Source organism: Amphiura filiformis, chromosome 1 (assembly GCF_039555335.1).
Source record: "Amphiura filiformis chromosome 1, Afil_fr2py, whole genome shotgun sequence".
Taxonomy (NCBI): Eukaryota; Metazoa; Echinodermata; class Ophiuroidea; order Amphilepidida; family Amphiuridae; genus Amphiura; species Amphiura filiformis.
In genome coordinates this window covers 56,501,493-56,573,581 of record NC_092628.1, presented here as the reverse complement: position 1 = coordinate 56,573,581, position 72,089 = coordinate 56,501,493, and the positions used below count along the sequence as shown (strand labels likewise).

General features: G+C 37.2%; 2 protein-coding genes across 2 annotated transcripts; both read left to right on the top strand.

The window, feature by feature from the left end:
• Positions 1-36,058: 36,058 nt before the first annotated feature.
• LOC140168311 (uncharacterized) lies at positions 36,059-40,431 on the top strand. The gene is made up of 3 exons (XM_072191676.1): positions 36,059-36,066; positions 38,525-39,449; positions 39,714-40,431. The coding sequence occupies exons 1-3, from the start codon at positions 36,059-36,061 to the stop codon at positions 40,332-40,334; spliced, it is 1,554 nt and encodes a 517-aa protein (XP_072047777.1). The 3' UTR covers positions 40,335-40,431.
• Positions 40,432-52,340: 11,909 nt separating this feature from the next.
• Positions 52,341-53,694, top strand: LOC140168305 (uncharacterized). The gene is given in 3 exon segments (XM_072191663.1): positions 52,341-52,611; positions 52,614-53,524; positions 53,527-53,694. Coding segments are annotated over 3 exon segments (1,350 nt in total).
• Positions 53,695-72,089: the final 18,395 nt, after the last annotated feature.

The window sequence follows — 72,089 nt, the reverse complement described above, 5'->3', positions numbered from 1 at the left end:
ATGGTTTTACTAAAATAACCCAGTTTCACAATTTTCCATTCGCCACATCCGGTATGCACCTGGCCAAGTGATTGAAGTTCATCCGCATCACTGTTTAGCCAGCAGCCATGAAATCATGAATTATATGCATATCTCTGACCCCTGTACATTGTAAGGTCAAGCATGTTGCATTAATTCCAACCACTCCGATCCACCGATTGTGACCATGTGGTCGATTCATGAATACCGTACTGGTACTTAATGAGCAGCTTGATACTGTCATCATGATACGCATGCATGTGTGATATGAATCTGGGATGACCAGGAGCTGCCATTTTGGTCAAATGAACGTAACTCATGCGTTCTACTCGCTAGATGCAGCGGTTTGAAAATTTTCTTTTACAAAATGTAGTTGACATTTCGAACAAAATTTTCAATAACAGGTAATAGCAGGATTTCAATTTTTTATTAATGAAGTAGCTTGAAGTTACATGTTGTTTTGAGGAATGACAAAGTTGTTTTTGGAAACTCAACTGATGATGTAGGATCGCAAGGTGAGTGAATTAGTGAAGATATTTCCTTGTTTGAGATAGCAGGATACGGGACGTAGGCTAAAATAGTTCTTTGACATCTCCATTCACACGGTCTCATTTCGTATCTGCTTACCAGACTAGTGGGGATTATGCACTTTCAATTTCCCACGCGTTTGAATGCGAATTGGATTGCGTACTTTCTCAATGTTTAGTGAGTATTTCTCCAATATTTTGAGAAATTGACGTCAAAGTTTCTATTCTATATTGTTTGGTAATAATGTCTTTTGCCAATAGTAGGCCTATGTTTAAAGTTGTAATTTTGTGTTTTTGATCGCAAGGATCGGATATTTTTATTCCCAATTCGAATTCTGAACCCTTCACAAGGGTGCAGAAATCGCCGAAACTTTGACGATAATTTTGCCTTTTGGACACTAAAATGCATTCGATCCTTAATTTTGTTTCAACCAAGTCTTAAATTAGCAAGCACAATAAGGTTGGTACCACTTTTATACATTGATGAAATTTTAAAGAATTTTTTTCAAATTTCTGACCTGCGCAAATCGTTAAGTGTGTATTTCCCATTGACATCCAAAATGGCATAAGCCAGTCCTTAATATACATAGGTACGGCGTATATACATGTAGGACTGGCAAGCGTATTTGCTGTGTCAGTGTGTGGAACCAGACATAATAATTTGTGAAATCGCTAAAAAAGGGTGTTTTTCCCTGAAAACTTTGTGAAATGAGATGCTTAATCGGGACGGTGTTTTTAAGTGTACTCACTGCGCCGTTCGAACGACACAGACATGCAGATACGGCCTGCCTAACAAGTTAATATTTTAATAACAAAATGAAAATGTCATGAAATGATGAATCAAAATGAAACCATGATGTATGACTGAGCTGGATGTAAACTTGTTTGTAGGTATGCCAGGCAAACCTTAATGAACACATTTGCTAGTCAGCCAAATTCGCCTTGTCTAGAACACAATACATATAATACATAGAAATTTAAAAGAACAGGTAGGTCAAGGAAAACTACATAAATATGTTGTCTTTACTTCACTTGACCCAAATGATTTTTATGGTGATGAGACACTCGCACATGGAATTTTAGAGGGATTTTGATAGCAATTCCACAAAGAAAAGCTGCTATCATTATGAGACTAAGATCTAGAAACACCACCTAAATGCTGTTTTGTTAGCTGAATCTTTTCGATGATTAAGTCAATCTTTGACAAGATGTAACTTTGCTACGAAAGTGCTACTGACAAAAAGGTTTTCAATTTTGGCTTTCTTTACTCAAGGGCTAATTAAGGGATTTGGAATGAGCGTTGTAGGCCAGTGGCATGGAACCGACGTGAACAAGCTAGGTTAGTGCCGTACTATTACGCGGACTTTCGTATTCGGCGAGGAGGAGGATTTTGACCTCCTGGTTTGTTTACAAACAGAGAGGTAGACAAAAGCATGAAAGGGCCTGTCAAAACTGCTCCGCTTGTCCAAATACTCAAGTAGCAAAAGGATGGTCCACAATAGTGATTTACGCAACATGAATATGGGATTAAAAAACTGTGAAGTAGGAACATGGTAGGTATTATAGAAGGAGGTTCCACAGAAAAATCCTAATCCACTCAATAGGGTTAAGCCGATTACGCTATTCAACGAGAGTCATCACTTGAATGGATTTAATCAGTGCAGTCCCTCAAACACGGCCTTTGATGTTTATGATCGACGATCGTTATGTGACAATATCAATCATCTATTTTAAAATTTAATTTAAACAGACCCCCCCAGGTGACCTACACCGGAAATGGATGGTATTAGTGCCCTTTTGCATCGGTCACTTCAGATCTTCGATTGCGTCATTGTGTTTCCGAGTTCAAGTTGATTTACTAACGAAAACCTGATTGAATTCCCTCATTTCCTTCCAAAGTTATGGTGAATGTATGTATTTTTTCTGATCATGATTAGTAATACTGGCGGGTGTCTGCGGGACTTTTAAACCAGTGGAAATGATTTGGAAAGGTTTTTCAAGACTGGCAATGTCGTTTCTATGATCCGCCAAGCTTGGCCATAAGAAATATTGGCGTTATAAAATTACTGGAAGTAAATTGTTTTCCTTTGTTTATGGTCACGGCCACAATGCTTTGTAAAATGACGTCATTCTGCTTAGAAGTCGCGATAACGGTGGTTCATAACCGGCCAAGCTCAATATAAGAAGCTTAGCAAATCGACTGTGCATCATTCATACCTGATTGCTCAGTATCGACTCATAGTCATAACGATCATAGTACAAATAGGGAACTGGGTTTGTGAATTCCCCTTCTATAATACCTACCATGGTAGGACCATGTGCTTCTTTTGTCCACTTAGCAATCAAGATTTCGAATGAAAACAGTTCAGACCCAGAACAGGATCATGTCAGAAATTAATATTTTGTTCTGGGTCTGATCATTCGGACTAGTTAGTATTCTGTCGGTCAGGCCCTCGAAATCCGCGGTAACGCAGCCGCGCCGTTCCCAGAAAAAAAATTGGGAGGTCACAGAAAAAAAAAATTGAAAAAAAAAAGTTTTTTTGAAATGTTTTCCTACACACCCACAAACCTTACTGCATGTATTCAAACCACCTAAGCCCAACTAACCTTTAACATAACCAAAAACCCTTGCCCTTACCCCCAAAAGGGAATTAGGGTAGAAATTGATTTCACCTGAAAATGACAGAAAATCTGACCTATATTTAATGTTTTTAAATGCATTGCATGAATGTGTTTATAACGTTTTAATTACCGGTACTTTAAATTTGCCTCATTTCAATTTTCATGGAAATTGTTATTTTTATTGCTAACAAAATAAAAGAGAAACCTTTCACATAATTTTGGAAATTTGAAAAATTTCTAAAATTCTGGAAATACAAAAAAAAATACATTTAAGTGCAAAAGCTTTTTACTTCTGGGTAAGAACTTTTTTCTTACATGCAACAGCTTTGTTATTGCAGGGTAGAAATTTGATAAATAGGTCATCATATACAAAATGCATGCATGGACCTATTTATCAAATTTCTAACCTGCAAGAAAAAAACTGTTGCATGTAACAAAATAATTCTTACCCAGAAGAAAAAAGCTTATGCACTTAAATGTATTTTTTTTTTGTATTTTCAGAATTTTAGATTTGTTTTAAAATTGCCAAAATTCTCCTTCCTATAATAAGCCATAAAAGTAGCTATTTTGATGAGATGAGGCTAAATAAAGTAATTGAAACTTTATAATATATTCATGCATCAGTAGGTCCGATTTTGGGGTGAAATCAAGTTCACCCCTAATTCTCTTTTGGGGGTTGGGCAAGGGTGTTAGGCTTGGTTGGGTTATATTTATAGTAAGGTTTGTGAGATGGGTTAGAGTTTGTGTAAGGCCAGGAAAAACATGTTATTACAATTTATGCTATAATTACTTGACCATGTCGGAAATGAATCCCACAAGATAATTCTGAAGATGAGGAAGTCCAACACCCAACTCTTGTTCCTTGTTGTATTGTAGGGCATAAAATGTAGCGTATTTTACACATTACTTTTATCATACAATGCATTCTTCATGCACATTAGTAGGCCCCCCCCCCCCGCCTGGGGCCCCCCCCCCCCCCCTGGGGCCCCCCCCCCCCAAACCCCAAAAGGGGGGGGTCAAAAAAATTATGAAACATCGTTTTTTTATTGTGCATTATATATATCAATTTCAGCCATGTAGGCCATGTTATTAGGCAAAGAAAAAACTTTGAAGAATGCCTCTCATGTACTAAAGTATAGGAAACTGAACATTTGAAACAACTTTTTTAGGATGAAGGGAGCATTTTTTTCAAAAACGTCTGAAACAGGCCAAGAATTACTTTAACATAGATATATGCATTTTTTATGTCACAAATGGCCTCTTTTGGGGTGCTAAATCTGCTAAAATCGCCTTGGCTCAAACCCTGCGGGGGGCTCTGCCCCCTCGACCCCCGCAGGGGGCTCTGCCTCCTCGACCCACATGCCTGAATTAGAGCCTCAGAATGGTGATTTCTTACTTTTAAAAGTCTAAAATCCATGAGCTTTTTAGGCTTTTTGAGCCCCTGGACCCCAAATTTCACAGAAAATTTAAAGCAACATAGTTCAAGTTCCCAGACAGGAAATATTTTTCCTATGCCCTGCTGTCGGTCCGTGTCACGCCCGGGGGGTCACTCCCATTGTGGCCTGTACACCATCCGAATTTTCAATAGAGGGGGCGCCGAGCCACCGCCACCGCCGCCGCGGCTCGGCGCCCACACAAAGTCAGGCGCCACTCTGCAAAAATACACAGAGTCAGGCGCCGAGCTGCACAAAATAGAGGGGGCGCGCGCCGCGTGCGCCCCCCTCTAAATCCGCCACTGATCCGCGATAATCAACTTTTGAAAAGCACCCTTAACAAGGATTTAACCCTTGGCTAAAACAATACCCTAAACAGGTGTTTTCATATGCCTGGTCGAGCACCCTCACAGACCCGAACGTAGTGAGGGTGCTTGGTATGTCCGCCATGTTTCAAATCCATGGATGGCCAGCATAATGGCCCGCAAATTTAAGCTTTATGAGAAGCCTGTTTTAGTTGCAAAATGAGAACACAGAGTGGCTTATCTTTAACCCACATTCTCAATCTCTCATTACAGAGGTTTAAATAAAACGATCCCTAACTATCGTAAATGTAAAGATCGTAAATGTAATTTCTTGAAACGTGCCGGAAATACACCATCAAGGCGACTCGATCGGTAAGCATCATTAAAACTAAGCAATATTTAGTATTTCTTCTTTTGATTTTTCCGATAAAATTGTAGTTTACACCAGTCCACTAGTAGACGTTGTAATTGACAGTTTGACAGTTCGGTAGGAGGATAATGTGAATCCATAAGATGTGGCGATCAATTTCACAATTAAAATCTTTCCTTTGGGGCGATTTCCATTTCTTGCTATCATTTAAAGCCTGAAAGCATCAATACTAAAGATAGGCTATCAGTCACTTGTGCAGATATATGTTAACATTGGATTCCATTTCTTGTTTATTTTTCACTGATGGAAACGCCTGTTCTGTTGTATCTTGTATTGGTAGTATTTCCCACATATAGATAGTGTTTTCACACCCTAAACAGGGATTTTATTCCTTGCATCAAATTTCATACCTTAAATTTCATTTCCGCGTATTAGCAATTGCAATTTTGCTACCTTTTTTCCAATATTTCATGTTTTTGACACCCTAAACGTGTTACGCGCGTATCATGCTTACCCATGAAAAACTACCCTTTTTACGCGTTTTCATTATCGTGGATGGTGTACAGGCCACAATGGGAGTGACCCCCCCGGGTGTCACGTCACTTCCGGTTGATGATGTTCGAGTGAAAACAAGTCCCTGATTCGATTTTTGTTGACGATTTCTGTCATTGGTAGGTATATTCACATTGCTTAATGCTTATTATAGAGGGCGACGTTCAACTCAAAAAGCTCAAAAAGTTGCGACCCCAGTAAATGGCTTAACTGTGTAATCCCCGTAGGAAAATACTAAATTTTGAAATTTGGACACCAGAAACTTGGAGACGTAGTCTAAAAAGTGCTGGTCCTTTATCCTTGATACAGAAGTCATCATGCAGTGATAGTTAGATTTCATAAAATAAAATCGCCTTTGTGTAAAACGGATCATCGTGGTGAAAATTGATGCATTACTGGCTCTTTTGTACAGTAAGTCATTGTATAAGGCATTGTCAATGATGGCCACAGAAAAATGAAAAATTTTAAAAACAGACACTTGCCCATAACTTTGTTGATATTTGAGCTACAGACATGGTTGACCCCTCATTTTTTAAGTTAAATGGTCACCTTTTTAAACAAAATAATTTCCATGTGAAAAAACCTACTTGAAAATTTTGTGATCATGCCTATCATTGGTGTTATGTAAATTTCGACCGCAAATAGTCAGTGGAATCACACAAACGTTTCTAAGTCTTCAGAGTGGAAGAAACTTACTTGATTTACCGTTTATATATTGACAAACTTAAAATTAAATTCCATGGACACGGTCGAGTGTCGGTTTTTCCGAAATTGAATATCACTCCAACAACATCGCTATGTAGCCTCCTTCACAATCGGTTTCTGTTGTTCATAACAAACCGTGACCCAGCAGAACCATACAAATGTATGCAGTTTGGGCCCGAGACTAGAGATAGCCCGGATGTCCGACCGACAGAATATACAGAATATAGACCGCTGGGGTTGGGAATAGGATTCTGTATAGTCTGTATCTGGGTCTCCAGCAAAAGCGGTAGATCCGCATCCCGCTAGAGTTTGGACGGGTCGCGGAGCTAGATGACGTGAGTTTTGCTTTCCCCCCTTAACAAGATGATCAGCGACGGCTGTCTTGAATTGTTCTAGTTTGGTTATATTAATGATGGTCTCTGGGAGATCATTCCAATGGGGAATGGTTGATGGATAAAAACTGGTACTGTAGACCTTAGACTTGGCATGGACCCGGTGGTATGAATACTGGTGGGATCTCCGGTGGGTTCTGGTTTGAGTTTTGAGTTCATGTTGCACATCCACAAGTTCATGGGTAATTTTATACAGCATGTTGAGCCGGGCTATTGTGCGTCTAGTTTCAAGCAGTGGCCATCCGAGTTCTTGAAGCATGGCTGTCACGCTAGCTTTCCTAGTGTAGTTGTTACAACACATTCTGGCTGCAAATCTCTGTATACCTTCAAGCTGTTTCTTTTCTCCTTCAGTAAATGGAGCCCAACCGCAAACACCGTATTCCAGCTTTGGGCGAACCAGAGATTGGTAAAGGCGTGATTTCACATTCCTGCTACAAGACCTTGAAGTTCCTTCTGATAATACCAGTGGTCTGCTTGGCATTGGTGGTGATCTTATTTATGTGAGATGACCAGGTGCAATCACTGCTGAAGATAAGCCCAAGATATGGGTGGTTGGTTGTAGTCTGCAGAGGTCTGCCATTGATTTCATAAGGGTGGATAGCTGGGTACTTCTTGGTGGTCATGTGCATGACAAAGCATTTGTCAGAGTTGAATTTCATCTCCCACTCACTTTCCCATCTACACAGGGCGTCCAGGTCACTCTGAAGAGAGGCAGCATCTGACGAGGAATTAACTTCCCTATACAAAAGCCCATCATCTGCGAAAAGCCTGGTTTTTGAAGATACATATGAAGGAATATCGTTCACATAAAGGAGGAACAGTAGCGGGCCGAGGACTGTGCCCTGGGGCACACCTGATAAAACTTCTGCTGATGTAGAACATTCTCCTTCAAGAACTACTTTCTGCGAACGTGATGTTAGGAACCCTGAGATCCAGTTGTAAATATGTCCAGTAATACCGTAGTGTCTCAATTTCAGGAGAAATCTAGTAAAATTAAGTCAATCTGCTTTCCTTTTCGATTGATTTCGCGATATCATCTACTGTGGTGAGTAGCTGGGTGTCGCAACCTCTACGTCTCCTAAAGCCATGTTGGCAGTCATTGAGTATGTTGTGACGCTCTAGATGGTACATTATATGGCGGTGAATGACATGTTCAAGACACTTGCATACAACGGACGTGAGCGATATAGGCCGATAATTACTTGCATCGCTTTTACTGCCTTTTTTGAACACAGGAGACACATTAGCAGTAGTCCAATCATCTGGCAGTTCACCAGTTGATATAGATTGGTTGAAAAGAGCTGACAAAAGTGGAGCTAATTCCACGCTACATTCTTTAAGGATTTTATTAGGAATGTTGTCTGGCCCAGAGGCCTTGGAGGGATTGAGATCATGCAGAAGTTTTTCTATGCCAGCAGCCGTGATTTCAAGCGGATCAATATCAGGGAAAATCTGTTGTAGTCCGGGAAGGTTTGACGTATCTTCGCGCAGGCATTGAGTTTTGCAATGTGACAGGTGTGCTGTAAATCGCACGCCTGGATAACCCGAGGTGTGCTTTTAGGTGTGCTGCAAATCGCACACCTAAATAAACCAAGGTGTGCTTTTTTCAAAACTGGTGTATGACTATGATTTCATTTTCAGCTAAAACTTAGCAATTGTGACAACATACATGTACTTTTTAAAATGGCCATGGTAAAAGCTCTGGGGTAATGAATGGTGTATACTGCATAGATGTCCCTGGACTTTGGACTTATTGCTAGTGTCATTTGTAATTTTTTTTTTTTAATTAGTTTTTTTTTTTTGATTTAGAATGTCCCTAGAATGTCCCTGGAACTTTAGAATGTCCCTGGAATTTTTTTAATAATAAAAAAAAAAAAATTACAAAAAGATTTAAAAATTATAAATTCTTGTTTAAAATAGGCAAATTTGTAAATTATGTTCACATAATAATCTATGAATGATTTTAAAATGCATTTGTTTTGTATGCTTCTTTACTTCATAAATAGGTTGTACATGTAATGTGAACATCAATTATAAATTTGCCTATTTTGAACATGAATTTATAATTTTTTAAATCTTTATAATTTTTTTTTTTCAAGTTTTAAAAAAAATTAAAAATATTTCAGGGACATTTTTAAGTTCAGGGACATTCTAAATAAAAATAAAAAACTTAAAAAAAAAAAAATTTTTTTTTTTTTTTTAGGTGTGCGAAAATCGCATCGCACCCTCGGCGTATTTTCAGGCGTGCGGCGTGCGAATCGCTTTTCACGCATTTAAAACTCAATCCTGCTTCATGGGTAAAGACGGATTTGAAAAATGAGTTCAAAACATTTGCTTTGCCAACATGATCGGAGACGGTTTCGGTGCCATTTTTTAATGGGTGTACACCAACATTGTCCGTTCGCTTTGATTTTACGTACTTCCAAAATTTCTTTGGGTTCTGCTGGAGGTCTTCTTCAAGCATAGCGGAGATATACTCATTGTGGGATTTGACTTGAGTATAGCGCAGATATACTCATTTAGCTCGAGATACAGGTTTACATTTACTATCTTACATTATCTTGCTGTATTTCAGCTAGAGCTCCAAACGACAAGCTTCCGGGTTTTTTTGGAGAACAATACTGTTACTTAAGATGAAGAAGAAACCCGCCTCGGAGCCCGCCCTACTCATTATTTCATTGTACTTATTGCAATTTGCCTCCACACATTACGTAATCAACACAAAGCTTTTGTGAGGATTAGTGAGTGGATAAGAAATTGACAGTGGAGGATCTGAAGGACACGCCGATTGTTAGTTGTCAATCATGAATTGCCGCAGCGTATTAATATTTTACTGCATGGCATTCCGCAAACACCAAGACAAATTATGCCGTATTTTTCCAAAGATCATCTCATATGAAGTAAGCTGAATGCGATCTGTACTTTTGTAACATTCCGATCGCTTTTGATCACCTATTATCGGCGAATTTGCTTGAAAACACGTGAGTTCATGTTGTGTAAACATAATTAGCATAGACACAAATGAAATTACGATGCAATACAATGCAATTTGAATGCGCAGCAGATCTATAGAAATAACTTTGCCCGGTTTTATGCAGAATTAGACCCTGTCTGTACTCATTGTAGGATTGGATGCCCATCTTGCAAAATGACCATGTAACTCACGAAACCTACCAAATAGGAACAGCTCCATGTCGCCAATTACGTAAGGATCCACATTTCCGGGATATTCAGCGACATTTTTCATCTATTTGTAGCTAATTTTGTGGCACATTTTCAAGAAATCAAAAAACGTGCTGGCATTCTATTTGGCATACAGGCTGCACGTAGGGGGTCATGCCATAGATGAACTCCTGGATGGGGCAGCTTTAATTAGCATGAGGCCGCATTGATATGTAAATAGCGTATTGTTATTTAAATTTGCGCCCAGACGTATTGAGGGCGACAGTCATGTTATCCAGACGGAGAATGGCTGCATATGCCGGGCATGTCAAGTTGCTGTGTGAAGGCTGATAATCACCTTTCTGTATAGGTAATAAGCTAGTATATTTCGTGTACCAGTTGGTTATAACAAAAAATTAGTATCATATTAAATATATTAAATGTATAAACTTTGAAATTTACATGAATTTGAAGAGCAGAGCTTCGAAATGTAGCTAAGTCAGGTGATGTGAAATTCTGCTGCGTGACCCCCTCTGCGTGGTAGAATTATATTCATAAAACATTGAATTTAACAGATATCATGGGTAGCCAACCACGATTTTTCAGCATTTAAAATGTATGTTAATTAACAAAGATAAATAATAAAGAGTACAAATGGCAATTAACTAGTAAACAAGCCTGACATTTTAAAATGTTGCCACGTGATTTCCCGAGCACATGATATGTTAACATGTGACCACTATTCAGATTTACCGTAAATATTTGGAGTATGCTTGGACATCATGCACATACACTGTGCATTTCTTTACTTCCGTATAAAATCAATAATTCATGCTGGGAGCCAAGTAACATTGTCTGCTCAGAGCAGAGTGGTATTTTATTTTACTTGAGAGCATAATAGAAATACATAAAGACGAATAAGGCGCCATGATGGAAGGTCAGGTCGGGTATCAAAGGTTATTATAACTTAAATACTACTTGTATTTCCCACCTTGCCTCTGTCACATATTTCCTTCATATTATTGACAGCAAGTCCTAATTTTGACTTTGCTATTGCAAAATGTCATTTCATATCAAATTAGTAGACTTTCTTTGAAAAAACATATCACTGGTGCCTGATGGGAATACCCGTCCGCCATTTCATTAAACTGGATCGTTTTCGCCTGTTTTGTGCCCAGATGTATTGGGGCGCGCTATACTCTCATTGAACAGGCAAAGTTCGCAAAACTAACAACGTTGTTATTTGCCAAACTCAATTAACATGATCCAAGGGGTCGAACATGAATTATTCATAACGAGCTATAACGGATCGATAACTGGCCTCACTTTCTAGCTAGTAAACCAGCTGAATTTTTCATAGATTTTGCGTTGCTAATAGAACAACCGTGAATTTAGTGTCACCCCCTTGGTCATGCCCAGGTCCCAGGTCAAATTTACAAATTACGGGCGCACATCCATCACACATCCATTTATTAAAATTTGCTCGAATTTAGATTTAAACTTTTCGGCAACAAGTTGAACTCGATAGCACTTTAGGGGGAATGGGGATGTCATTTTCTTCGGCAGGGGGTGGGGTCATGAATATGTCGTAGACCGGAGTCAATTTTTATGACCCTCCCCCATGGCGGGCAAAAATTTTTATGACTCCCCTATCTTGGGTCGAAAATGTTTATGACCCCCTCCCTTCCGCCTACCCAGACTCAAGACAAATTATTCATTGCCGGAACAAAGGCGAGGAGCACACCAAAACCTTTTAGCGAAGAAAGTGTGCAGAGTGTGTAAAATTAAAATTTTGATCGTGTGTGTAATAGCGTGCAAAAAATGTGCATTAGGGCCTATAATAGCCTATAACAAAAGATTTTGGGTGTTAAAAAAATACACCCCCCCCCCCCATATTTGGTCTAAAAATTCTATGACCCTCCCTCCCAGTATATTCATGATCCCCCCTACCGAAGAAAATGACAGCCCCCCTTAAGGGGCTGTGCAATTATAATGAGCCCTGGTGGGAGGGTAAAATTGTGGGGTGGAGGGGTAGTACAACAAGTCATACCTAGAATAATTATTTTCTTAATTTGAATTTTATCCTTTGATCCACGTCCCCCAAAAATAAAAATCATCGTATAGATCCCAGTAGGCCTACTAGTGGAGGGGTATCTTAGGTAGATACCGGGGGGTAGCACTCATTGATGAAATCATCTTAGGTAGGTAGCACTCATTGATGAAGTCATTTTAGGTAGATAGCACTCATTGATGAAGTCATCTTAGGTAGGTAGCACTCATTGATGAATTCATCTTAGGTAGGTAGCACTCATTGATGAAGTCATTTTAGGTAGATAGCACTCATTGATGAAGTCATCTTAGGTAGGTAGCACTCATTGATAAAGTCATCTTAGGTAGATAGCATTATATCAACAATATTATATCAACAATATTATAATTATGTCACATACGTGTATGTTATGTTGTACAATAGAGTTCCCTTTCATGAACCAATTATATGCATGTATTGGTGTGGTATTCACAAGTTTGACTCTTCTGCCGGTCTGGTGAAATACAATCTTTTTCCCTCCTGTGGTTAATTCATTCGGATCTAGTTTTTTAAAATGAGTAATCCACGTGGGGTTAGTTTTTATTCAATGAATGTTAGAGGTTTGGGGGATCGTGTCAAACGTGTTCAGGTTTTTTCTTGGCTTAAAAATAGACCTGCTGAAATATTTTTGCTTCAGGAAACTCACTCTAGTTTTAATTTTGAGCAGGAATGGAAAGATGATTGGGGTAATGCAAATGTTTTATTCTCTCATGGCACCTCCAATAGTAGAGGAGTTTGTATTCTTTTTAAAAACTCTTGCAATTTTGATTTGGTTAAACTTACCATGATGAGGATGGTAGATTTATTATTTTGGATATTACTTTAAATAACCAAAAGATTACTGTTATTAATGTTTATGGTCCAAACAAAGATGATCCTCTTTTCTTTGAAAGTATCCGTAGAAAGGTGAATGACTTTGATTGTGAGTCAATTGTTTGGGGTGGGGATTTCAACTGTGTTCTTGATGTTATGATGGATAAAAAAGGGGGAAGGGCGCAAACACATTGTAATTCACGTAAATATATTAATGATATTATTACTGCATATGATTTAGTTGATATTTGGAGAAGGAAAAATCCTAATGTGTATAAGTATACTTGGCATTCTAATAGTAATCCTCCTGTATATTGTCGTTTAGACTTTTTCCTTTTATCGTTTAATTTATTGTCTCAGATTGATAACTGTAGTATTTCTACTGGTTTTAAAAATGACCACTCATCAGTTGATATTAACATTGTAACATCTAATGCAGCTCGTGGACGTGGGTTCTGGAAGTTTAATACTTCACTTTTGCATGACATAAATTATGTCAATTCTGTGAAACGCTGGATTGATGACATTGTCAAAAATGATGATAATAAAGATCTGAATCCGAATTTGCTTTGGGATTATTTAAAATGTCATATTAGATCAATGACAATGAAATATTCTGCAAAACTTTCCAGGGAGTGCAAAACTCTTGAAGCTAGATTGGTCAATAAGATCAATAATCTTGAAGAAAAATATAGTTCTGACCAAAGAGCTTTTAAAGTAATGATGAATACATTAAATAATTATTATTAGGCCTATATAATAACTAAACACATAACAGCACTGGGCAGCCTTTCGATGATGTCAATGCCTTTATTCGTTACCTAATTAAAACGCCCAGTCAGATGTATTTCACACCTGCCAAACACAAGTCACCCAATTTCGAAAACTGGACGTTGAATGTACACTATCATGAATATTGATTGGCAACATTTTCCAACATGTCAGCGCTCTAATCGGAAACAATAGAACAATAGACCCTGCAGAGCGTTGGTTCTGACCCATGTGATAATCTTTTAAATACTATTAATGAGTGTAAATCTGAGCTTGAAGACATGTATAAGATTAAAGCTGAGGGTTCAATTATTAGATCAAGAGCAAACTGGATTGAGCATGGCGAGAGAAATTCAAAATATTTCATTAATTTAGAAAGGAGGAATCAAAGACAGAAAACAATCTCTAAATTGTATAGCAGTGACTCCAATCAACCAATTACAGATCCCAAGGGAATTTTAGATGAAGAAAAGAAATAATATCAGAATCTCTATAGTCATGTTACCCTCCTGATTTTAATTATGATGATCTTTTTGATAATAATGATAATATTCCCAAGTTGAATGATGACATGCAAAAACAATGTGAGGGTCAGGTGACCAGAAAGGAATGTCTTGATGCTTTAAAAACAATGCCTAATAACAAAACACCTGGTACAGATGGTTTTCCCCCTGAGTTTTATAAATTGTTTTTTCATGATCTAGGTGACATTTTAATTAAAAGTTATAATTATTCTTTTCAGAATGGAAACCTTTCTGTTGATCAGTGCATGGCATTATTAATTTAATACCTAAGAAAGACAAAGACCCATCTTTTTTTAAAAAAATTGGCGCCCAATTTCTCTTTTAAACACAGACTACAAAATCATCACAAAAATTATTGCTCTTCGTTTGAAACAGGTTCTTCCCGATATCATTCATAATGATCAAACAGGTTTTCTAAAAGGACGCTATATTGGTGAAAATATTAGGCTTGCTCTCGATACAATTGAGTATCTGAATGATAATAACTTGCCAGGGCTAATGTTTTTAATTGATTTCGAAAAAGCGTTCGATAAATTAGAATGGTCTTTCCTGTTTAAAACTCTTAAATGTTTTAATTTCGGTAAGATCTTATAAGATGGGTCCAAGTTTTCTATTCAAATATTTCGTCTTGTGTAACAAATAATGGTCATGGATCCACCTTTTTTCCATTATTATGTGGTCTTCGTCAGGGATGCCCGCTTAGCCCTCTCTTATATATTATTTGTAGTGAAATCCTGAACTGTATGATCAGGAATGATAACATTGTGAAAGGTATTAAAATTGTTGATAAGGATATTCTTGTAAGTGCATATGCTGATGACACTACGATTTTTATTAGGGATGTTGATTCCTTAAAACAGATTATTTGTATCCTCAAGAAATTTCAATCATTTTCAGGTCTTAAAATTAATTTGGATAAATCTGAGCTTTTGGCTCTTGGCTCTTTTCGTAGAAACCCTCCCAATTTTAGTGATATTGATTTGTCATACACCATTCAGCCTGTTAGACTTTTAGGAGTACTTTTTGATTCTAATCTAAATAATACTTTTGAGTTAAACTTTGCGCCCAAATTAAAAAAACTCAAAGAGATTCTTAGAATTTGGTCTATGAGAGATCTCACTCCAATTGGCAAAATTACCATTCTTAAATCTCTTGCTCTCTCACAGCTTATTTTCCTTTTTCGGTTCTCCCAAATCCGCCTGATGCATTTGTTAAGGAATTGAATTCTATTATTTTCAAATTTGTTTGGTCAAACAAACCTGATAAAATTAGAAGAAGTACTATTATTGGGAACTACGAGCAAGGCGGTCTTAAGATGATTCATGTTCCATCCATTATTAACGGTCTCAAAATTGCTTGGGTGAAACGTCTTCTGGATACGAATGATAGTAGTTGGAAGTATTTTTATAGACACCATTTACAGAATTTAGGTGGTAATCTCATTTGGGAGTGTAATGTACAACTTTCTGCTAGATGTATTAATCGTATTAAAAGTAATTTTATTAAAGATGTTGTAAATGCATGGTGTTTTACGACTTATGATCCTCCTGCATATAATTTTAGACATCAAATTCTCTGGAATAATTCTTCTATTATTATCAATGGTAGCACTATTTATAGGCATGTATGGTGCAGTAAAGGGATTAAGTTTTTGGAAGATATTTTAGATGATGATGGGGAATTTTTAGCCTTGTCACGTTTAAAAGATAAGTTTAATTTGAAGTGTAACTTTTGGACTACTATTCACTTATTTATGCCATTCCAAATAATTGGAAAAAAGTGTCAAGAGGGGGAGGACAATGATAATATTAATTCATCTCAGGAGGAGATGCTAGCCAGAATTACGAAGACTGTTAAAGTGTGTAAAACCATTAGTGATATCTGTATTAGTAAGCTCTTCAAACCACCAATCGCTGAGGAGAAATGGTCGTATATCTTTGATAATATTGATTTGAATTGGTGTGATATTTATCAAATTCCATTGTCCTCCTCCCGATCGACCCAACTTAGATATTTTCAATTTAAAATTCTTCATAGGTACCTTGGTACCAATAATAATATGTTTAAATTTGGTTATGTTGATTCCAATTTGTGTTATTTTTGTAAACATGAAGTTGAGACTATACAGCATCTCTTTTGGGAATGTAATGTTGTAAGAAATTTCTGGAATGATGTTCAAAATCAAATCATGAAAAAACAGGTTTACCTGGACATGAAGAGTGTTTTGTTAGGTATTCTTGACCCAGATTTGTCCAAATTCAACTTCCTTGTTCTTCATGGGAAAAAATTCATTTATGATGTGAAGTATAAACAAGGTTCTCTAAATATTTCTTATTTTATTAGGAGGCCTAAGAAGACTGCTAAGGTAGAAAAAAGCATGTCATGTACTGGCAAGAGGTTAAATGAATGGCATAAACGTTGGAACTCCATTTTGTAAAATAATTATAATTGTATACCGTATCATGTTTATTGAGTACAAATGCATTGTTGTTTATACATATCACATATCATAATGTTTTATATGATTATATTATTCATGCTACGTTGTATGTAACCTGGTGTATACTGTGGAAAGATAAAAAAAAAAAGATAGCATCATAGCACTCATTGATGAACCCAGCAAACACAAAAACGTTTTAAAGACGTTTTAAATAAGTTATATCTTGGCTTTTGGTTTAGGTAAAAACGTTTTAATAACATTAAAATGTCGGGTTATATAAAGGTCATGATAACATTTTAAAACGTTTTTGTATGAAAACACACTACAACAATATTTTTAAATGTTTTCAAAAAATGTTATTGTAAACTATTTTTGCAAACATTTTTGCCAAATATTGTGTCAATACTGAAATAACATTATGTTAAAATATTTGAACCCAGCAAACACAGAAATGTTCTTAAAATGTTTTTTTCAAAACCTTTTAATAACATTTAAATGCCGGCTTGCATAAAGGTCATGAAAACGCTTTTAAAACGTTATTGAAAATATTTTGGGCAAACATTTTTCGCAAAATATTTTTTCAACCCCGAAATAACATTTTGTTGAGAATGTTTTGTATCAAGTTTTCAAGAATGTTTTTGGAACGTTATTAAAACGTTTTTATACCCTTTATATAACCCGACATTTAAATGTTTTCTGTAAAACATTTTTGTTTGCTGAGCAGTAGATTATCAAAAATGTTTTTAAGGTTATGAAAACGTTTTATACTCTTAATATACCCTTTATATAACCCGACATTTAAACGTTTTCTGACAACCTTTTATAACCTTTTGCGTATGATGTCGAAAACGTTTTGTGTTTGCTGGGAAGTCATCTTAGGTAGATAGCATCATAGCACTCATTAATTTCATCAATGAGTGCTATCTACCTAAGATGACTTCATCAATGAGTGATATCTACCTAAGATGACTTCATCAATGAGTGCTATCTACCTAAGATGACTTCATCAATGAGTGCTAGTCTACCTAAGATGAATTCATCAATGAGTGCTACCTAACTAAGATGAATTCATCAATGAGTGCTACCTACCTAAGATGACTTCATCAATGAGTGCTACCTAACTAAGATGAATTCATCAACGAGTGCTACCTACCTAAGGTGACTTAGTCAATGAATGCTACCTACCTAAGATGACTTCATCAATGAGTGCTATGATGCTATCTACCTAAGATGACTTCATCAATGAGTGCTATCTACCTAAGATGACTTCATCAATGAGTGCTATCTACTTAAGATGATTTCATCAATGAGTGCTACCTACATAAAATGAAGTCATCTTAGGTAGATAGCATCATAGCACTCATTGATGAAGTCATCTTAGGTAGATAGCATCATAGCACTCATTGGTAGGTAGGTAGGTAGGTAGCACTCATTGATGATGTCATCTGAGGTAGGTACATAATTGATGAAGTCATCTTAAATAGATATATTCTGCTTGAAATTAGCTTTATAATGATGTGTATCATGTCTATAGTACTTGAAATTTAAGTAGTGAAAAATCAATAAAACAGTCAATAAATCCTTTATTTCCTATTGTTTATTGTTAAGTTCAATGGAGCATATCTCAAAAGCAGCACTGGCGACATCCGGGCTCAGTTGTGCTGGATGGTCACATATATTGATAAACTCATCTTAGGTAGGTAGCACTTGAAGTCATCTTAGGTAGATAGCACTCATTGATGAAGTCATCTTAGGTAGGTAGCACTCATTGATGATGTCATCTTAGGTAGGTAGCACTCATTGATGAATTCATTTTATGTAGGTAGCACTCATTGATGAAGTCATCTTAAGTAGATAGCACTCATTGATGAAGTCATCTTAGGTAGATAGCACTCATTGATGAAGTCATCTTAGGTAGATAGCATCATAGCACTCATTGATGAAGTCATCTTAGGTAGGTAGCATTCATTGACTAAGTCACCTTAGGTAGGTAGCACTCGTTGATGAATTCATCTTAGTTAGGTAGCACTCATTGATGAAGTCATCTTAGGTAGGTAGCACTCATTGATGAATTCATCTTAGTTAGGTAGCACTCATTGATGAATTTATCTTAGGTAGATAGCACTCATTGATGAAGTCATCTTAGGTAGGTAGCACTCATTGATGAAGTCATGTTAGGTAGATAGCACTCATTGATGAATTCATCCTTAGGTAGATAGCACTCATTGATGAAGTCATCTTAGGTAGATAGCACTCATTGATGAAGTCATCTTAGGTAGATAGCACTCATTGATGAAGTCATCTTAGGTAGATAGCACTCATTGATGAATTCATCTTAGGTAGGTAGCACTCATTGACTAAGTCACCTTGGGTAGGTAGCACTCATTGATGAAGTCATCTTAGGTAGATAGCATCATAGCACTCATTGATGAAGTCATCTTAGGTAGATAGCATCATAGCACTCATTGATGAAGTCATCTTAGGTAGGTAGCACTCATTGATGAAGTCATCGTAGGTAGATAGCACTCATTGATGAAGTCATCTTAGGTAGGTAGCACTCATTGATGAAGTCATGTTAGGTAGATAGCACTCATTGATGAATTCATCCTTAGGTAGATAGCACTCATTGATGAAGTCATCTTAGGTAGATAGCACTCATTGATGAAGTCATCTTAGGTAGATAGCACTCATTGATGAAGTCATCTTAGGTAGGTAGCACTCATTGATGAATTCATCTTAGGTAGGTAGCACTCATTGACTAAGTCACCTTAGGTAGGTAGCACTCATTGATGAAGTCATCTTAGGTAGATAGCATCATAGCACTCATTGATGAAGTCATCTTAGGTAGATAGCACTCATTGATGAAGTCATCTTATGTAGATTGCACCCATTGATGAAATCATCTTAGGTAGGTAGCACTCATTGATGATGTCATCTGAGGTAGGTACATAATTGATGAAGTCATCTTAAATAGATATATTCTGCTTGAAATTAGCTTTATAATGATGTGTATCATGTCTATAGTACTTGACATTTAAGTAGTAAAAATCAATAAAACAGTCAATAAATCCTTTATTTCCTATTGTTTATTGTTAAGTTCAATGGAGCATATCTCAAAAGCAACACTGGCGACATCCGGGCTCAGTTGTGCTGGATGGTCACATATATTGATAAACTCATCTTAGGTAGGGAGCACTTGAAGTCATCTTAGGTAGATAGCACTCATTGATGAAGTCATCTTAGGTAGGTAGCACTCATTGATGATGTCATCTCAGGTAGGTAGCACTCATTGATGAATTCATTTTATGTAGGTAGCACTCATTGATGAAGTCATCTTAAGTAGATAGCACTCATTGATGAAGTCATCTTAGGTAGATAGCACTCATTGATGAAGTCATCTTAGGTAGATAGCATCATAGCACTCATTGATGAAGTCATCTTAGGTAGGTAGCATTCATTGACTAAGTCACCTTAGGTAGGTAGCACTCGTTGATGAATTCATCTTAGTTAGGTAGCACTCATTGATGAAGTCATCTTAGGTAGGTAGCACTCATTGATGAATTCATCTTAGTTAGGTAGCACTCATTGATGAATTCATCTTAGGTAGATAGCACTCATTGATGAAGTCATCTTAGGTAGATAGCACTCATTGATGAAGTCATCTTAGGTAGATAGCAATCATTGATGAAGTCATCTTAGGTAGGTAGCACTCATTGATGAAGTCATCTTAGGTAGATAGCACTCATTGATGAAGTCATCTTAGGTAGGTAGCACTCATTGATGAAGTCATGTTAGGTAGATAGCACTCATTGATGAATTCATCCTTAGGTAGATAGCACTCATTGATGAAGTCATCTTAGGTAGATAGCACTCATTGATGAAGTCATCTTAGGTAGATAGCACTCATTGATGAAGTCATCTTAAGTAGGTAGCACTCATTGACTAAGTCATCTTAGGTAGGTAGCACTCATTGACGAAGTCATCTTAGGTAGATAGCACTCATTGATGAAGTCATCTTAGGTAGATAGCACTCATTGATGAAGTCATCTTAGGTAGGTAGCACTCATTGACTAAGTCATCTTAGGTAGATAGCACTCATTGATGAAGTCATCTTAGGTAGATAGCACTCATTGATGAAGTCATCTTAGGTAGGTAGCACTCATTGACTAAGTCACCTTAGGTAGGTAGCACTCATTGATGAAGTCATCTTAGGTAGGTAGCACTCATTGATGAAGTCATCTTAGGTAGGTAGCACTCATTGACTAAGTCATCTTAGGTAGATAGCACTCATTGATGAAGTCATCTTAGGTAGATAGCACTCATTGATGAAGTCATCTTAGGTAGATAGCACTCATTGACTAAGTCACCTTAGGTAGGTAGCACTCATTGATGAAGTCATCTTAGGTAGGTAGCACTCATTGATGAATTCATCTTAGGTAGATAGCACTCATTGATGAAGTCATCTTAGGTAGGTAGCACTCATTGACTAAGTCACCTTAGGTAGGTAGCACTCATTGATGAAGTCATCTTAGGTAGGTAGCACTCATTGATGAAGTCATGTTAGGTAGGTAGCACTCATTGATGAATTCATCTTAGTTAGGTAGCACTCATTGATGAATTCATCTTAGGTAGATAGCACTCATTGATGAAGTCATCTTAGGTAGATAGCACTCATTGATGAAGTCATCTTAGGTAGATAGCACTCATTGATGAAGTCATCTTAGGTAGGTAGCACTCATTGACTAAGTCACCTTAGGTAGGTAGCACTCATTGATGAAGTCATCTTAGGTAGGTAGCACTCATTGATGAAGTCATCTTAGGTAGGTAGCACTCATTGACTAAGTCATCTTAGGTAGTAGCACTCCTTGATGAAGTCATCTTGTGAAGATAGCATCATAGCACTCATTGATGAGTCATCTTAGGTAGATAGCACTCATTGATGAAGTCATCTTAGGTAGATAGCACTCATTGATGAAGTCATCTTAGGTAGGTAGCACTCATTGACTAAGTCACCTTAGGTAGGTAGCACTCATTGATGAAGTCATCTTAGGTAGATAGCATCATAGCACTCATTGATGAAGTCATCTTAGGTAGATAGCACTCATTGATGAAGTCATCTTAGGTAGATAGCACTCATTGATGAAGTCATCTTAGGTAGATATCATTGATGAAGTCATCTTAGGTAGGTAGCACTCATTGACTAAGTCATCTTAGGTAGATAGCACTCATTGATGAAGTCATCTTAGGTAGATAGCACTCATTGATGAAGTCATCTTAGGTAGGTAGCACTCATTGACTAAGTCATCTTAGGTAGATAGCACTCATTGATGAAGCATCAGAAAAAGTTAGAAGGCATCTCCCATTCATCACACACTCAAGGGTATAGGCTAATTGCGCGTATCCACTCCTTTCAAAAGCCGTATCTTGCTAAACAAATGTATTTACGCCAAAATATCACAATTAATATTGATTTGAATATGTTATCTTCATTACATGAAAAAAAATTTAAAACTTAAAAAACAGACACAGGTACTTGTTGTAATTTCAACCAAGCATTTCGTAGTGAATGTGGATGTGAATGACGGCATGCTGCCATTCATACTACAGTTCATTGGATAAAAATATCAAACTCACTCAATAGTATCGATGATAAGCCAAATTTGAACACCATCTGGCTATTTTTCTATACGTACCTTTGCAATATTCATAAATATAGGTCATAATGCCCATATAGTAATTTCACACACGGAAAACAGATAGCTCCTCTTTTGATGTTTACCAGACTTGCACCAGACATGTAATTGTATACCAAAGGGTACAAAGGACACAAAATTCTACAATATCTATGTAAGTAAACACAATGGTAAATTTCATATCGATATGGGTAAACAGTTGTGATTAGGTTATGAGCTGTGTCACAAGCTGTATAATTGCACAATATGTGGCTGTACCATGTGATGCTTTATATTTAGATCAACCAGTAAATCTTTTCATAGGATACGATTCAAAACTCAAGAGCACAATTCGGTTGTCTAATTTTGGACAGACCCAAATGATTTAACATCAAACTTTAGCTACTTTGCCAATATCTGAGGCTGCATCATGGCATATGCATCTATTCCAAGAGAGAAATTGAAACTTGTGAAACGGATTGCACAAGGAAGCTTTGGTACTGTATACAGAGCATTATGGGAAAATCAAGAGGTTGCGGCTAAAAGAGTTGACAGCGAGGAAGGACAACGTGAGCTGAAATTTCTCTCTAAACTCGATCACCCAAATATTGTTAAGTTGCTTGGCATGGTTGACAATGAAGTGGATGTCGATATCATTCTCGAGTTTTGTGATGGTGGGTCACTTCGATCATATCTCGATGTACATCATGGTAAGCACTTGGGTCCTCGGTTTTACGATTGGGCAAAACAAGCGGGAAGACCAATTGCGTACCTGAAGACAATGCACGTCGTGCACAAAGACATAAAATCGCCGAACTACTTGATCACAAATGGCAACATCTTGAAGTTGTGTGATTTTGGCTTAGCCAAAAGAATGGATGCTACTATAACCAGTGCAACAGAAACAGCATCCTATGCATGGATGGCTCCAGAACTTTTACGAGACAACATCCTTTCCCCTACATACGATATCTATGCATACGGAGTAGTTGTTTGGGAACTTTGGACGACAGATATTCCGTTTGAAGGTAGCGAGGTACCTGCTCATCTCATTTGGAGGATATGCAATGACAACGAACGACCCCCAATTCCCCAAACTGCCCCAAGCCCATTGCCAATTTGTTGAAGCAATGCTGGGAAACTGATTGGAAGAAAAGACCAAGTATGGATCAAGTGATGTTGATGGTGAGTTTTTAAACTGTTATCTAAATATGAATTTAAAGTGACATACAGATATCATGAGAATATCTGAAAATGAACATCCTCTACAAATTGGGGGCATAGTTATATATGCCACCTTGGCCATGATAAATGCTCATAATTTTTGCCTAAAGAGCTCAGAAATTCTATGAATATCACTTAGCCATAGACATGGTACATGTAGCAAGACAGTTGCCTGCTTATTTCAAAATACTATTTGGGGATGTATAGCATAAATTTTTTTTAAATGTCCATTGTTCTAGCATTGTTTTGGTTTAACTTAAGATGCACAAACCTACAAAATATCATGCACATGAACTCCTTAGCTGTATGTGACCATCCAGCACAACCGAGCCCTGAAGTCGCCAATCGTCATTTTTGAGATATTCAACCAAAATATTCTGCTTGAAATTAGCTTTAAAATGATAAAACAGTCAATAAATCCTTTGTTTCCTATTGTTTATTGTTAAGTTCAATGGAGCATATCTCAATAGTGGCACTGGCGACATCCGGGCTCAGTTGTGGTGGATAGTCACATATTATGCTGTACAAATGTGTGACAGAAAAAAACATGTGAAAAGGGGCATTGTCAATGGGATTGTCAATGGTTGGACACCCCCTGTATCCCTCTTTAACTATTGATCTTTGTCTGGTACCAACAACCAATTTTTGATGGGATTCTTTCATAGTGTATTTTTGTATTTTGCATGCCAGGCTGATACTGGTGTGAACAAGAAAACCACGAAATTTGTTATAACAAATAAAATCTATCTTGTTTTACCAAATGAAACATAGCTAAATCCTAATCCTTTACTTACGGTAGTTCTAACTGGTTAGTGTAGTGGTCTTCTCACTCGCTTCTCACCACTGTGGCCCGGGTTCACTTCCCGCGGTGCCACATGTGAGTTTGGTTGCCGATCCATGCTCGTCCTCGCAGGTTTTTCTCCGGGTGCTCGGTTTTCCTTCTGCTTCTAAAATCGGACCTCTTCCCATATCCCTGTCCCGTCATATCTGGAGGCATCCCTTGAATTTAGTAGCCTCTGAGCACTATTGGGTTTAGCCTGGCTTCGGCCGAATGTTATAAATAAAATAAAATAATAAAAGTAAAACATTAATATTTTTGCAATTTGAGGTGAATGGGCCAACAATATGTAATTTTGCTCATTTTCTTACAATTGTAGTCACAAAATTTTTAGACTTGGCACAAGATTAAGTTAGCTCATATTTTATTTTGATAAATTGGTTATACAAAAAATTAGAAAAATATATTTTGCAAAAATTAGAGCAGGCTTGATTGCCACAGCTTACGAAAAATGTCCTAAAATTGCATGTTTTGGGCCCTTTTTTCCAAAATTTGGCCAAATATTAACATTTGACTCTTATTGCCAGTTAGAAATAACTAAAGGATTAGGATTGGGCTATCTTTCACTTGGCAAAACAGGATAATATTTTTTAATCCCCATAAGTTAGTGCTGTATATTTCTGGAATTATTATTGACACTCAATACCAGATGTTAATTTATGATTGCACAATCAGGTTACAATGTAATTAAGATCAGTGTTATCAATATATATATCAATATTATCTAGCTGTTGAATGAACGTGACCTTTAATAATAAGGGATATGATGAAAACCTTATTGTTATTGTGGTATAGGCTTTTATGATGGGAGTATATAATAATAATAAGATTTTAGCAGGTTCACTGTCGGACAATCATCAATTCTAAACTTGTCCGATGGCAAACCCGCTAAAAACTTACTATTGTTCATTGTTATGTAACTTATGTTCACAATTAAAAAGAATACTAAATCCCTTTTTCCCTTTCCTTTGCTTTTCTTTCCTTCTCTTTTTAGCTGGCATCTGCTGAACAGTCTCAATTCATTGCTGGCCCCTTGGAGCTTGAGAATGAATTTGGTCACCAAGACGGGCCTGGTAAGCTGGATGGATCATGGGACATTGCAGTCTGTCCCAATCAGGACATTGCAGTACTGTCCTTAAACACTAACAGAGTCTGTAGGTATAGTAATGAAGGGTTATACAAATCTCATCTGGACCTCATGCAAGTGATGAATCCTGGAGGGAGGCCATTTCCTTGGAATATCATTGTCAATGCTGATGGTATCATATATGTGACTTGTAGCTTATATGTAATCATGTGTACTGAACAAGGTGGATATCAAGGTAGATGGACAGCCATCTCTCCTGATAACAAACCTTCAGACTTTGAACGTACACAGCTATGTGGTCTGACAATAGATAACAATGGTCAGGTGCTGGTAGGTCAAACATTGCCGCCTACTAGGTATATCAGCAAACACAGACAAGATGGATCTCATATTGCCAGTATTAAGGTAAACATTAAACCCTACTACCTGGCTGCTACATCTCAGGACACAATTGTCATCAGTGATCTGAATATTGTACAGATAACTGACAGAGTAGGACAAGTGTTGCATACTCTAAACACTAACAGACATGCGTCATCCTGCTCTCCTAAGGGAGTGTGCTGCTATAATGACATCATATTTGTTGGTAACAGTGGTGTGCATAACACTCATGAGATCTTATGCTTCTCTGTGTCTGCTGAATATCTGGGGTCCATTGCTGTAGGAAACAGACCAGGGGGTGTGACCATTGCAAAAGATAACTGTAAACTACTGGTGGGATGTGATGATAGGGTGCTTGTCTATGCAAACAGATCATTGACTTTGTGAATTCGCCAGCGAAGTGTTACGTGTAATCCGATTATCTCCATGTCATCTGGATCAGGCTTTTGAGTTATACACCACGATCAAAATGATCGCAACACGAAGTCTATGGCATATACTATCAATTCCAAAAGGTGGGCGATCTAGTTACCAGGGAGTTACGTAACCACTTCACCTGCAAATTGACCATTAAATCTGACCATTATTTCATATTAACTGTAAATATAATTCAAACAGTCACAGGTGCCACTGTACAGCAGAGATTTAACTTTTTCAAAGACTTTCAGATATTAGAATTACTTGTGTTCTGTGCAGCTATACCACTACAAGATTCCTATTGATGCCAACTTTAGAAATACACTGCTACCCAGCTACATTTTTGCTACTCTAGAGTACCTGTGCCAATCCAGTAGCAATGTGCACACTGTACTTGTGATTCTGATGTGCGTACTCCAGAAGACCCATGAGGTACTCTAGAGTAGCAATGAAGTAGCTGTGTATCAGTGTACCTCAGCAACAATTGGAATCTGGTAGTGTATTGAAGCAGTTATGCACAAGACTATGTGTATTAGTATTACTGATTGAGATGCAAAGTTTTTGTTACATAATGACATATATTGCATTGCACTGCCCATGCACTGCACAACAATAAGTCCACACTTGTCTGTGTGCATTTTCTGAACTTAACTGATTAAGAACATTGACATTTATATGAACATACTGAGAATTTTGTTTCTTGATATTGATACCTCACTTGTGCAAACAGAATTCCAAATAATTGTCCTGATTTTACTCATTTTGTAAAAATTTGTACGACTTGAAAAGTTGGAAATTCAATCAGATAATGCTGTGTAAAACTGTTTGGCCTGATATATTTTAATCGCATGAAGTGATGTGCATGGTGGATACCCATCAAACCATAGTCTTATTGCAACTTGGTGCTTTGTATTAAATGTAAATAAAAATTCTGTTGCCTTTGGTTTGAAGTTGACAGGAGAAATAGCTAGATTTTCTTGTTTACAATATTGGTAATGTATCCCAAAACTTGTTAAACATTAATAACAATTTCAATGTTTTCAGAGAAGTCTGGACTTTCTTATCAAGGGTTCAGAAACATAAGACCTTATAGCCATGGTTGAAGAGGCTCATCAGGCCTATACATTAATCAGCTATTTTGAGTTCATTTGTCAAGGTTTTTCTGCTGACAGATTCGCCAGAAACCTTCTAGCTTTCTCAAAGCATTCATGGCTCAATAACATCATGAACACTTTGAAAAAGGTTTCAGCGAAACTGTCAGCAGAAAACGCAAGTTGTTGTTTTTCATTTGGTTTTGACAAATTAACTCAAAATAGCTACCTTATGGCAATTTTGAGAAAAAGGTGATTAAAGATTTGGTCATACTGTATAACCCCATGATGAGAGCGTGTTATACTGACTAAGAACTTTTAAAAATTTGGATTTTATGGACATGATGCTTTGTCCTACTGGAATGAGAAATTGTTTACAAAAATTTTGATACCAAAATCTCATTTTGAAAAAATTATTGAAAAATAAATGGAGATGAAGCCTTGTCTTTCCAAGCCCTGGATATGGCGATGTTTAAAAGTATATATGTGACCGTACACTGACGAATGAGCCGTTACTTCGTCAATTTTGTTTTTATTTCATGTTTAAAAAATATATATCATAAGCTTTAAAATGGTATATAATTTGACTTCAAACGATATCCATAAGCGGGGTCATGGTTTGTTGAACTTTGCTCCTTCAACAAAATGGTACTTTTTTTGTTTCTACATGTGTCTCTTTTTCACATTGTTGGTAATAAATATCAAACAGTCGTAATTGGTGGTCATTGAACCTACCACTTGAACAGGATTAGCCAAAGCAAACAAAGACCAGAGCTATTAAGAATTCTATAGACATCTAAGGTAGAAGCTAATTATCCTCTTCAACAATAGGATTATTGATTGGTTTGAAAGGTGTTTGACTATCTAAATGAGATACTTGTCGAAGCAACTTGAGGTACCGATGAATACGACCTTCGTGCATATTTTACACTGTAACTCAATTATAATACAATTTAGAACATTTACGGCTCACTCGTGCTGTACGGTCACATATACCTACCCATGATTCATGGAAAAAAAGGAGATACACAGCATAGTTGTAATTCTGCCTCCTCACAGGACATCTATAAAAATAAGCAGTACTATACAACTTCACATTAAAAAAGTTACCGTCTATACTTTCATATTATCAATAATGTGAATTGTGAGCTTAAATTGTAATAATCAGATGCTTGTATCCATGGACAAGAATATGTTTCTTTTCATTTATTTTGTCTCACATTGTCTTACGCCCTGTTAGGATGAAGCATATAGGCCTCCTCCATTCTTTCTTCATTATTTAATGTATAATTGACCATACAGTATGAGAGTAAGCAATCATGACTATCTGAGAATACCCATGTACCAACTGTAAACTTGGGTAGTATTATATAGTGGTATAACTCTTGACCGATAATTATGAGGCCAGAGGTTCGATCCCCGCTGAGTCCTGATTTTCTGCTCTCACTGTATTTTATATCATCTTACCCAATTTGACCCATTCTTACACCCCTTGCCCAACTATGACACCACTTAACCCAACACTAGTGGCACCACTTGACCCACCCTGACACAACTTGATTCACTCATCACTTGACCGGTTGACCCACCCTGACACCAAGTTGACCCACCATAACACTCCTTGCACCCTTACACCACTTGTCCCAACATGACCCACCCTGATACCCCGCAATTTAACCCACACTCAGGCCCGTATGCAAGATTTCATTTGGGGGGACTTTTTATCCAAGGGGAGGGCGATTTTGTGAAAAGTGGACTTTCTTCCCAAAATTTGTACCTTTTTTGTCCAAAAAGGCGTAAAAAAACTTATTTTTTTGCTCGCTATGCTCGCAAATTCTGAAATTTTGGAACTTTTTATATACTTTTCCAAATTTGGGGGTGCGTGTTGCACCCCCACCCCCCTGCGTACGGGCCTGCCCACACTGATACCACTTGACCCACTCTGACACCACTTGACCCACTCTGACACCGTTTGACTCACCCTGACACCACTTTTATCAAGTTGACCCACTCTGGCACCCCTTGAGCCACCCTGACACCACTTGATCCACTATGACACCACTTGCCCCCCTCCCTGATACCACTTGACCCACTCTGACATTACTTGACACACTAATTAATGTGGATGGAGCATATTTTGCTCCCAGAACTTTCCAGGAAGTGCGCGAAAATTTAAGCAATGTACAAAATGGTCCACTTCATGTGACTATTGTTTTTTCTTGAAGAATCATTTAAAAATGTTGGTTTTCACACCCTGACAATACTTGGCCCAACATGACACCATGCACCCTGACACCCCTTTATCCATCCTGACATCACTTGACCCACCCTGACACCACTTGATCCCCCATGACATGACACCAATTAACCCACCCTGATGCCCACTCATATAGAGAATAACTGAAATAAATGTCATGTGCGCTAAGTGTGTGAGAATTTGCATTATTGTTATTACTAAAATGGTCAATGAGGTTTACTAATTGGGGGGGGGGATTTTATAGACCATAGGATAATTGGAAACAGGTGTTTAAAATATATTGTTGTTCTTAAAAAATAACAAATTTGTCCTTGATTTTGCATGAAAAAGGAGGGTAAATTTGATGTAAAATCAATTCAAAGGGAGAACTTGAAAATTGAAGAACAATCATGGTCACCTTATCATTTTGAGTGCTAGAGGCAGGAGTTACCTCAAGGGGAATCCTATGGATATGTTTAGTTCAGAGATTGCAATTACCAAAATCAACGTAACAGCAGATCACTGCCCGAATTTCAATTTATACCAGGGTTAGCATAAAAGTTGCATTCCTGTTGAAAATCACAATCACTTCACTGTCTCATGAATACAGGTACTGCTAGGGTGGTGAATCCTGGAGAATTTCTTGCACATACTGTACATTGTCTCATTGCAGGCACTGCTGGGTTGGGGTTCCTGTGGGCATTACTGAGGTGGGAGCTCCTGAGAGGTCAGTGGCGTAGATTTCTTTTTAACATTGGGGGATGGGGTTGGACAAAACTTCTTGAAGTACAGTGAATCCAGCATCTTTTGGCAACAGAATACTTTATTATACAAATGCGCACAAAATTTTGAAGCTAAACTGATGAAATATGGCGCAAAAATTTGCACTTTTTGGGCTAAAGTGGCCAAATATGTGAATCGATCAAGCAAAATGAGTCTGATGTCGATCAAAATCAAAATTCAGTTTTCAATTTCATTAAATGAGCCATTCCCAGAGCTTTATTCTGCTCAAAACCCCATCATAATTACACTTACGGTTCCATAGATTTGATTTTATTGTTGCTCATAACAATAAAATACAAAGGAAGTTGAATACTATTATTGGTTATATCTCAAAATCAATATTCCCGACATCCGACTCATTTTGCTTGATCACATCACATATGAGGTTAATTTGGTCAAAAAACCCACACACAGGCGTCAAAATTGGGGATGGGATGATTGTATGGACCATCCCCCCTTGGCAAAATATTGGGGGGGATTTATCCCCCATCCCTGGGATCATCGCCTATGTGGGGGGATATTGCTGGGGTGGTGGAATCCTGGGGCATTATGATTATTGCTTGAGTATGCCCAAGCTATACTTTGTTCAACCTGGGGCAAGACTCATAACATCACCTTGCCAAGTGCAATTTACGTATACTCTGATCAGCTCGTAATAGGCGGGACTCATAACATCGTGGATTGATACAGAATGGCGTACACATAGCTAGGCGCAGCACCTACGCGAACTGTGCTTTGCGTTTTGCGTGAATGATGCACGCTTATGTGAATTTACGTGTGCGTAAGTTGGAACTTTATTGACTCATGCAGTAACAAAAACCAAATAATTCCCACCTATTAAGAGCTGATCATAGTATAGTGCATGACTAGTACTTACTTACTGAAAAAAAAAAAAACACAACAATAACATAAAGATGACAGATTGTATATTTTGCTTTGTCACATCTTTATTTATTTCAAACAAAACATTGACACAAATATAATTAAAGATTCAACTTACAATATATAAAAGTATTTCTATAAACTGTCAAATTTGATATATATAATTATAATTTTGTCTAAGAACAGTATTATGCAGTTATCACATTGTAACAATGCTATCACTTCACAAGATACTGATACACTTAAAAAGTAAAAAGCAAAAAAATACTTCGTATCTGGTCTTTTTGAGAAAAGGAAAGGAGGAGGTCCTTTATATCACTGTCAGATAAGTTATGTAACTTGACGAAGAGGAGGTTCTTGTAAAATCTTTTTGATGCTTATGAGGGGTTGAATACAACACCTGCTTCAAAATGCTTAATTGGACAGAAGCAAATTATGAATGATTGTTTTAACTGAAACATTAAAAAACATTATGCCTGAAGACAATTTCAAAATCTCTAAAAAAATAAGCAGATGGGATGCTTGACATATTATATTGTTTTACTTTGCTTAGTCCTGTGCATTACACTACGACAAATCCACTATATCAGATTGTGACAGGAACCAAAATAGTCACTGGGCGGGAAAACCTCATATGTACTTTTTGCCCTTGAACATGAATGAAGCAAACCGTTAAATATGAAGTCTACACTTACAGGCTTATGAGGTGTTTCCTGCATGTACTTTGGCCCTTGAACATGGATGAAGCAACCTCTTCAATATAAAGTCTACACCTACAAGGCTTTATCCATGTTCAAGGCTTCCCGCCTAGTGACAAATCAGATTGTGACAGGAACCAAAATAGTGTTCCTCCAGCATATATTGATAAAAACCTGAAATTGATTGATAATAATAAATAAGTTATCACCACAACAGACCGCAAACAAATTTGTTAGCAGGACCAATGCTGAACAATCTGGAAATACATTTTTTCCAACATTTATTTATACATACAGAGTGTAGTATCAGATTGATTGGTACCAATCAGTTTGAGTTTATTGGAAAGCCTGCTTCTTCTGAATGTAACATTGGATCTTATTAAAATGATCACAATGTATAGTTTTATGACCATTTATAACATTTATCCACACACTAGGTGGATCATATCACATTTTGATGAGGCAGACTTCTCCATAATCACAGGAAACTGATGGGTTCTGATCATTGTGATACAGCCTGTAACAGTTTAGTTTAGTTTAGTTTACTCTTGATTAAAGTCACACTCTTCATGCTCTTAGTACAAAGTACATAGACCACCCTAAACTGGGTTATGAGTGACATACATTATTAAAACACAACGTCAGCCTGCTATGCTAATTGCCTAAGTCATTTTTTGTAATTTTGAGAACAAAGTACAAAATATGGTTCAAGCATGCATTTAAACATATTTATTCACCAATCTTTGCACAAGAACAAATGATAATGATACAAATGAAAGGGAATAATCCAAAATAATTAGGGTGATTATGTAACTGATGCATGCTTGAACCACATTTTCTTCTTTGTTCTCAAAATTACAAAAAACAACTTTGGCAATTAGAGTAGCAGGCTGACAACATATAACATCAAAATATAAAAATATAGCATTCACATATGAATTACAAGAATACAGTGTAAATATAAAATGGTGGAGTATTAGGTATATAAAAGTGATTTTAATACGGAGATTCAGGATATGATTGGCAAATTTGGCAACCCTATGACAGTGGTTGCCATCAGTCATTACAAAATAGAAATTGATCCATAACAGTAGGTATGTCACAGTGGCTGCACAATAATTCTGCTACACTGTGCATGCAAGCATAACAGTGAATTGAAAAGGCGCGCTTCAAATTTGGCCAATTTTAGAAAACATCCATGTTATTAAATGAATTTCTTCATATGCTTCATTTATCCAAATTGTTTAAATTTTTAATATATGGTGTGTGAAGCCTTTCCAAGGCTAACATCGGGTCCTTAAAATTAAAATTGTTTTGTTTAAGAGTTACTGACTGTTTTATGGATTTTGAAGATCGCTCATAAATCAGTAAATATAGGCCTATTGAAGTAAAGGAACTACCACCATTTAGCTGAAATACTAATCTTTCTTAGCATGTAAATTAATTCCGTCGACAACGAATGAAACACTTCCTAAAACTAGTTGAAGCAAAACATTAATCAATGATATTTTTAGGGAGTAATTTTCCAAACCACAATAGCACTAAGCCATTATGTGTGTCCAGGTCATACTATTTTTGTATACGCGGTACAGTAAAATGGCTATTGCTTTTACTGATTGTCCTCCCGTGTTAATCCAGATGACAAAATGTTAATTTAAAGTCTCATTGCAACTGAATTTTAATTTTTACTTTTTGGACTTGGCTTTGAGTAATGGTAACACATACCATGTTTACAGTAAAAATTAAAATTATATTCCAGACACCGGGGTAGGAGCAACAAATTATTCATGACGATGCGTGAGATTTTACTCATTTTCCAGCTTCTTGCGTGAGATTTACTACCTAGGCGTGAGATTATACTACCTTGGCGTGAGACCGTGAGAAAGTGACCCAATGCGTGAGACTTAAGGCCAATGCATGAGAGTTGACAGCCCTGATATCATTAATAAACTGTGAACGAATATCAGTACAAGCAGAACATATTGTAAAGCAGTGAAACTCATCTTCAATACAATTCATGTCACATACAACATGTTAAACATGGTTTAAACCATGATTTACCATAATAATATGTGACCATCCACCACGAAATGGTAGTAAAGTCTGTTTATTGCAGATTTTGAAAGAATGCACTTTCAGCTTTAAAATGACACCCCAACCAGCTTCATTGGACATCTGGAAGTGAAGTTATGGTTCATCAAAGGTCAAATTCCTAATATATTTACATAGAAATCCATATACTGTTTTTGACTGTATCTCAAAATGGAAAATGCTGACTTTACGACCAGTTTGTGGTGGATGGGCACATATTGTATTTATCATGTGCATGATTTCCCACCCTCTAGACCACACTCAAATTAACAGTCCTTTGGATAGTTTTTGATAATATTCTATAGGAAAAAATTATATTTCAAAAATATTGCACTACTACAGTTTTGTATACATGTGGTACTTTAATTAGGGCCCCAATAGAGAAAAAAAAAAATTGTAAAATTTTAATTTTTAAAAATCTTTTCAATAAGATATGTATCTTGTCACTTTTTTATTGGGAATTTTGAAAAACAAAACAAACAAGAGCACCAATGGCGCTGTGGCTCTGTGCTTTTTGGTGACAGTGAAAGTTGAATGTGCAACAGGTGAAATCATTTGAGTATATGTGACATGTCACATACATTCAATGGGTACATCTGGTCGGTTAGTAGCTATCTCATTTGCAGAGCATACAATGATACATCAATCAATTTTGGGAATTACTATTTAGCCATGTGGATCGAAACGGGTGGAATTGGATGGAAAAGGGTCCAAATGGGTCGAAAATGTTCCAAATGTATCAAAATAGGCCTATGTCAAGAAAAGCGTTCATCTGAATAAGGTTTTGGCTCTAACTGGTGACTACTCGCCAAGTTATACAACAGACTTATACAACAGTCAGAGATGTCACAGGCTGACCCAAAAAAATCCTGAACTTGCTAAGCACAGGAAAGGCCATTTCAGAGGGTAAAAAGAACATTTCAAAACTCCTGGCTTGTTCTTCACTTTTAATAAAAAGTGCTTCCTTCTTCCAAAAAACATGCTTTAAAGTTTCGAGTTTCCTATACTTTAATGCACAAAAGACACTCTTTAAAATGTTTTTTTGGCTTTATTACATGACCGATATGGCTGATGTTGATGTGAAGCAGAGCAATAAGGCAATAATTAATCATTTTTTGTGCTTGGCATCCACAGAGTGGCAACCGCTGAGGCAACAGTTCTAGGTTTTGTTGCCGAGAAATCAATGGATTTTTCTGATGTCCCAGATATGATTGCACTCAGTAAAACCCTTGCCAAGGATCGACAAGTTTTAGATGCTCTCTCGATGGACCGCACCACAGCCTCATATAAAATGACTCATGGGCTAGGAAAGACATTTGAAGAGCAGTGTGTTGACGAGTTGAAAAGTACATTCTTTTCCCTGAACATTGATGAGGCTACTTCTAAAACAAACATGTGTGTGGTATCGGTACTTGTGTCATACTTCTCAAAAAGAGAGAATAAAGTGGTAGTGAAGCATTTATCATCCTTTACTGTTATCAAAGTAGACAGTGTAACATTGTACCAAGAACTAATAAAATTATTTGATCGTCTCAATCTTCCGTGGAAGAATCTAGTTTCGATACTAATGGACAGCTGTAATGTTATGCGAGGATCCAAAGGAGGACTAGAAACATTAATTAGAAAACACAGGGCCCACCATTGAATTCTATTTTTAATGATTTCAAATGGTCTCCGGATAAGAAAGAAGCCCTATTCTTGCAGAGATGCCACTTTTCTGATTTTTATCGGAATTCCGATTTTTTAGAAATCCTGACTAAAACAGTCAGCACAGAGGTCACCCAGAAGCAGCGATTGACCCCGAGTTTGTTTTCACGATGACGTCATCGTTCATTCATCAATTTGCAATCGGCAATTTTCGGTTTTTATCGGGTGTTCGGATTTGCCTCGTTCCTGCCTTGATTGTATCCCAGCATGCAGTAGCAGTGCCCGGAAATGGCGATGTAAGTCTGAGAAATTTTCTTATCTATATTTTGATACCAAATTTGTCATATTTTCGATCATATTTTAAGATTTATGAAGCAATAATGAAATGCTCCGTGTTTTGAGGCTTATTCTGACCACGGTCTTTAAAACTGTGGTCTTCGTTTTCTTAAGAAAAATTGGAAGTTTTGAGGGTGATTCCTCGACGCATGAATGTGTAAGCTTTCGAACAAGACCAGAATCAACCATGTGGGTTATGATTTTAGGTGAAAAAAATGTACTTGAACGCATGTGATTTTCACTAAAAATTACCGGAAGTGCCAATTTTGCGGTCTAGTTTATACCACGGAAAATCCCGCACTTGCGTCGATTGTTAAGCTTACCGAATACCGTACATGCGCCAATGCGTGTTACTCGTAGTCGTACTGGCCTGCTGTCATTCCATGTCATGTCAATTAATTCATGAGTGTAATGACAGTGATGATGATGAAAAAAAACTGTGAAAACAAAGTTCAAGAGCTCTGAAAAGGTAATGCTGCCTTGAGGACTATTCAATAATAACTCATGAACTGATGTGACTGAGAGTATTTGCATGGCATGGTAGCACAGTGCCAGTGACTGACTGATTGTAATGTAATTTGTAGTTGAATGTGAGCTTATCATCACGACAAAGTACGATCAAATTTGCACAGAGGTTTGTGGTGACAGGGCCTCATTCTTATCGTGTAAATTTGTAAAATGTGCCGTTCGGATAAATTATAGTGATGGGCCGGTTGTATGCATTTTTCACTGGCCTCACTCAGAACAATTTTGACTTTCTCTGACTCTGACAATGTCAATGTATTGTTAAGTCTTATATGAATTATGATTTCAATTTTGGACACAAGTTTATGATCTGGACACAATTACTGTATGTCAACATCGCTGAGTTACACGGAAGGCAGTGCACATACATGATATACGAAATGTGACACATGTACATGGAAAATCGAAATACGCTTGTGATAAGTGCAGCGTGGTTACTTGTTCGTGTCAGAAATTTATACAGTATAAGAGCAGGGTTGTCACTACACGCCGTCCGTCCGCACTCGCAAAAAAAAAAATTAAAAAAAAAAATTTTAATTTTAATTTTTTTTTTTTTACATTTCCGGAAGTGGATGATGATATTTCATCATAAAAAGAGCAATAAATTTTTTTTAGTGGGGTGGTACCCTCAGCTTATTCCCCGATCCCTAGCGTTCACTAAAAAGATAGTGCGAGGCGCGAGACCTTCGCTCGCTACGCTTCCCCTTCAATATTTTAACCAGTACTTTTTTGGTCCTGGTGACAACCCTGTATAAGAGACCATTCACAAATACTTGTAAGGGGGGCCTGATGCAAAAAAATGTCAACGCAAAAATTTTTTACTTTTACAAAAATTTCAGGCCCCCCCTTTTTGATGTGGAAATTATGGGTCAACCCCATAGAAAAGCATAAACTTGATTTTTCCAGGAAAATTTGTCATTTTTTTCAGGGCCCCCTTAGGAGGGTCAAAAAATTTTAGAGCCCCCCCCTTTTTGCTTCAGGCCCCACAACAAGTGTTTGAATGGTTCCTAATTAGTAGTTATTTACAAAACCCATGCCCAAATCCTGGCACACTATTTTAACCACGACTGCGATTTTTATTATGCACATGCATTATGCCAAATTTGTGATATGTGCCCATTTTTCCAGTCGTCTTGTTTGCATAAGGATGATCTCATGGACTGACAGAATATTTTTTTGAGAAAAGTGGGGGGATGATGCTGTGGATCACGAAATGCCCTTTTTGATATTTTGTAATGTGTACTAGGGGTGTGATTTTCGGTAATTTTGTGCCCGGTACCCGCACATTTTTCAGGCGGGTATAACCGGGTACCCGAAATTGAAAAAAAAAAATTCCAATTTTTTTTTTAATTTTGATTTTCTAGTGTCCCTGGTAATGAATTGAATTTGAATGCATTTTGATATCATTAATAGAGTATGGCATGAATACAAATTATCATTTTCATATTAAAAACACAATCATGCAAATTATTTTTTTTTAGGTCAACCATGAATGATCCTAGCATTTAGGTTGAGGTCCTGGGACATTACAAAACCAAAAAAAAAAAATAATAACTTGGACAAAAAAAATTGCTATTTTTTTAATATTTTTTTTTCGCTTTTGTAGTGTCCTTGGAAATGAATTGAATTTGAATGCATTTTGATATCATTAATAGAGTATGACATGAATACAAATTATCAATTTTCGTATTAAAAACACAAACAATCATGCAATTTTTTTTTATTCAACCATGAATGATCCTAGCATTCAGGCCTAGGTCTTGGGACACTACAAAACCAAGAAAAAAATTAAATAAATTTAAAAAAAATAGTGAAAATCACTGGCTAGTACAATACAGTGTGCAATAATTCACTTTGCATTTATTGGTTTTCTTTCTGCCTTTAAAATTTCAGGTCCTCGCCAGGGTCCGGGTTGTTGAAAGTTGTCGTCTTTGGGGATTCCCTGACGAAATACTTAGCAGAGGACATCGCCATCTTGGACCAGAGTGTCAAAGCAGATGTATTCTGTCAACGTGGTGCTACTATTGACACCTTAAGCGATGCGATATTACATGATTGGTGTATCTTGACACAGCTCACCCCGGATGTTGTATTTGTTCATGTTGGCACCAACACCCTAGAACACCAACTTGTTGCCAAGACTGTTTTCAAATTGCAGAGGCTATGTATATTGGTGCAAAACCTGTACCCAGGGGCACAAGTAGCTGTTAACAACATACTAAACAGGTATGATGACAATAATCTCAATGATGCCGGGAAGTGGTTAAATGTGCAAATCAGGTCTCTGTGCAATGTAAGCCCTGCATTCGCAGGTGAGAACTTCAGCAGGAGCAAATATGCCGGGGACAACCTACACCTCAACGAGCAGGGGTATTTGCGATTTGCCATAGAGGTGGTCAGCGAATGTCATCGCATTTCTCAATCAACCACATCAGGAACGTTCCCACCTTCGATGATCCCTCCTGTTAACCATCAAAAAACTCCAAAACAGAAGTTGCGGGATCGTCGGAAGCACCTCAGGGAAAGTGCAGAGAGGTGCCGCTTTACTAGACCATGCCTCGCAACGAAAACGGCAAAGGTTAGGGCACCAGTACTGCCTACTCGTAGCTATGAAGAAATGCATGGACCTGTTGTGCCAGTGATCACCCCAGTGCATGCTGGGCTCTACTGTGCAAAGGTGAAGAGTGGCAGGGTACAGAGCAGCCTCCAAGTACCATCATCACCTTCTCCCTACGTGGCCAAGAAGCAGGCAGTAAAAAGGAGGCGAAAGCAAACACGGAAGGCCAAGAGACGACGACGAAGAAAAATGAAGAGAAAGGTATGCCTACTAGAACTTTGTGTCTGATATTATATTGGCATGATTTATATGATGCGGATGCTTTGGAAAACATCAAAATGTTTAATGATGCAAGATTATTATTTTCTCAAGATGCAATTAATGAACATTGATTGTTAATCACCATATCAACTTCTAAGGTATGTGATGTCTAGCATTCTTTTGATTTATATAAATATATATATTATATGGCCTATTTAATTTGTGATGTTGAAGTTTTTTTGTTTTTTTACTTCCTATATCTAGTATAATGCAGCAACATACTCTGTCATCAATGCAGCTGATAACCAACAACCAACTCCAAAAACGTCAACTCCACCAATGCCAGTTGTACCAACTCCACCAATGCCAGCTGAACCAACTCCACCAATGCCAGCTGTACCAACTCCACCAATGCCAGCTGTTCCAACTCCACCAATGCCAGCTGTACCAACTCCACCAATGCCAGCTCTACCAACACCACCAATGCCAGTTGTACCAACTCCACCAATGCCAGCTCTACCAACTCCACCAATGCCAGCTGTACCAACTCCACCAATGCCAGCTGTTCCAACTCCACCAATGCCAGCTGAACCAACTCCACCAATGCCAGCTCTACCAACTCCACCAATGCCAGTTGTACCAACTCCACCAATGCCAGCTCTACCAACTTCACCAATGCCAGCTCTACCAACTCCACCAATGCCAGCTGTATCAAATCCACCAATGCCAGCTGTACCAACTCCACCAATCCCAATAGGTGATAACACACCAACCACTCAGGCTACAGAAGAACTTATAGGGTATGATGTTTCTCTTCAAATAGTGTGTATGATATGTGCTTACATTGTTGATTTATGTGCAGCTGTACAACTTTTGCAGGGGTAAAGACAAAGGGTGAGGATCATAAGAATGAAGTTACAATACCACTTTCACCACCCAGACAATCACCCAGATTGAAACGTAGCCATTCTTCTGATCCAAAGTCCCCAGTACCAGCTAAAAGAGTTGCCCAAGTAATTGAAGATGTTGCCACTGAAGCACAATCACCCCCAAGATGTTCTCCGCGGCTTTCAAAGCGAAATCTTTCACCAGGGCCTAGCATTTCTCCCAGGCCTAATAAAGTTTGTCGCAATCTGGTGGAAGAAATAAGTGTTGATTGCGTTTCAGGGTCATCATCTACAAGAACTAGCAAAAAAAATGAAGTTACGTTACCATTTTCACCACCCAGACAATCACCCAGATTGAAACGTAGCCATTCTTCTGATCCAAAGTCCCCAGTACCAGCTAAAAGAGTTTCCCAAGTAATTGAAGATGTTGCCACTGAAACACAATCACCCCCAAGATGTTCTCCGCGGCTTTCAAAACGAAATCTTTCACCAGGGCCTAGCATTTCTACCAGGCCGAATAAAGTTTGTCGCAGTCTGGTGGAAGAAATAAGTGTTGATTGCACTTCAGGGTCATCATCTTCAAGAACTAGCAAAAGGAGACATTCTGTTTCCTCAAAAAACACTGGTATTAGGGGGAAGAAAAAAGCTGCAGTTTGTGGAAAAACAAGTTGTGGGCCATGTGCAATATGTTCTTTACACCCAAGTACAAAATATTTCCACCTTTCAACAATGGACCAATCAAAACCACTTTATCAAGATGTTATTGATAGATGTATAAGAAAAAGAGGTGTGGCTTTGGGCCTTAATGATTGCTTTTGTAATGCATGTAGGGAAAAGGCAAAAAAGGGGAAATCACCAACCAAGAAAGTAAAAAACAAAGTGATGTGTACTTTACATGTGTTAGAATTGTGTCAAGCTGAATACACATGTCATCATTCAATTCAAGATGCTGAGGTTTTTAGCAAAATTTTTTCTGTGTCCACTATTGATATACCTGAAAGTCTTGATTTCACAAGAAAGTTGCCATTTTGTAAGCGACATTATATGTTAAGCTACAATTTTGAGCGTAATGCACTATGTGATAATGATCAGTGCAAACAAATTCTTCATGGTAACATTGATAGACGCTGTACTATTCATATTGATATTGCAATAGCCACAACCAGATTAAGGCGTGTTTATGGTGATGTAGATGTAAATGAAAATAGCATTATTTGTTCTACTTGTTACATGATTGTCATGAAGCCAAGAACATTAAAAACTTTGGATGATGTTTTGCACTCAATTGAACATGTGGATGCTCAAGAAGTAGGTACCGCCGAAAATGATTTATTCCATGAATGTGTTTTAAATAGTGTTTGTAAGCACATGTGTGAAGTATTTAAACATGACAGGGGCTTACTTTTTGTGGATATTCAAGAATATTATGAATCAGCTAATGAAAAGATTTTTAAGAAAGAAGGTAAGCCAAAAACAGTTTCAGCTTCAGCGAAAAGTAGGCATTGGCTTTTGTTTGGCATTCGCCGAAAATTTGGCAACTTGTTAGAAGAATACCAAACTGATGCCAGAAACATGAGCATAATGTTTACATTCAAAGATAGCAATATGAAAAAATTGCATCACAAGTTGCTGTATGAAACCAGGTGGCAAAATGAATCAAGTAATTCTTCTAGTCATGAAACTTCTCCAAGTAAATATGATGTAGACCATGACACAACTTTGTTCTGTGCTGGTATTGACATTAATCAGCGTGTTAAAACACAAGCAAGAAAAGCTAGGGAGCATTTTAAAAGTACATCTGCTCGTCTTGACTTACGAAAAGTTGACTTTGAAGAATTACTGAATTTCATTGACCCTAAAGTTTGGAATATGTTCACTATCATGTCTATGAATGACGAGGAAGCAAAAGACCTGAAAAAATATCCATTTTCATGGGATCAATACACTCGCTTTGGAAATAAGGACGAAGATCATACCCAGTTGCGTTTCATGCGACGTGTTTATCTTATTTTCACAATGCATTTTCTCATGAATAATCAAAACTTATATCCATTTCAAATGATCCATGCCAATATGGTAAAACGACTCTCCAATTCCTCAAAACTTGTGATGGCCTGCAATAGGTTGGGATTTTGTGCTAGTGAGGAAGCGCTTAACGATTATTTAACATTTGTTAACAAAGAGAAGAAACCATTGTCTACTTTAAAATCAAATGCTTTTTCCTTGGTGAGTGTAGACAATATAGATTCATTGTCACCGTTTGCAGCTGTAACTGCAGATGAAGTTGGTCGCAGCTGGCATGGTACCTCGGTTATGGCTCAACAGCCATTGCCACACACACAAATGTTGGGAGTTGGAGAGAAGTTAAATCTGACATGTATAAAAGTTTTTGGGGATGGTCGTTGTTTTTATAGGTGTTTGGCAGTCTGGGCCCACAAAACTTTGATGCACTGTACACGAAATTGTTTTGGTGTTCCAAACAAAACAAACTTTAGTTTTGAAACATCTTTAGCGGATGAAATTCGTCAGGGTATTTGCAATTTCATGGCTAATTCCCTTGATACGCTAACATCATTACCAGAATTTAAGCAAAAGGGATTCCTAGAGGACCGGAGTGGTCAGTACTTTGTAGATTTTAATGCACGGCTCATATCAAGTAGAAAGCATGACTCATATGCAGGAACTCTTGAGGTTGCTTTAGCTGCATATATTATGAGAAGACAAATTCATCTATATCAGGTTGTTAATGGTGAATTCAAAAATGTTGCATTCTACCCTGCAAATTACTACAAAGACAGGGAACCTGTTAGGATCCTGTACACACCAGATACTGAAGGTACACCTGGGCACTTTGATTTACTGAACTACCCTGCACCATCCAATATGGGTGGTAGTTTTGAGTTACCCAGTTTTCAAGAGTGGGTTACTGTACACAGTGACAGAAGCTTTGATGATAACCCCATTCCATTACAAGAGTGCTTAAAAGATGAGTCAGCCAGTATTACTCGATCATCTGGCAATGCCCAATGTGCAAATTTGAATGATGGCACAGCTTCAGTAAATTTTGATAAGCCATTTTTCAAAACATTTGTACGTCATAGAGTGTCGCTTAGTTCATTTCACTTATCACATTCTGAACTTATGGAAACTGCAGCTTTGAAATCAAAATTGTTCATGTATGGCATGGAAAGATTAGCTATTTTCAAATTTAATTTGAGTTCACTTATGCCTTCTTTGAAATGCAAATTTGCAATGGAAGAATCTCCTCATTGTGAAAGGTCTTCTTTTGCCTATGTCAAAATTTATAATGAAAAGGCAGATTGTATGGCGACAATGACAAATGTACTGTCTGACTTGCATTCAACATTTGGAGTTTCAAAATTAATTAATCATTTGGTTGTAGTTGGTGACCTTAAAACTTTTGAGTATCTGACAAAATTGAAAGTGAAATACAAGCGTAACTTGGACTGGTTGATTCCATGGCCAGGTGACTGGCATATTTTGAAAAATTTTCAAGAGGTACTGATGAAAGTTTTTTGGGATGCAGGACTCAAAGATGTTGCAAAGTTGAAACACAAAAGTGCAACATTTCAAAAACTATCAACCTGCAGCAACTTCAAACGTACACACCGTTTTCTTTTACAAATTTATGAAGCTTTGCTCATTTATAAAATCAAAGTTTTTCTCGAACAAAGGAATCAGAGTGCACGTAAGTCACCCTTTTCATCGGCTGATATTTACCATATTTTGCGAGATGCAGTTGTGAATCTTGAAAGTGTTGATGACAATTTTTTGAATGTTCAAGAATTTCTGAAGAAACAAAAGTATGTAGAAGAAACATTGCTTCCTGGACTTGTACCGGAATTTGAGGCATGGTCATCTATGATGTCAAGTAGATACAAAACATTTGCTTTTTGGGACCATTTCCTCCAGGATGATATGTTTTTCTACATTCAGCTGTTCTTGGGTATAAGATCACGCAACTGGAATTGGCGCATGGCTGCATTGAAAAAAATAGCACAGTTATTTCATGCTTTTGACCGATATAATTATGCTAGGTACCTACCTTTGCACCTAAATCAAATTGCGGGTTGCCAGAATACATTCTCCATCATTTTCAAATGGGTGGTTTTGCAAGTAGCATACGGGGTAATAACTTTTCTTGTGTTGGTGCTGATGAAGCCCATGAATCACTTATTAATAAAGACACAAAGAGTCTTATTGTGCGCAATCCCCAAAAAGACATTAACAAACTTGCTTGTACAATTGAATTTCAGGCAGAAGTGCTCAGCAATTATTTTGGGCACATAGCAACTAAAAAAAACAATTTAGTGCAGCGTGATTATTCACCATCAGTCATTAAACAAGAACAAAAACTTGTTATGGCATACTCTGCCAAATTGGAATCATCACATATTTTCGATCAACACGATAATGTTACTTTTCTGTACAAAGCATTTACTAAAGTTGTGGCCCCCAAAGATGTCGCAATAGATCTACTGAATTATGCCAAGTATGGTGAAGATTCGTACAATAATTATGTTCGTTCTAACATTTTAAAGGACTCAAGTGTCAAGAGTGTTATTCATAAAAAGAATTTGAAAACTTTCAGGGAAAGAAAACCAACCAAAAGAACTGTTCAGAATTTAGAGAAAGAAAAGAAGCTTGTCATACAGTGTCACAAAAGAACACTTGTTGCTTGGAAAAGTGGCATTACTCTTGAAAACACATCCATGCAATTCATAGAAACACCAAGAGCTATTTGTACTGTTGATGACATACCCAACAAAGGATCGAAAAGTGTTATGTACGAAATTTTTCGCTCACGTTATGTTAAAAAAGATGATGAATTAGATGACCTGGTGACAGATTCCTTATATGCCCCTCCTATTGTACATGACTTGAAAAAGACGGGGCATTGTTGTTTAATTGCGGAGGGTATGAATATGATTTATAAAAGGCCTATTGGATTAAAAACATTCAGTGACTATGGTAACTTTTTAATTGATACATATATATTGCCTTATATCATACGTGGCTACAAAGACATTCGTATTTTATTTGACCAATCAAGCACCCAGGGAATTTCACCTAAAGTAATTGAACAAATGAGGAGGGACAAAGGTGAAGAAGGTGGTGAATATTGTGAAATAGATGATGACACTTTACTACCCCCTAGTAATTCATGGCGATCTTTCCTTTGTGTTCGACGCAATAAGCATTTACTTTGCAACTATCTTTGTCACAAATTCTTACAAGATGTTCATCCTATTTTGAGTTCCTCTGCATGTGAGAAATTTATTGTGTCAGGTGGTTTCCAAAAGTTATTTAATTCTGAAACACCTGTTACATTTTGTGCTACTGCTGCCGGTGTAAATCCATACCATCATCAAACAAATCATGAAGAGTCAGACACACAAATTTTCTTACATGTGCTTGACACAGATTGTGCTACAGTCCATATAAAATCTGTAGATCGTGATATAGCGTTGGTTGGTTTGCCATTAATGAACCTTTTCCCTGGTAAAGAGGTGTTTATACAATATAAGGATCCACCAAACCTGTCATTTGTTCATCTGAATGCTTTACAAACTTCACTTTTAAATGACAGTGACTTAGAATCCACAGTGCCAGGAGATAGAGGTAAAATATTTCAAACTGTTTATATACAATCAGGTTGTGATTGTGTTTCTTACTTTGCAAAACAAGGCAAGTCCAAATTTTACAGAGCATTGTCTTTGCATGCTGCCTTTATTACTGGTGCATCTGATTCCAATATTCGGGGTTCATTAGCCCATACTGATCCGAGAAATTGTGATAAAGGTTTATTAGCATTTTATAGACTAATTGGCACTGTCTATTTCATTGCAAACCGTAGCTGTTTGTCAAAATATGATAAACCTGATGACATTTTAAATCAATTTAGTGATCATTCAATATTGGATCAACATTATCAATTTTTGCACGTGATAAGAGAGGCAACATCAAACGGTGTTTATGAAGATGAGCTTTTACCTTCACATGACGCACTGAGATTCCATTGGCTGCGTGCTTGTTGGGTTGGGTGTGTTTGGGGTAGATCTACTGAGTGGGAATTTGATTATCCATCCTTAAAAGATTTTGGTTGGTCTGTCTCTGATGATGGGAATGTGCGTGTGATTTGGGATTCAGATGAGAACATCAGTAATATTCGCAAAAGTGTGTTATATTTGACAAGAGGGTGTGGATGTAAAAAAAGTAAGTGTAAGCAAAAAAGGTGTAAATGTTTTAAGGCAAATCGTTTGTGCACACCAGGATGCTCTTGCAAAAATTGCGAGAATTGTAGCAGTGCTGCGGTCAGTAGTACTGCTGCGGTCAGTACTGCTGCGGTCAGTAGTACTGCTGCGGTCAGTAGTACTGATGAACCATCAGACAGTCCAAACATTTTGTTAGATGAGGTGCAAGATAATGCATCAAATTCCTCTATGCAAGATGGAAATGAGGAAAATGATACCAATGAAGTGCACATTGACATGGAGAGTGACCTCGATGAGTCTGAGGATGAGATTGAAGTTGATTCAGAGATTGAAGCAGATGACTCTGATATTGAATATTTTGACACAACTGATGATATTGATAATGTTGTTTCCTTAGACATTGAACATGATGAGATTGATGAGTTCTATAAGGTGGTTTGTGATGAAGATGAGTGGGATTTTTAGACATAACTCGTCCATAAATGAACTTGCTTTACATTATTGTGTAGAAAGTATAAACTTGTTGTTTTTTCTCAAAATGTAGTGTCATTTAAAATATTTTCTCTTGGCTTTTGCTCTTGTTATGGGTCACTCTCCATATCCCTAGTTTTGTGTTCATCTGCCTTTGCTGGTATTAACAGGTCAATACTTCACACTCAGGTTTGCACATATATTCTGCAAAAATGTTAGTATTGAATACCTGTGTCAAACACTATCCACAGGTTAATTAATGCCTTCATAAGTGTATAATTTTAAACCCAAGTCACACCACTTTTTCCTGAAACTGTTTTAATTTTATATAATTAAGTATGAAATAGGTCATGGTCAGTAACCTTCATATTTATACTGTCCCACATTATCCAATTATGGATAAGCTTGTGAAAAGAATCATCTAGCTTTAGTGGAAATTGTACTTCTCATATTCTCTTGATATGTCTTGCAATCCTGTAAAATAAAACAAGAGGACAACAGGGTCAAGTATGTTATGGTGGAAAGATGAATTTGATAAAAATGTATTTAAGTACAATGTTGGTGCAAGAAAGCAATACTGCCAAAGAAAACAAAAATGTGTGGCTAACTTGCCATGACAATTTTTTGACGTGCCTTGTTCTTTCACCAAAATTGTACTCAGCTCACCTTGTTCTCATGATTTATTAATTTACGATTTCGGCAGATGTAGTAGTATCTAGTAGTCATGACACATGAAATTGACATTGCCAGATGAAAAGATAAATAACTGTTATAATTGCAAAGACAATGTAATAACATGGTTCTACATGTTTCATTATTAATCAGATGAAATATGTAAGAGGATAAAATGGTTGAGATCGAAAGAAATTTTAGATATACATAAAAATTGTAACTTAAATAAACTACTCATTTTGCAGCTGAGCCGAAATTGGTATATTCATCTTAGTTTTGCAAGTTAAAGTTGAAATTTAAGTAAATTAGCAAAAACATGAGCAAAGTAAGATTTGGAGAAAGTCCAGCAGTTCAAAGTTTTGAAGATTTGTAAGCATATGCTCTAAATTGGACAATTTGTTAATCTTGCTCTTTCAAACAGTAAACTGCTCAACTATGCCTTATTGCTAGAAATCAGTATTTCTGCAGACAAAGAGAAATCAAAATTCAATTAAAAACGGGTATTATTTGAACAGTCCATATCAAAATATAGTGTATATATGTGAACATATTATGTTTTGCCAAATAAATATAAGAAAGTGTGTGTTAAATTGCCAGAGTAAACTATGTGTTTGGCAATATTATGTGAGCATATGTTTTGCTCATAAGAAGTGTGTGTTTAACTTGCCAAAGTAAAGTGTGTGTTTAACTTGCCAAAGTAAAGTATGTGTTTGAACTTGCCAAAGAAAGGGAAAGATGGGAAGCAACAGTTTTGGTTGTTGTATGCCATGTCAACTTAAAAATATATGTACTATTGTAGTTTTTTAATCAAAATGTGCTTTCATTGTAAATATGTATATTTTTACTATGTGCTTTCAGTGACTGTAATATGTATAAGTATTGGATATTTGATAAACCTTGTGCTAGTTTATCACTTACTACAGGTAAAAAGGTGCTCTTATTGATAAGCCTATTTTGTGTTATAACAGTATTAATGTATCAGTATTAACAACTTCAGGTGCTTTGTCAACTCATGTTTATATAACATTTTGTATGATTTAATAAAAATGAAAGAACTGAAAATAATGTTTTATGTGTCCTCAATAAAACAATTGTGTCAAGCCTAAATCAATTCATTTTTTTTTAGGGAGTGATCAAGTTATTTACGACGGGGGTAATGCTGCTTTTGAGGGGGGGAATCCGAAAAAATTTTGGGTCTTGAGGGGGGAACGCAAAATTTTTCGTTGAACCAAGAGGGGGGAATGTTAAGTTTTAAATGGAGAAATTCGGGAAAACAAGGGGGAATCCGAAAATTTTGAGCGGACGCGAGGGGGGAACGCGAAATTTTTTGTCGATATTTTTTCCAAAATGCCCATTACCCCCCTGCCGTAAATAACGATCGGTCCCTTAGAATTTCCTTATTGTTGGATGAATATGAAAACGTTTTGATAAATTTCAAGTTATACTGAAAATAAATTTGTGGTTGGCGGCAGATTGCAGAGATGACCACCACCCATTATTTATCCATAAAAAAATCACAAAAATAGATATTGAAAATTAATGAAAATATCAATATTACTTTATTTTTCAAGCTATTCTCATTATTGTTAAAACCGCTGGGGAGCTATTGTATTGTGGCCCGTTCCGGGCCTGGTCCCAGGATTGATAGGGAGACTGAGGCATTTTATTCATACCTACCCCCCCCCCTCCCTTTGCCACCTAGACAACCTAACTTTGGTACCTTTTGAATTTGTTAAAAAATGACCCTTTGGCCTACAACATTTGTGGCAAATGGACCCCGGTATAGGTAGCTATGCATTTACACTCTGAAAAAGGGTGCCAACTATAACTTGTTTGTCCCGAACCGAAATTCTTAAACCCTCAAGAAAGGTTCCAGGAAATTGAGAAACCCTTTGCGGTAGAACCAACAAAGGATACCTAGATTGCCCTAAGAACCTTTTAGTGGCTCATTTGAGAACCGTAAAGGGCTTATACAGGACAAACGGAAGAACCCTTTTATCTAAGAAGGGGCTATTTGTGCAATTTTAGGCCTATGAATTATTTACCTTTCTACCATAGCATACATTTATGTACGCATTATAACATAAGTTATATTATATTGGCACTTGAGTCACCGATCTAATTATTACCTAGGCTACAGCTATTTATATTTATTTATCAGTTTTCTTTATAAAATATTGTAGACCTATATTATTTATTTATTTTTCTACCGAATTTATTGCTTATAAAGTTTATTTATTCCGGTATCAAAGTTTATTTATTTAAATTTGAATATTAATTTTAATTAACTACCGGTACTACTACTTATTTGTTTTATTTATTTTAATATTTATTTATTTATTTTCTTATTTATTTATTTTTCTACCGAATTTATTGCTTATAAAGTTTATGCCGGTTTCACAGTTTGTTTGTTTGTTTGTTTGTTTGTTTGTTTGTTTGTTTGTTTATTTATTTATTTATTTATTTATTTATTTATTTATTTATTTATTTATTTATTTATTTATTTATTTATTTATTTATTTATTTATTATTTTATTTATTTATTTATTTATCTTGTTATTTATTTTGTTATTTATTTAATTTATTTATTAAGCATTGTTTTATTTCCAATTGATTAAAGTGATTTAAGGAACTAAACTAGACGATTAAAAGTCATGGATTATTTCATAGACCTATTTCTGTGATAATTTGAACCAGAGACGCTAAAAAAATAATTAAAATACCACTAAAACTAAATTTTTTCATTGTTTTACGCCGTCCTACACCGTTTGACTGGAAAGTACATTGCCCTTTCACAGCGACGTATCAACCAATCAGAAGCCTCCTCTCGCTAGGGTCGTGAACTCACAAGGCCAATCGTGCTGACTAGTCGGAGCAGCCATTTTCTCCGAATGAATTTTATCACAATAGTCGACAGTACTGAAACAAACCGTGGTCTTGGGTTTCTTAAGTAAAACTTGGAAATAAATACACGTGATTTGGGTAGAACACATATAAAATCACACACACCGTGAGTATGGAGTGTGTGGATGATCAGTAAGCAGTGATTTTATTCATTTTACGTAGCGAGTATTTTTCTACAAATTGATGTCGGAATCGTGCTATCAAAAGTCATCAATTATTGATATATTAAGAAGATTTTTGTTAATAACATGGGAAATACAACTTTGCTTGACATAAAAATGATTTCAGATTCTCTTAATTCACTACAGTTCCATCAAAATTTGTGTTTTTCGACACGTGTATAAAAGCCATGTTGAGGGGTCACTGCATACGCTCTGTGTGTGTGTTGAAAACAATCCAGCGCTGCTATGCGTGACCTCGGTGCTGACTGAAAATTCCGATTTTTTTTGTGGTTAAAATTCTGATTTTATTATTTTTTATTTTTTTCCCGAACGGAGCACCTTTTTTTAAAAAGAAATTCTTGTTAGAATCGGCGAAGTGAAATTTCCATCTCTTGATCAATAATACATGTCGTTGGATCGCACTACGTATGTACGCAATACGTTCCTTCCGACTCTTGGAAAGAGACTGTTTGCATACTTGGTCTCAAGTACAGACTCGAAGCAGATACCGGAGTATACGCTGCAACCGGCAAGAAATGAGCGAGGCTACGGAACTGATTGAAAATCGAAGTGAAAATTGACAGTGAAGACTGTCGTCAAAAAATTAATTTCGGCCACTGTGAGGACGATTTGGCGGAGATTGAAAAGGATATACTGAGACAGATTTAATTGGCAGTGGTTAGAGGAGAAAGATATAAACGGAGACTACTTCTCTACGTACGTGAGAAAACTGAAACTTCCAGGTATGTAAGCTTATAATACTTATTAAATATTAATAGTCAATGCATGACATGTGTGTACAACTCTTCCGAATTTTGCAGTTTCGCAAATCACTGTAATCATTCCATTGTCAAACAGTAAAAACAGGGGCTACTAGTGCTACGAAGACACCAGGATCAAGACAGAAAAATACTGTTCACTTTAGGGCCAAGGAAGTAAAAAAGGCCATACCGTATTTCGTCGAATAGTCGCCCCCCCTCAAATAAATGCCCCCCACCACTTTTTTCAACCAAGATGTTTCAAAAATTCCGACATTTCCATGCTATCTTGTGTAGTAAGCTTACCAAGTTGCTCACATGGTCACGAGTAGGAGCAATAAATGGCGAAAATCTGCATCCGAACCCGGAAGTGAACCAAAAGTCAGTGTCAAAAGGTCATAGTTCGTCATTTTAGCGTGACTTTTAAGCTTACCTAATGATTTTAACGGGAATTTTAATACTAAAAATGACCTCTAATAAACGCCCCCCTTGGGAAAATGTAACGCCCGAGGCGTTTATTCGACAAATACGGTATTCATCAAGACAAAGACCTCTAATAAACGCCCCCCCCCTTGGGAAAATGTAACGCCCCCGGGGGCGTTCATTCGACGAAATACGGTATTCATCAAGACAAAGAGAAATCAAAATCGACCAGAATAAGTAATGGTAAGTTTATTTGTTTATTTTCATGTGTAATTTATAACATTTTTACTTTTGATTTCAGGGTACAAATCAGGTGATTTTTTTGTAGCAATTTTGTAACATTGCTTAAATAAATTATGTAAAGTTTTAACTTCTTGGAATGTATTTAACCCTCAGAAATGGCCTCTCCTGTAGCTCTAAATGTACAGAAACCCTCCGTTCGCCTTTTCAGATTTTTTTGTCAACTATACTGGTGGCATCATTGTTCTTGATATGTGATCCCCTAGGTATCAAAGCCACAACCCCAGAGAGGTATGTTAGCCACAGATGGTTATCGGTTTACGATGTGAGTGTTGACACGATTCGCATGTGGGATGCGTACACAGTATTTTACTATTCTTTCCTTTCTGACGCTGATCGGGTAACATACCTAGCAACCTATACAAGCAGCATAATGTTGAAAAGTCAACGCAGGAAGCCATTAAGAAAGTTCAGAATAAATTCAAAAAGAAGAAAATGACACCAGAAGGCCGTGAAAGAACCAAGAGAATCGTGAACAGAGTGTTCTATTCAGGTCCAAAAACAAAGGTCATTCTTCACATCTTCACTTCTGTTCTCCCACTCCTGAAAAAGTATGTCATGTTGTTTCAGAAGGAGACAACAATGGTCCACCTACTCAATGATCAACAATCAGAGTTGTTAAAAAACTTCCTTGTGTGTTTCATCAAACCAGAGAAACTGAAAGACATATCGCAACGGAGACTACAGAAACTTGACCTAAATGATGTATCAAATCATTTGCCACATACTGAAGTGCATCTGGTAAAGTACATCCGTAAGAACTTGTCCAAGACCATGGCTGATGACTTGACAAAGAAACTCATGGCTGGGTATGTAAAATGTGGAGCTTGTCTACAAAGAAAAATGCCTCTAAACAATGAACTGCTTAGAAGCATCTCAGCAGTCGATCCCAAATGCAGAGGTCACACTATCACCTTGAAGAACTTGTCAAAGCTGCCTGAATTGGTCAGTAATGTATTTGCAGGCGAAGAGGAAAAAGCCAAGTATGACATGGAGATACGTCAATATCAGTTGAATGATAACCGGAACCCTACAGATGATAACTTGGACATAGTGGACTTCTGGAATAGCCAAGCAGCCAAATTCCCATATTTATGCAGGATGGTATTTGCTTTACTGTCCTGCTTCCATACTCCAATGGTTGAGTCTTCATTCAGTATAATGCAAGAAACCATTAACAACCGCAAATCAAGTATTTTGATTGAGAACTTTTCGGCTATACAAACTGTAAAATATGAGCTAATGTCAAACAAGAAAACTGCATTGGAGTAGGCTACTTCGCAAGAAAAGACCCTCATAAAACCCCTGTGAACACAGCTCTTTGTAAGAACATGAGAGCAGCATATCGAAGGTACTCAGAACACAAAGAAAGCAACAAAAAGGAGAATGACTCAAACTTGAAACACTTGGAATTCAAAAACCAGCTACTGTGACACTGTCATCTAAAACAAAGAACAAGCTTCAAGCATTCAAAAGAGCACAGGCGGACTTGGCTGCCCATGAAGACAAAGTAAAACGCAAGCGGAGCTTATAGGAGTTGGGTGGGTGAGCCTTCAAATTGAATGCAAAATTAAAATAATTCTTTATATTTTACTGATTTTAGCATTTTCATTTGATTTCAGGTTGTATAATTGGCTGTACTGCATTTTTTTTAAAGTGTCCTATATCGAAACAAAATATGAGGTCAAATTTGCATTTTTGTAAGTTAAATTTTTAGTTTTTCTAACACCAATTTTAACTTAAAACATGTCCAGAAAAGGCTTCTCTTGGCATCTTCAAAACACAAACCCTAAATGGCCTACATGACTGAAATTGATATATATAATGCGCAATATAAAAACAATAATTCATCTCATTTTTGACCCCCCCCCCCTTTGGGTACCACCGTTTTCTTTTCTCTTTTCCTTTTCAGTGGTGACGCGTAAGGAATACCTGGAGGGTGTGAAAGTTGGTAGACTGAAGTGGGTGTGTTTGCCGTGTGTTGTGAAGGCATGTTCTGTCAACAGTGAGGAAGTGGAAAGCACTGACAAAAGCACCACCCAAGGCGTGAATAAAGGGGGCTTTACCGGACGGCCAAGTAGAAGAAGGCAGAAACCATCACGGTTTCGCTCTGTGGAATTGGAGGTATGTAGATCAGGCTCTTATATAGGCCTATATATTTTTTTCAAGCTGCAATATAGACCAGTAATTATAAATAGGGGCTGTGCAATTTGGGCTTGAGGTTCAGTATGCAATATTTTCTGCCTGCTACACTGCCCAGCATAAACTAACATTATGGGTCAACAGTAGACAAATTAATGTGCAATACCAAGCAGAGTGAAGAAAATGAATACATGTAACCCAATTATTCATTCACAACTTCGGTCTGCATAAAATATTTCTGTTCGTACATGCCCTTGTTCCGAAAACCTGCAGCTACGCCACTGTCCAGAAGATAATATAATGGGTGGGAGGGGGGGGCAAGTCACAATAGACTGAGGAGGATGGTTGCTGGTGGGGTGTAGCTTTAGTGGACGGGCATTATCAGATAAAACCAACTCTGTATTAATTAAGATTATGTGCTTTATTTTGATTTGCAGCCATGTCATAAGCTGTCACGAAAAGGAAAGCCAGAAGCCATTAAAGGGGTTAAGTTTTAGAATAGTGTCAAGTCTTGCCAACATGTCCAAGGAGATCCCAGTACAGGATATATCCTGATGACATATACTGTCAATGCTGTTTTGAACAAATCACAGCAAAATGTTACACAGATGCAATACAGATGCAATAAAATAATGTGAAGTATGTAGTAGTTTTTAAATGTCATCTTTAAAGGCCTACAACTCAAAAACATGCCTGGCGACTTGTTCCAGGTTTTGTTGGACCTGATCACATAATAATAGGTGATAAAATGAAATACAAGCAAATAATCATGAATTATGGAAGTTATCTCACTCAACTAAAATAATATAATGGAAAACTGCATGAACATCAACTAAATACATGAATATCAACACATTCTATTGTGATTCTAATAAAAAGTTTCACTCCTTTTGTTTTCATATAGGCATCACCAAAGCTGGTACCACCACCTGTGACAGCACCATCAACAGCAAATGACTCTACTTTGGGTTTGCTTCAAGAAATGGAGCAACCGGTGAGTATATCTTAGCATAGGGGCCAATAATTAGGCATATCAACTTTTAATCATAAGTAAATCTAATGTACTCTGATTGTAAAACAACCCATATCTTGACATTGTCAGATATCAACAATATAGGTAATAATGAAATGCAAGCAAATAATCATGAATTATGAAAGTCACTTCACTCAACAAAATTATAATATTCTAATATAAATTTTTACTCCTTTTGTTTTCATATTGGCATCACCAGAGCTGGTACCACCACCTGTGACAGCACCATCAACAGCAAATGACTCTACTTTGGGTTTGCTCCTAGATATGGAGCAACCGGTAAGTATACCTAAGCATTAAATAATTCCTGTCTTGACATTGTGTATATCAACAATATAGGTGATAATGAAATACATGCAAATAATCATGAATTATGAAAGTCAATAACTCTACAAAAATTATATGGGAAACTGCATATGATGAAAACTGCAGATGTAAGATACATCTAACAATCATGTTTCATTAGGGCTTTAAGCCATCTAACGACTTTTAACAGGATTGTGTCTTAATAATATGCTTTGTAGTATCGGTGTGTTTTGAGATCTCTGTGAAATAATTAGATTCTAATATATGGTCATGTTGGATTTGAGGAAAAATTAGTTTAAAATCATAGAACAATTTATTGTTGTTCTTTGGATTAGATGTTGGTATCAGTGGAAAGCCAACATTTCTTCTTTATTTTAATTTTAATAGGAACCAGTGATGGAGAGCACCAGAACATCTGCTGCCTTTGAAGTGCCACGTCTTCCTCAACTGGATCATGTGGATGACATATCCTACGAAGTCCCCACAACATCGTTGAAGAAGAATCCATGTTGGACCACAATAATGTATAAAATTGGAAAATACAAATAACTCTTTATATTTTCAACAATTTGGATGATATCTTTCCAAACTAGGCTTTAAACCATCAGTTAGAGCATATTGAAGATAACTGTTAGACAGAATTCTATTTTCTTATGTATTTCTTTGTTTGAAGAAGACGTTGATGGCCCTTCCATCTGGCATTTAAGATAATACCAAAAGGAACAACCAGAAGCAAGAAGCTCAGGTAAAGTGCAAGTCCGCGGAGGGTCTTTTAGGTCATACAACATATTTAACCATATCCCTGTCGAATATTTGAAGAGAGCTAAAGAAGCATGGGATTTACCACCCAGAAAATGACATGCTAGAAATAGGAAACAAGATAGTGACTTACATGAAAGTGACATAGATGACCAGTTTTCAGCTTCCAGTAACCATACTCACCTGATACCTGCAAAGACCTCTAATGAAACCAACCCAATTCTGGATCACATTCCAGTGCCAGGTGGCTCATCTGTAGTGGAATCTTTTGACAAGTTGTTCAAGTCATTCTTCGTGTTTGGGCTAGACTATCCACCAGTGTTGATGAACTTCTATGAATATTTTGCAGCATTTGTGTATGATCCAAATTATATCAGTCAGACCCATTTCAGAAGAAGATGACGACAACGAAGAGCTGCATGCGCCAAAGAAGAAAAAGAAGTTGTCAGAAGCAGGAGATCTTCTTGAATACTTAATTAGAAGAATGTGAAAGCCAGCTAGGAGAAACAGGAAGAAATATGCGGGTAACTTAGTTTCTGCTAGTACCAGGCCTAGGCAATTATCGATTAAAAGACAACAAAGTTTATACTTCATTGAACAGGCCTGGCAATGACAATAAAAACAGTACTTATTTGCATGCCATCAATGATGGTATTATCATCCTTTGAATAGTGAAAGTCATGCCGCATTTCAGATATGGGGAGTAGATATAGCATGTTTGGGGGAGGGGTGGTGGGGGGGATTTGGCCTTGCATTGTACCAAAAAAATAACAAGTCAGTGCTTTTCATTTATAAACCCAATGATATGATCCAACTTCATACATTACCATTATTAAAATTTCAGGTAACCTACTGATCCTCTTCTTTCTTAAATGTTTCCCATCATATATAAGCAAAAATTACATGTTATCCTTGCAGTCTCATCATTTGAACTTGATATATAGAAGTCTCATCATTTGAAATTTATACAAGTATCATCATGCCGTATCATCCTGATTTGCAAAGGTGCAAAGCACTTCTTCGGAAACGAAGCAGTGCTCGACTTCAATATCGTCAAGGCATTCTTCCTGTAGTCTGAAGAGAAGGTAAGTGTCTTTATGACTACTATTGAGTAGATCTTATTTTCTAGGTCATTTGAGTTGCATTTGACAAATTTGTACTTTATTGCATATTATCATTATTATTTTGACTGTGTTTTTTTTTTGGCTTTGTAATCTAGTGCCATGTTTATTTCTGCGATTTGGAAACACTCAAATACAAACCAATCATAACACTCATCACATCACCGGCTGCAGTTACATGATCGTGTAGGACGCCATCCCAAAATTATAATGTTGAAAAAAAATTCATCAAACAATGCTCAGTGGTGCAGCACGCCATTTTTATTTTATTTTTTTATATATGTAAACAAGATATATTGAAAGAACTGCCGACTGTACTTGTGCATTGTAACAAATGCTACACTTCTCATTTTGTTTCCGATCTTTATTCAATTCTATATTTTGTCACCACACCAAAATGGATGCAGAAATTCCAACTATGCCTATTAATGTGACAAAAATTTTCTTATGACCCGACACACCCTAAATTAACTCATGCATGGCTGTAAGATACACAAGTCCTTCTTTCAAAGTTCGTGTTACAATGTAACACTTATTGTCATTGCTTATTAATCAAATTTTCAGTCGTAATAATTTTCATTATGTGACGTGATTTGGGGGCCAAGGAGGTATTTGAATATAATTATACCTAATTCGGCCTACCATATACTGCAAACACCACAAAGGTCTAGTTCGGAACTCCTGTAAAAAAGCTCCCACGTCAAATCAATCAGCTACAGTCATTTTAATTATAAGGATGAAAAGTATTTTCCCCACTTATTTTAACAGTCTTGTAAGAATTGGGTTTCTTAATGTCGCTACATTGTTTCACTTTGATTTTATTACCACACACGGAAGGTGTTATAATTATGGTTAAATGCATAATAATAACAAACTTCAGTATCTAACAAATTGTTCTTTGGATATTCTTTTTTTTAAGGTTTGGGTGTAAGGTTTTCTCATCAATACACATAACACATGCACATCCTATATCATTTGTAATGAATTTTGTGCATGACATTGTAGCCGATAAAGCCACCTTCATCATAACTTTCATTCAACCAATGAAAATGCCGTGATGGACGGCAGCTGCCCAGGAGAGAAAGTGAATGAGTTTCAGTGGACCGACGTTATTAAGGAGGCAGAGCAAAACATGCCTCTGTTGATGTGCCTCATTCGCAGGGCATTAAGCGAATACGCACAAAGGAAAACGTTTAACTTGTAAATTGACATAACTACATGGAATCGCAGAATGTGCCCAAACACTATACCTGCATAAACTTTGATGAACAATTTATTGATCATTGTTTTAGACCAAGATTTACTGTTTTTGCGAACCAATAAATATGCAAAGAGTTTCTTTAATATGCGCACAGTATAAGCAATAGCTGCTTTAACACTACCTATTTTATTTATTTCTTTAAAAATAGTAAAAAAAACAAATAATAAATATTATATAAAACTTTTTCCCTTTGTATATATAGGTGCGAAAGCAACAAAATAACAGCCGCAGGCATACTGATAGCCATGTTTATATTTAAAGAATCGGAGGCTGCAACTTGTCCCAGCAATCTTAGGGACGTATTTGTACCAAGGCGGATGCAGCCAAGAGGTGATTATGTTCTACAAATTATTGATAAATATGCATGTATAACATGCATGTAAACAACTCACAGGTGTAAAAATGCTAGCAATTGCTCCAACACTTACTATTTACTTGCCAGTTGTCTGTCCCTGGGTCATATATCATCAGGTCTTCATGTATGTAAACAGAACTGAGTGGTCTACCGCCCCTCGAGGTATGCCTGCTGTTTGCCTCACACTGCTCACAAAGATCTTCCCCTCAAATACCACTGCAGAAATATGGGGGATATTTAAATTGCCTGGAGGTGGTTTCACAACTTCCCACTTCTTCTCATTTATATCATAGCGCTCCATTATTATTCGCTCTCCAGTGGCCGATGGTCCTTCCAGAATCATGGCAAATGAATAGATGTAGCCTAGCTGTAGATGTAGAAGTATGTAGAATCATGAAATTTTGAAGTTTAAAATAACTTCGGTCGTGTGTCTTGAGCCCTGGTGGGGTCCAGGGGGGGGGGGGGCGAAGGCCCCGTAAGCTTTAGCATTATAGAGTCGGATGCAGGATACCAAGGCGGATGCAGCCAAGAGGTGATTATGTTCTACAAATTATTGATAAATATATAAATTATTATGAAAACATCCGCATCATCCATGTTTATATGGGGCAGAGGTCAAATATTCCCGTTTAGTAAAAATATTTCCCTGTTAGTGTATAATCACACCTCGGCGCCTTGGCGCTGAAGCCCATAGCGGTGGGATCCAGAGGCCATGTTAGGGCCCCTCCTGGTGGGGTCCAGGGCATGTAGCGTAAGTCTATTGTAGCTTAAGTCTATTGTAATGCGCTTTGGTATTTTATGATAAGGCGTAATATAAATTCTTATATGTATGTATGATGTAGACAATTTTGTCCATAGCAATTTCAAGCTCATCAGAATCAGAGGTCATTTAAAGGTCACAGCTAGACTTTGTTGCCTTAGAAGGCCGCAACATATCTAGTTCTTTGTTTCTTTCTCTCTTTGTTTGTTTCTTTCTTTCTGCTTTTTAATTCTTTTCTTTTTCACCATCTTTTTAATTTGTTTCTAGGCACTACATTTATTAACTTTAATCTATTTTCTTATAATAAATTATAGTTCAGGAACAACGGAAGAATACTCAGAGCGAGACAAGCTGCTGCAGGAGTATGTGGAGCTTCAAGCCGACGCGGATAGGGAAGCTGCAGAAGCAGACGCAAGGAAACAGGATCAAGTAAATGAAACGGAAAAGAATGCTGGAGTGTGTGGAGCTTCAAGCCGACGCGGATAGGGAAGCTGCAGAAGCAGACGCAAGAAAACAGGATCAAGTAAATGAAACGGAAAATAACGCTGCCAAAATCAGAGATGCTACTATGAAGCAAATGGGATAGAGGAGGTGAGCAAAAGAAGTGAGATACAAATGCTGACATTGTTATTTTATTATTATTATTATCAGTATTTTGCACTGTTCACATACTTCTTAGCATATTTGATACTGATTAGGGAAAGGGAGCTTGAGAGGCAAGATTTTAGTATAAATAGTGCTAACATATTTAACCTCCATATACTTGGAAAATACCTTAGTGGTGGAATGGCCTACAATATTCTGTTGCAGGCTTGCTGGCCATCCACTATGTATTCAACCTTCAGTATTCTGATGGGGTGAAGAAAACTCTTAACATTTGTACATAAATGTCTGTGCAGTATTGATGATACTGTAAAGAAAGCACCCAAAGTAATATCCCTTTGGGGAAAACGTTTGTTGTAAGTGACATGCTAGTAAATATTTTTTTCTTAATTTTGGGCGAAAGACAGTTGAAGAACTTATAAGCACCACATGCACCATATGTTCTCAAAAGATCCAAGAAAGAAAGGCTGTACATAAATGTCTGTGCAGTATTGATGATACTGTAAAGAAAGCACCCAAAGTAATATCCCTTTGGGGAAAACGTTTGTTGTAAGTGACATGCTAGTAAATATTTTTTTCTTAATTTTGGGCGAAAGACAGTTGAAGAACTTATAAGCACCACATGCACCATATGTTCTCAAAAGATCCAAGAAAGAAAGGCTGACGTTGATGGAGGTGGCACAAGATGAGCGGTGCAAGTGCAACCCAGAAGGAGCTTGGATCAAGATGGCACAAGATGTCTTGGCCAATAATTAAATAGACCAGGGCACCTTCTGCAAATGTGTTGCAGCTTTTGCAGGATGGTTGAGGAAAGCACTGGAACATTTTGCTGATAATTATGGAAAAACTTAACAGAACCCTGCTGCATCGCCATTTGCCTGGATAGGGGCAGATACACTTCTGAAAGCGAAACAGAAGGCCAAAGAGGCAGAGAGATTCACTGATGTAGAAGAGAGTTTGGAGAAATAAAGAACCAGGTAGGCCAATATAGCTGATAAGAGCCGTTGATTTGATTTTTTACAGTGCTACATTCTGCTTGCATATATAACCACGCAGGCTTAAATAGCATTTTTTAAACTTCTATGATGAAATCAAGAATGTCACCAGTCCGGTCCAACTGCCTGCACAGGAAACACTTCCTGACCAAGCAGCATGTTGCCTGCACAGGCAACATGGACAATGCAATGTAAAGTAATATCCCTTTGGGGACAACTTTTGTTGTAAGTGACATGCTAGTAAATATTTCATTTTCTTACTTTTGTCTTATTAGAGGGCGAAAGACAGTTGAACTTATAAGCATGACATGCAGATCATTATCCAGGGTTGTAGCTCTGTCTAGTCTATGCCTTGTAGAAGTGCTCTTGGGAAAATCATTTTTTAGTTTCACAGCACTTCTGGCCTCGCCATGGTATATACAAAAAGACGAGGGAAAAACAATCTTTTACAGTTTATACTCAATAAGGGTAGGTATTGTGGACTTCCGCAGAAGAAATTTGATGGTCTGGCTAGAAACTATGTTGTAAGTGACATGCTAGTAAATATTAAATTTTCTTACTTTTTTCTTATTACAGGGCGAAAGGCAGTGGAAGAACTCATCAATACCACAAGGGAAATCGAACAAGCACCAGAGGTCCTGGAAAGGTCCAAGAAAGAAAGGCTCACATTGATGGAGGAGACACGAGAAGAGCGGTGCATGTGCGAGCCGGAAAGGAGTGTGGATGACGATGGCACAAGATGTCCTGGCCAATTATCATATAGACCAGGGCATCTTCTGCCAATCCGTGTCGGAGCTTTTTGGCGAGATGGTAGAGGAGACCACCTGAACATTTTGCTGACAGGCCCTGCTTATATTTCCTTTTGGGGCCTGTCAGTGAAATATTCAAGTGCTTTCGAAACCCCGCTGCATCTTCATTTGCCTGGTTAGGGGCAGAGGAAGCAGATATCATACTCCTGAATGATTTCAGGTGGAACCAGAAGGTGACTGATACAAGACTTTCTTCTGACATATGGTTACCATCTAGGAAAAGCATAAATGAAATTCGTTAATGACCAATTTTCTGTCTTTATTTTTTAATATTTTTTGTTTTGTATTGCAGATCATTGATTTAGGGTTGTAGCTCTGTCTAGTCTATATGCCTTGTAGAAGTGCTCTTGTGAAAATCATTTTTTAGTTTCACAGCAGATGGTTGTTGTGCACTAGAGAAACAGCTAGTCATCATGGCATCAATATGTTTTTATACTGTAACTGATCCAGTTGCCCAAGTAAAAAGCGAAACAAGATACCACTTATACGTAATGGATGACAGAAACACATACGAGTGTGGAATTTTTCAAGAAGACTGTCACTCTGCAAGTGCAACAGCTATAGAGAAACACCACTGTTTTGATCCACCATTTCTCTATCTCTTGACGAGACCCTACATCATGCTTATATGTCTTGTTTAAAATTTAGTGTAAAGTTTCAATACTTTAAATGCAGGTACAAAGTGCTAGAGCAGGGAGCATTTGGCTCCCTAAAAATTGTGCAAAATGATGACCTATGTAAGAAGCTTCTTGCACTAACATCAATAAAAGGGATTTTGTAAACTCATCAAAACGGCACGTAATGCCTTTCAAATTGAAGAATAATTCCTAAAAACAGCAGTAAAATAACGCAATTCAATTCCTCTACATGAGAATCCAGTCCTTTATGTCAATCTTAATTCATGTACAGGACTTGTTTGAGGAGCTATATTCAGTGGAGAGTCATCGAGACAAGGGGACCTTATTCCACTAAGGAAACCTCTACCACCACATCAGCGTGCACTGCGAGGTGAAAGATCACTTCCAACATTCACATGAGTTCACAGAATTTGTCACTGAAGGTTATGTCATTGCAGCTGCATTACATGAACATCAATCATCCAAATGAGGTACCTGCCGACTTCCCTGGTGGTAATCTTGGTGAAAGTGCAGCTACCAAACCTGGTGGTAATCTTGGTGAAAGTGCAGCTACCAAACCTGGTGGTAATCTTGGTGAAAGTGCAGCTACCAAACCTGGTGGTAATCTTGGTGAAAGTGCAGCTACCAAACCTGGTGGTAATCTTGGTGAAAGTGCAGCTACCAAACCTGGTGGTAATCTTGGTGAAAGTGCAGCTACCAAACCTGGTGGTAATCTTGGTGAAAGTGCAGCTACTAAACCTGGTGGTAATCTTGGTGAAAGTGCAGCTACCAAACCTGGTAGTAATCTTGGTGAAAGGGCAGCTACCAAACCTGGTGGTAATCTTGGTGAAAGTGCAGCTACCAAACCTGGTGGGAATCTTGGTGAAAGTGCAGCTACCAAACCTGGTGGTAATCTTGGTGAAAGTGCAGCTACTAAACCTGGTGGTAATCTTGGTGAAAGTGCAGCTACCAAACCTGGTGGTAATCCTGGTGAAAGTGCAGCTACCAAACCTGATGGCAAAAGTGCCAAACCTCAATGACTAGATGATCATTTTCATAGTAAGCTGGGCCTTTTTTACGCAAATCAGCCAAAAGTTTAAACATCAAAGAACCAGCAAATCGAGTTCATGAATGTGTCCAAGTATCCCCAATTGACAACACCATTAGCCTGAAAGATTATATAGAAGTTAGGGAATTCATACGCAAAACAAAACATTGACCTATTTGCTCACTCTGCTCAGTTGATATTAATGCTGCAGCTTACATATGAGAGCATAAACCAGTTAACTTGTCAGATGTGTGGGAACATTGTTATCCAACTATGAAATATTAGGCTTACACTGCCTCAAGAAGACTGGGGAAAATGCCCATTGTTCTGGTAACACTTAGGCTTAAGATAGGCTGTCAAACGATATATGTCATTGAAAAAAATGAAAAGACCAATTATAGCTTGTTTGTACAGGTGTTGGAGAAATTCAGAGAGAGGCCCACATCAGCCCCTGAAATCAGTAGGGAAAAACTTTCTACGTTGAACAAATTAGCTTCCAAAGAAAAAGATCGGTGACTTATCACGTATGCAGCCACAAATCAAGGTCCAACTCCACTATTACTCCACTTGTGGTAAAAAAATGTTAACCCTTGGTATAATTGGTATTTCGTATTCTGATTTCAGGAACTGTTGAGGAGAAACTAAAGACACACACCTGAGAGGCACCTTATCTGTGTATATTGATGAAGAATGAAGAACATTTCCTTAAAATGGTAATATAGATCCGAACAATGCCGGTTGTAGCTTGTCCTATACCAGGCTGTACTTATGCTACTGCTGACCTTGACGCTGCTATTGTTGGCGGCTCTCCTTACGTGGCCTACATTGTGGGGGACAATGTGAAAATTAAATGCAGGGGAGAAAGTCCATTCCATTATATGCTGACAAAGACAGTACATAGGCCTACTATGTCTTCCAGCTTGATTATCCAGAAATATATGCTCAGCTGGGATTCTTGCAGATTCAAACCTGGTGAAAGTAAGCTGTTTGGGATTGCTTTTCCTCTTTTTTGGCCATTAACGTGTATGTTTTAGTATAGGATTGACAATATGAAGTGTTAATTATGTCAAAATAAACACTTCAATATGTTTAAATATTAACACATGAGTATTAAGATATTAACACATAACTGTTAACATAAAGATTCATTAACTAGTGTCAATACATTCAGACATTAACATCATCACGATTATTAAGTGTCGCTAGTTAAATAGTATTAATAATACCTTTATATTATTAACACTAACTTTCCATAATGTGATTATTACAATATTCAGTTAATAATTTGTCAGTGAATACAATCTAGAGGGCATTACGATACATTAAGATGTCTCTAGATGAGCTGAAGAAAAACTATCAAAAATAATGCGTTTTACAAAACTATAAGTACGTAAGATTCTCACCAAACTACTGCAGAGACGCTGAGGACAAAAGTGAATGACATTTTTAATAATTTGGGGAAAAACATCAAATAACTGTTATCTATTGTCAACTACACGCATGCTACGAGCTTGTTGTTGAGGTGACCTAGATACCATTGGTGCTGATCCGTGATCCGAGGCGCACAATATGAATAACAATATTGCTAACAAGACTGATCAAGATACGGCACATCCCGTTGTAGGCCCAATGTTCTTTAAAGACAACAATATAATCACACGTCAAGATGAAGATTTAACTGTATTGGAGGTGTACTTAGCAGCTGAATCTGTGTCAGACGATAATACGATACGGAGTGCTCAGCACAACAGAAACCTATGGCGGATATATGCAATAAACGATGAAATAAGAGACAAACTCCTTGTTGAAGGAATAACGCTACACAGACTGTATATATCAAATAACCCATACGCCAGAAACCCTAATAATCCAACCACCAGAGTAACAAAGGTAGTATCCAAAACACTTGAAGAAGGCAAATGGCACATTGTTCTGGTATACCAAACTTCATTCATAACTTATAAGTCATCTCTGCGCGCAAAGATTTAGATAAAAAATTCCAAGGATCAATTATCATATTCAATTTCAATAAAGGCTACAAATGTATGTTCACCAACAAAAACACAACAGTGGCATCAGCTACATCAATAGATGTACCAAGTGGGCCCCTATAGCCATTCCATGGGTGCTTGAGGGATTGGTCTGTTGAGGCTACATGTATTTTAGAATGGATTGTCAGGGTGCTGCAAAGCAACCAGCACTTCTATTTGCACCCGGGTGTGACTTTTGTGGTGAAATACGTTCATAATCTGTTTGGTGGAAAGGGAGCAGATGCCAATAAGATCCTGGATAGCTCCGAATTTTGCAAGGCTAAGGATTGTATTATCCAAGTACATAACAATGATGAGATGTGTTTCGCGAAAGCTATAGTAAAGGGACTGTATCGTCCCGGGGGGCCTCTTAAACATCCTCAAGCAAAGTCAATTATGAACGAAAACAAGATTCTGGATGTTTTAGGTCTGGGTGCTTAATCTCGCCGATAAAGTCTGCGGCGTGCCCGCAACCCAAGACGCAGACCCAAGCCGATGTGCCTATGCTGAGAAATAAAATACTGTTGCGATATGCACTAACAAAATGTGTGTCTGCTCGATGAAAAGCCATGTTCAGTCACCCGTTCATCGGCTTGATCGCCCAACTCCTACATTTCTCGCAACCGCTTATAACACTTGACAACAATACCCTTACAAATTAGTGTCCTTGAGTGCGTTGATTCTTTGCGGATTATATCGACTGATCCGCAAATTGCTCACTGTGAGTAAACTCAAGTACGTAGGACAATAAACATTAATATAAAGGTTTTGAGTAATGAATGGCAAACCGCAGAGCAAGAAGATGGCAAGATGTTGTGAATTCGATGCCCATAACTGCTCGCGAATTCGCAACCAGGTATGTGGCTACACTATATTAATTCATCGGCGTGCTGCGGCCTGAAACTGCAAGACGCAGTAGAGCCATCGAAATGCTGCGAGACGACGCAGAGGTAATCGGCGAGATTAAGCACCGGGTCCTTAGCCAAACAGTGGCATGCAAGGGCGGGTGTTCCTGAGGGTAGGGTTACATCTGTGGAGTTTGCTAAATTTCAAGACGTGCTATCGAGGTATAAAATTCGTTTGGTAATCTACAGTATGAGGTATTCCAATTCTGTAATATTTAATGGAATGGCAAGTAAAGCTGAAAAATGGGAGCCACTTTTCTTGTATCATCATGAAGAGCATTTTTGTGTTATTACTAGTGTATCTGCTTTTGTGAACAGTTCTTATTTTTGCGATAGGTGTTTGAAAGCGTATGATCACAAGCAGGAACATAAATGCGAGGGTTTCTGTATGCAGTGTGGAACATTCACCTGCGATGGAAAGACCGTAGATCTTACAGAGGATAAATCACTCTGGACAAAGTGTAAAGATTGTCTTAGATCATTCAGGACCGACTTATGTGTCGAAAAACACAAGCAGGAAACATGTAAAAACATTTTCTTCTGCGGAAAATGCTACAGTTTTGTAGACAAAGCTCGGTTGCCAAAAGATCAAAAAGAACATTCTGGCAGACCAAACTTCATTCATAAAAGTCATCTCTGCACGCAAAGATTTGGATAAGAAATTCCAAGGATCAATTATCATATGGAATTTCAATAAAGGCTACAAATGTATGTTCACCAACAAAAACACAACAGTGGCATCAGCTACATCAGTAGGATGTACCAAGTGAAGTAATGCAGGCAGCACAACTGATCATTAACCAAGAACCACAAGTGGTTGAAATGAAAGATATCAAAGAAGCCATAGATTACCTGTTGACTGTCCAAGGGGTTGTTGTAAAGGTAACATTACCACTGAACACAATTTACTCTTCTACAGCATTTATTCACATGTTGTAGGCTCTACTATACTTCAGTAATATAAAAAGCACCAGTTGATTATATTTAAAAATATTCATTTGAGTTTTTGATATCCTGGACTATTTCAACTGTGTATTGTAGTACAATAATTATACTTTTGAACTTTGTATACATGTACCTCTGGTATTAAAAGGGACCCTTCCAGGGGCGTAGCCAGCTTTTTTGGTCAGGGGGGCAAAATAATTTTTTTGGGGCACATACGAAAAAATTATAGTTACATCATACAATACATCGACGATGTACGCGTGTAGCGCGCACAAATTTGGTATTTTTCACTATTTTTGTGCATTATCAGGATGGAAATGGGCATTATCTTTACAATGTGCGCGCATAGCATAGCATAGCGCGCAAAAATTTTGCATTTTACACTATTTTGGCCCATGATGGGGCTGAATTTCGTGCCATGCCAGATGGCTAATAACTGTTCATGATGAGATTCGTCATGAAAATGAATTGATTGTAAAGGGCTTTCAAAACACCAGTAAAATCCCTGATGAAGGTGATTCTGATGCCAAGGGATGGGAGTAGTACCAATATTTAGGTGGCTGTCGATTACCCCCTGCGGTAGACAAGTCAACTACCCAAGTATGTTACTTATTTTTGTATAATTTATAGCCATTTTGAATTGATTGTATATCGCTCATTCTACAAAATCCGGTGCCAATAGCCTTTTTTCCATTCTTTGGTCCACAAACACTTTGTCGAGCATTTAGGGCATCAAATATGTTGTTTTTCTGGTAGAACTCGACGAGATCTACACGGACATATATAGTTGTCCATACTTTAAATGCTTTCTTCAGCCTGATTAATCCTTGCAAAGGCTCAAAAATCGCTAAAAATGCGTTTCCACTGCTCAAGTGTCACATCTGACCCTGAATATTTTCTTTGAATAAATGCGATTTCTTTACATATTTGTTGTTTTTTAATTAGATAACGCACCATCATATTGTTTATCAACATTATTTTTTAGTGATTAAAACGTCTTTGTGTAATTCTAAAATAAATTGCCCTTTCCACCAAAAGCGCCGTGAGCTACGTTACCCCTTTTAACATACGTTATTGGAAAGAAGTAAAACAGAGGTATCAATGTAATTTGTGGTTTTTGAAAGGAAACACTCATAGGTTTTTAAAAATCACAGTAAAAATCGTGATGCTGTAGCATTTTTGGCCTAGAAATGTTGTAAACATTGAAATTTCGACCGACCATGTTAAGATTGGTGAGCTACGTTACCAGGATTCTATAGTATGCACTTGTATTACATGTACTTCCTAATAATATGTGAAAGCTACCAGTGGTCGAACCCCATTTATATTAGAATTAACCGACATAACGTTCTAACGTTCGCAAATCACATTAAAAACATTAAAAACCCGTGAACTACGTTACTGTGAGCTACGTTACACACTCATTTACGCATCTTCAAAACTTCTATGAAATGGTGAAATCGGTTTTACATTTCACTCAAGTGATCTTTAGTTTGCTTTTTATGACCTTGGATTGAGTAAAACCAGCCCATTTTGTAGTCGGTAACGTAGCTCACATTACATTGAGTTATAGTGTTAAAAAAACATCATGACTTCCTGAAAGAAAAATATGCAAGTGGTGTTAGCAATTTTTTACATCTGAAAGTAGTGATACATTTACTCTTAAAAAAACACAAAAAGCAGGTCTTTTTGAACAACTTTTATTTTTTCAAATTTTTTTAGTGGATTGGCACCGGATTTTGTAGAATGAGCGATATATGATTATATGTGGACGAACTTACCTTTTATGACAAGGCAAGGTTACTCTATGCTGAAAAGTTGGAGTCACATGAACAAGGAATACCCATTATGCAAACCAGTGCAGTGACTGAAGTTAGAGGATCACCAATGCCCAAAGGCTGACTTTACAAAGACGAAAACACAAGAAACGGTTTAACCCAAACCAGAAACAATTCCTGAATGAACACTTTAAACTAAGGTTAAGGGTGACCCAAACATTGTGCCTAGGAAGATGCGGACTAAGAAGAACGACCAAGGCCATGATCCTTCAGAATAATGAACCTCATTTTAAATTTGGAGTAATGACCCTTTGCAATAACAAGCCTTGTTTTATATTTGGATTCAAGACTCGAACTCTATTATCAAATTCAAAAATGTTGAGTTTGACTTGCGTTGACCGTGGGTCGTTTTTTATTTTTAACTTTGCTTTACCATGCAAATGTGTATGTAAAATATTTAAAGGGTATAAATCTATTACAAAGCGTATAAACATGTTTTTATAAGATTTGAAAATGTTTATTACATGTTAAAGAATATTTTAAAAGCATTTTTGTATTTGCTAAGGATACTTTAATTTTTATAATTACACATTTTAATAACTACACTTTTAGGTATTTGCCATCACAGTGTGAACAGAAAGACAGCGGGGAATCATCTAGTACTATTACTACATCATCAACTTTCCTAGACATTGGCCTCCAAAGCAAACAAGAACATGACTTGAGGATGAAACTGATACAGGCTGAGTATGACATTAAAATGCAATGGCTCAAGGAATAACGGGATCTAAGGATGAAAATTCTTCAGCTAAGAAAGCAAGGAGCAGAAAGTGCTCATTGAGAAACTTGAATTTCTTGCATGTGTCTGTATAATTTTAAGTCAATAAGCTTCATCTAGACATGTAATTTTGATGGTTTCTTTACATGGCTATTTTGATTCATTTTTCAGGACTTATACTTCATACTCCAAAGAATCAACATATTTATTTTGCCCATTCATTTGCTTTGAAATTTGATCTTTATATTGATTGCTTCAACAGTTTATCACCTGGTGCAATTCACACAGGACAACCAATTCAAAATTTGCACTCAAAATGAAATTACAATGGACAACGATGGCAGCTTGCTCATGGTCAGCACGCAGTAGAGATAGGCAACATTTCAGGTACCACAATGTACAATCTCTGGCTGGTGGTATCAAACAACTTGAGCCACAGCATCCTGGGAGATAAGTTGCTACCTGAGCACATTTTATATGGGAGGCCTACTGGTAAGACATCTGAACAGTTTAGTTTATCCTAATGAAAACAATTGCTTATTGCAGGGGTTCCCAAACTTTTTTGGTCTGGACCCCAGACCGGCTAATTTTGCCATAACAAGGACCAAACCCTAAATACATCATTTACTTAGTATCTTTTATATATTCTGGCAAGTTCCACTACCCCATTTGAAAAATGATGTGACTCCCAAAAGGGTCCCAACCCACATTGTGATGAAAACAATCAATATTTAACAGTGGTGGTTGGGTATACTAGTGAAAATAAACACCTATTGCATTTGCCATTTCATCGTACAATTATGTGCACTGCTAATTTGTGCTAATTTTCACACATGATATAGACCTTACAGGGTCTATTCCTTATTTTATTTTGTTATTTCCATTGTAAAATTCAATCTTTCAGAAACTATGGATAAAGTGCCTTGAGGACACGTTTCAAAATCTGAGAAAACAACAGAGATTGGATTAATGAAAATGTATGTGACAGCAGGTCAACGGACACCAGGTCAGACGCTAAATGTACAACCGCATCCACCCATGATACATGGAGTGATCGCAGGTCAACCGACAGCCTGCCAACAAAAGAACAGTTTGAGGATGAGGAAACAGTTGTGAAACATCAAAAATGGCTCCAAATAGAAGCAGCAAAGAAATATCCAAACATTAATGGTTCACACAGCTATGGATCTGACACTGGGAGCCATAGATGTCACCGGATTATAAATGAGAAGCCAAACATCAAGGATGTGATGTGACCAGTACCCATGGCTATTCAAACCTGAACAGCTAATTTGAGGTGTTTTTAAATTTGTATGTTTAATCCTCATTCAGGTCATTTCATCTTGTTCAGACACAGGTACCTGGTCAGAGTAATTTTTTTAAATGGGGGCAATTAAAATTCCGCATATTCTTAACTTCACAAGATAAAGAGTGATTGTGAATTTTGAGTGACATAGCAAACAAAAGGTTATACAGACCACGATTAAATGTCGGGTTATTTAAAGGGTATAAATCTATTACAAAGCGTATAAACATGTTTTTAAAAGATTTGAAAATGTTTATTACAACACGTTAAAGAATAT

Coding starts and splice junctions, on each gene's coding strand:
- LOC140168311 (XM_072191676.1), top strand. Junction 39,450..39,713: donor GAAGAAAAATGAAGAGAAAG/GTATGCCTACTA, acceptor TCCTATATCTAG/TATAATGCAGCAACATACTC.